At 48.3% G+C, this 72,089-nt stretch overlaps 2 protein-coding genes across 4 annotated transcripts; both read left to right on the forward strand.

Annotated features, from left to right (window-relative positions):
- The first annotated feature begins 8,785 nt into the window (after positions 1-8,785).
- Positions 8,786-20,492, forward strand: LOC142906957 (uncharacterized). The gene is made up of 2 exons (XM_076055784.1): positions 8,786-8,895; positions 14,478-20,492. The coding sequence occupies exon 2, from the start codon at positions 14,519-14,521 to the stop codon at positions 16,349-16,351; it is 1,833 nt and encodes a 610-aa protein (XP_075911899.1). The 5' UTR covers positions 8,786-8,895; positions 14,478-14,518; the 3' UTR covers positions 16,352-20,492.
- LOC142905247 (uncharacterized) lies at positions 8,838-59,535 on the forward strand. 3 transcript variants are annotated; one of them, XM_076055800.1, is made up of 2 exons: positions 8,838-8,895; positions 55,988-59,535. In XM_076055800.1, exon 2 carries the CDS (start codon positions 56,029-56,031, stop codon positions 57,349-57,351), a length of 1,323 nt encoding a protein of 440 aa, XP_075911915.1. In that variant the 5' UTR covers positions 8,838-8,895; positions 55,988-56,028; the 3' UTR covers positions 57,352-59,535. The 3 variants fall into 3 exon arrangements, with proteins under 3 accessions (XP_075911915.1, XP_075911914.1, XP_032835314.2); XM_076055799.1 differs by lacking the exon at positions 8,838-8,895 and adding an exon at positions 40,638-48,407 and having other exon boundaries at positions 54,517-59,535; XM_032979423.2 differs by lacking the exon at positions 8,838-8,895 and adding an exon at positions 40,639-48,407.
- Positions 59,536-72,089: the final 12,554 nt, after the last annotated feature.

Below are 72,089 nucleotides of genomic sequence, written 5' to 3' on the forward strand. Positions count from 1 at the left end.
GGTGTGTGGTTTGCCCTGCTTTGCGATCAGGTATGCAACTTCGTACGATGCTGTGAAGATCGGTTTGTCGATGGGTACAAAGCCGAGAACAGGCAGAGTCGCCTTTTCATCGAATCTGGCTCTATTCACCTTGAATTCAGCGAGCGTTGTGTTCTTGTATTTCCCATCTCCATGCAGCTTTAGGAAGTGTTCCTTTAGTTTTGTCGGTGCTAGACTAGAATTGCTGAACTTGGCATTGCAAATCATACATTGGGGATGCTGACTCCCATCACGTTCCTTTATACACGTGAATCCATATTGTACGTATTCGTCCAACCACTTTATTTTTTCTCGACATAGTTTGAAGGGATTGAAAGATTAAAAGAAAATCACAATTGACATACAATCACAACAGCCACAAGTCGACTACTGAGCGCACCAAGTTCCTGATCACGCAATGTGGCGTGATCAGCTGCAGCCAATGATGGCCAAGCGGAGCGTGATGTCACGAATAATAATAGTGGGCTGAATTTATTTTGTGTAACACATTTTTACTAAGCATCTAAATATTTGTAATCTAACACGGCGAAGAAAAATTGCGTGTTTGCTTTTTTTAACGGCCGACAAAAACGGCCGGACATTGCTAGTGCGAAGCAGGCTATACTGTGTGTGTCTTGACCCCTGCCGAACCCCGGAGAGTGACTCAACGAACCCTTGGGGTTCGATCGAACCCAGCTTAAGAAGCACTGGCTTAGAGAGTTCCACAATCCGAGGTGGTACCACGAGAGTGAAGGCGTAGAGAGTTCCACAGTCCGAGTGGTACCATGGAAGTGAAGGCTTACAGAGTTCCACAGTCCGAGTGGTACCACGAGAGTTAAGGCTCAGAGAGTTCCACAGTCCGAGTGGTACCACGAAAGTGAAGGCGTAGAGAGTTCCACAGTCCGAGTGGTACCACGAGAGTGAAGGCTCAGAGAGTTCCACAGTCCAAGTGGTACCACAAGAGTGAAGGCTTAGAGAGTTCCACAGTCCGAGTGGTACTAGGAGAGTGAAGGCTCAGAGAGTTCCATAATCCGAGTAGTACCACGATAGTGAAGGCTTAGAGAGTTCCACAGTCCGAGTGGTACCAGGAGAGTGAAGACTTAGAGAGTTCCACAGTCCGAGTATTTGCACGAGAGTGAAAGTTTCAAGTTTCAAGCTTATTTATTAGATATAGCCCTCTGAGCCATGTGGCTCTTGACTCGGGTGCAGCCGCAACAAACAATGAGATGAACACAGAGCATCTTAAAATGACGACACGCAACAGAAACATCCAGGAAAAACCAGCAAAATCTTCCATATGCGTCCAACCACTTTCTTTTTTTGCTCGACATAGTATGAAGGGATTGAAAGATTAAAAGAAAATCACAAATGACGTACAATCACAACAGCCACAAGTCGACTACTGAGCGCACCAAGTTCCTGATCACGCAATGTGGCGTGATCAGCTGCAGCCAATGATGGCCAAGCGGAGTGTGACGTCACGAATAATACAAGTGGGCTGAATTTATTTTGTGTAACACATTTTTACTAAGCAACTAAATATTTGTAATCTACCACGGCGAAGACAAATTGTGTGTTGCCAAATTTTTAACGGCCGACAAAAACGGCCGGACATTGCAAGTGCGAACCGGGCTATACTGTGTGTGTCTTGACCCCTGCCGAACCCCGGAGAGTGACTCAACGAACCCTTGGGGTTCGATCGAACCCAGCTTAAGATCCACTGTCCTAGTGCGTTCTATAGTTTTGCATCAAACTAGGATCCACGTACTGTGTAATATAAATGGTAGTTGCTGTTACACATCTATCTGTGTGGTGGCAAGCATTGGGTGAAACCTGGCTGTTTATGAGAGACTAGAAACCCGTAGGGCTGGAGGTTCGTGGTAAAATCTTTTTTTAGTTTTTTGAAGAGATAGATACATAACAAACTCATGTCTGCTCATCTGTGATTTTTCATAGCAGGAAGATCATTATTCTAAGAGGGAGATCAAGAATGTGAATATTTGATTGATTTCATAATAGCCTCGGTTTCACTGGATTTTAATTTCTGTAGAAAATCATGAATATAATTCGTATGTATACTCCCACAATGTTTAATGTGAGGACTGTATGGGTGTGTGTAACGTGGCGAGTGGTAGTGCAGTAGGTATCGTGCTGGGCTATGAACCCAGAGACCCGAGTTATGCCAACACCACTGACGATTATCTGAACCGGTTCTCGGCTTCTCTTAGGTCGACCCGGCCTAAAATGAGTACCTCGTGTGATGTGTAAGCATTGCCATTTGGGAGACAAAGATGCACATGTCTTCATTGATATGCTAATTGTGCCTCCAGTTTGTACTCTGTAATGGCTGACACTCCCGCCTGGCCTCATGACTTAGAGACCGTTAACTCGTAACTTCCTGGTCACGTGACCAAACTGAACACCATCATATCAGGAAGTTCTTGTGTAAAAACACCCTCATATCTGCCGTGGGGCAGAACACTTTCCGTCTGGTATCTTGGAGATGCCACCTTTTATTTTCCTATCTCATAAACAACTGTGCAATAAACTTCAATGGGTTAACATATTTGTCCATGTCTTTGCGAGAGAGAAGTAGTACTGCCTCAACTATGAGCCTAATTAAAGTTATTGCGACACCTTGCTTCGCTACCATAACCTCAAGCTTTCGAACTTTCCCATCGGCACTGGGAATGTTCTTGAGGATGCGGCCCATTGGCCACTCATTCCGTTGATTTGGTTGTCACCTTCTTGGGTGTTGGGCCTGCTGGACTGCCACTTGCTGCGCACTTGAGGTGTTGCAATGTACTTGTTTTTCCAGCGATGCCAGAACATGCTGATGAAAGCTCTGCACTTGTCTCCATTGACGTCTGTAGAGGTCTGAAGTGCTCAACTCCTTGGTGGGTGCTCTGAGCACGTCTGTCTTCTGGTTAAGAAGTGTAGCAGGAGTCAAGATGAATGGTGACTCCGAGTTAGTTGAGACGGGAATCAGGGGTCTTGAGTTAATTATAGCTGAGGCCTCTGCCATGAGAGTGGTCAAGACCTCGTGAGAGAGCGGTGTGGACCCAATATCACACAGCTGGAGTCAAGAATGCATCGAGCAATCCCGACCATGCATTCCCAGGCTCCACCCATATGCGAAGAGTGAGGAGGATTGAAGATCCACGTGCAGCCTTGCTCACAAAGGTATATCCCTACATAATCATCTTCAACATTTTCCGTATTGATCTTAAGCTCTTTACATGTGTAGTGGGTTGTTTTGTGGAGACAGAGACGTTGAGGTAGAGGTAACACGGTATGTTTAGTTTTAACTACAGCAACTCCCTTACGCCCCCGACCCAGCCAAGGTACGGGTCCGACCACTGGTCCAAGCTCGACCTGGCCCTTACAAGGGCAGCGGGCTCGAGGTCCCAGGGTCCTAGTCTAGTTGGTCTTCAGTCTTCAGTATTTAGTCTTTGTAACACTGCCCTCAACCTGCGGGGAGGTCCGGCTTTTATACACCTCTTCGGTGTGTCAGCCTCTGGCCACGCCCCCTTTCCAGGATGGGGGGGTCCCGGGAGATCCCAGGACACCCCGCAGCCTCCTCCCTCCCATGCTGGGGATCGTAACGATCTCCCCGCCGGCTCGAGGTACCGCCCCTGATGGGCACTGTCCGCCATTGCGGGTAAGTGCAGCCCATCTACAGCGCTACACATGTGCGTACGCGATCCGACGCTACATCACCCCCCCCCCCCCCAACGTAGCATTCAGCCGTCTTGGCTATCAAATACAATATCAACAACAATAAAAAATAGTTATACGAACAACCCCGAGTCCGTGTGCCTCAAAACACAACACAACAGCAGAGAACAGTACAACAACAATATATAACCCAAACCTCCTGCACAATATACACTATGAACAATATATACATGAATTACCCGCCCAGCTCTGTGGATGCGAGCCAAACCAACCCCGACAAGAAGGCGAAGTGAAATAAAAAAGTCTTCTGAAAAAGTTTTTGATTTGGACCGGGTCCTGGCTGACGGTCCGTTGTACACCGCAGGAGGAGTTTTTGTGTTCGCCGGAAGCTTAGGGTGGTGGCCTTGAGGTGAGTCGTCAGCTGGGCAGTGCCCCGTGGCGGCCTTACTCCCGAGGGGTCTGAGGGAGCAAGCACACGGCTAGACTGAAAGTTAGGCTTGGCAACCGCACGATCTGGCTCGTCAGACACATCATGCTCACGGTCCTTGCATGTAGTGGGAGTATCAAGGAAAGGTAGAAAGGGTTTTATGCACGACGGGTGCACAAACCAGCAGCATTTTTACACATTGGGGCCGGATGACCTTTACGACATCGACGGGCTCCCTCTAAGGTTTTAAAAGTTTGGGTGACGTGGACAGGAGTACTTGAGGACAGTGAAGCCACGCCCTGTCACCCTTGGACCATGTATGCGAGGAGACTTTGAGACTTCGCAGGCGCTCATTGGCCAATTGGCGGGCCTCCGAATTATGCTTAGCTGCCTCCCTTGCTTCCACCAACTTTCGGACATTTGACCGAATGTGCTGGGAAAGTTTGGATTTAGGGAACCCCTGAGCGACGCGTAATTGAACATCCACCGGGGAGTTGGCCTCCCTGCCATACATCAAATAGAATGGGGAAAACCCCGTGGCCGCATGAGGAGCCAATCGATAGGTGGCCAGAACCCCGTGAATCGGCTACTTGGTGGCTCAGCATGGTGGTGAGAGTCTTGTTAAACTGCTCCACAATGCCATCTGTTTGAGGGTGATAAGGGGAGGTGCGAACCTTGTGTGTGCCCAAGAAGTCGCAGACCTCTCACAGCAGGTTAGACGAAAAATTATTTCCCTAATCGGTCAGCAGCCGCTCCGGAGCACCCTTATCCAGGACATAGCCCTGGAGAAAGGCCTCCGTGATGGCTGCCACCGACTGGTTGGGTAGTGGCCAAGCCATAGGCCAGCGGGTGAAATATTCAACCCAAACCAGGAGGTACTTGTTACCCCTAGGAGTGACAGGGAAAGGCACGACCAGTTCGTTCACTCGGGATACCTGAATAGATTGCAATGGAGGGCACGACAGATTAAAGGCAGGCTTTCATCGAGCGTATTGGGGACATCCCTGAAGCAAGGTAGCAACGTCTCCCGACATACTCAGCCAAAAAAAGTCCACACTGAGTGTCGCAAGGGTTTTCTGAACCCCGAGGTGCAACAAACGCTCATGTGTGGCCCACACGACCCTTCCTCGCAAGGATGTAGGGACAACCAGCTTGTACCTCAGATCGCTGCCATCCCAACGCATGAGTAAGCCGTCCCTGAGGATAAGGGAGATGGGACTCCCAGAGGCCTCCCGCCTGTAGCCCTCAGCGGCCCGATGGCGCATCGCAAGGAGGGAACTGTCCTCCAGCTGGTGGCGGCCCCACTCGGCGGAGCTGAGACCCAGAAGGGCATCGGTGGCAGAGCCAGCAAGGGGGTCCGGAGGAGAATCAACTAACTCTTCTGCCGCCCCCGCAAAGGAGGAAGACGCATCAACGGTGGCTCGTTAACAGCGGCCCGACCCCGTGATACAGGCGCATCGGTCCGGACCATACATACGTGACAGTGCATCAGCGTTGCCATGGCGGACGCCCTTCCGGTAAACGACCATGAAGGAAAAGTCCTGTAGGACCTCCAACCATCGGGAAAGCTGGCCTGATGGCTGATCAACCTTAAGGGCATATTGTAGGGCAGCATAATCGGAGCACACGGTAAACTCTCTCCCTTACAGGTAAGGCTGGTATTGTTGAATAAAAAATACATTAGCCAGCAGCTCTCGGCAGGTAATGCAATAGCGTTGTTGGGCAGGCGACAAAACCCGACTGCCATAGGCGATGCCGTCGACCATCTGTATTGCTGGCGTCCGTATCCAGCAGGAAGGACGCCGATAAATCAGGGTAACTCAGGGGAGGGGCATTCACCAGACCGTCGTGGAGAGCATCGAACGCAGCCTGTTCAGCCGGCACCCACTGGAATTTCGCTCCCTTAGCCATAAGTGCGTGGAGTGGTTTGGCGATTGACGCAAAGCCCACACTGTATAACAATAACCCTATGTCTCCTGACTTTGGGCCACCCTTTTTAACGAAAAACATCTGTTCTTACTTTTTGGCAACCTTGTTAAATAGCCCTATGTCTCCTATTTGTTGGGCCACACTGTATAATGGTAATAACCCTATGTGTCTCGAATTCTGGTCTACCCTGTCAAAGAATAACCCTCTGTGACTTGACTTTTGGACCACCCTGTATATTAACTCTGTGTGTCCTTACTTTTGGATAACACTATAACGCTATGTGTCCTTAATTTTGGGCCACACTTCATAATAACCCTATGTGTCCTGACTTTTGAGCCATCCTGTATAATAATACCTTATGTGCCATGATGTTTTGACCAACCTGTATCATAATAACGTTATCTGTCCTGAATTTTGGGCCACCCTGTATAATAATGACGTGTGTATTTACTTCTGGGCCATGCTGTATAATAATAACAACCTTATGTGTCTTTGACTTCTGGGCTACCCTGTAAAATAATTACCCTCTGTCTCCTGACTTTTGGATATCCCAGTATAATAACCCGTGTGTCCTGACCTTTGGGCCACCCTGTATAATAAAAATGTGTGTCTGACTTTTGGGTAACTCTGTATAATAACCATGTATGTCTTGACTTTTGGGCCACCCAGTAAAATAACCGTGTGTCCTGACTTTTGGGCCAGCCTGTATAATAACCCAGTGTGTCCTGACTTTTGGGCCCTGCTGTATAATAGCTATGTGTGCATTGAGTTTTGCCACACCCTGAATAACAATAACCCTACGTCTTCTGACTTTTGGGCCACCCTATATTACAATAACCGTGTGTGTTCTAACTTTTTGGCAACCTTGTATAATAATAACCCTATGTCTCGTGACTTTTGCGCCACCATTGAAAACAATAACTTACGTTTCCCGACTTTTGGGCCACACTGTATAATGATAATAACCCTATGTGTCCTGACTCTTGGGCTACGCTGTAAAATAATAACGCTCTGTTTCCTGACTTTTGGGGCACTGTGTTTTATTACCCTATGGGTGCTGACTTTTTGGCCACCTTGTATAACTCCCTTGTGCGTCCTAACTTTTGGGCCACCCTGTATAACAATAACCCTACGTCTTCTGACTTTTGGGCCACCCTATGTTATAACCCTGTGTGTCCTGACTTTTGGGCCACCCTGCGTAACAATAATCCCACATGTCCTGACTTTTGTGTCACCCTGTTTTATAATGCTGTGTGTTCTGACAGTTGGGCCATCATGTATAACACAATAACCTTATGTCTTAAACTTTGGGCATCCTGTATAACAATAACCTTATGTCTCGTGATATTTGGGCCACCCAGTATGATAATCCCGTGTGTCCTGACTTTTGGGTCACTGTGCAATAGTTATAATTATGTCCTGAATTTTGGGCCATCTTGTATAATAATCCTACGTGTCATTATTTTTTGGCCCACCCTGTAAAAAAATATCCACGTGTCTTAACTTTTAGACCACTCTGTATAATTGCATTTCATGGAAAGTTGATGGCTTCATTCCGATCAGTGGGGAATTGAAATGCTATCCACACACCGTACTGGTTTCCCGTCCAGCACTGTTGATGGGAGTGGATGCACCCAGAGCTCATAGAGGCCACCGGAGCACATTGAGGACTCAGGGGGAGGGAGCGATGTGAGCGAGCCGAACTCCACACAGTCAAGGGCTCCAGCTACATGGCCACACTTTAAAACTATATCATCTCCTTCCATGTCCCCTCCTCTCGTCCTCTTCCCTCCCAACATTCTCTTTGACCGTCATTTTCCCTGTGCACAATCCCGTTTGGTTCTTCTTGCTCCTTGCACACCTCCACTATAATACACTTGCTTTTTACATTAAGCAGCACTGCCCATAGACTCAACTCTGCCGATCGGGTTAGCACTGCCCGTAGACGCAACGCTGCCAAAAGATTCAACACTGCGCATAGATTCAACACTGCCAATAGAGGATAGACTTGCCGATGACTGGTAACAGCAGTGTCAAGATCGACCTCTGTGGAGGAGGCTCGTGAAGGACACTACTGGGCAGTTGGAGGCAGTCGCCCTCCAGCAACAACGGAGGGCAGAGGAGCGATGCTCACAACGAGCGGAGCACCGGGTGGCTGAAGCACAGTTGGCACAGTAGGGGGCACAGGTGGTGCATCGGCCAGTCATCTCAATCAGTCAACCCATGACACCTGGGTATGTCACGTGACCTCTTGCACGCGGGCGTTTGATATTTCACGTGGCCTTAGCATGGAACAAGCGCCACATAGTGACGAATTGCGATTGTTGTTGATACTGATGATGGTGTTGTTGATTATGGTGTTGCTGATGATGGTGCTGATGATGACGGGATTGATGATGATGGTGCCGATGATGTTGATGATTATGATGATAGTGGTGTCACACACAGTGTACACACGCAATAATGTTCACGTTCTTGTTGTTGTAGCTGAGCTTACCCACCCAAGGGATCCCTGTGCAACAGAGGAATAAATGTAAAAGGAATCTAAATCAACTTAAACTCTAATACCACTCCTCACCGTGCTCGCGCTCTCATTTTACCACTCAACATGACGTCATCGTCGCGAGACGCCAGGGGGTGTGTACCCTGCTAACGACGTCATGTCACCGGTGAAATTATAATTTGGGCAAAGCCACGCCCAATCACTCATTGTCAGCGCATGACTCATTAACATAATTTATTCCACGGGAGGGTGCGACGTCATGTCATCTCCCCCCGCCGCGCTATTCCGCGTGACGTCACGAGATCCTGGAAAGCTGCTCGCCACTCAACTGAGATCCGAGGTGAGAAGTTCACATCGTGGTGGTGGTCGTGGTTTTTGGTGGTGGTTGTTTTTGTGTATTTAGGTGCAGCCTCGCTTCTTCTGTTGTTCTCCTGGGGATCTCAATTGAGTGTAGCAGCGAGTATGGAATGGATGTCCAGGTTGGAACGTTACAAAGTGTGGCCTAGCCATGCTGGGCTTGCCTCCTGCCATCGCCTGATTGTATTTGCTTTGATTTTTGTTAAATTTTTTTTTGTCCTCACCTGGCTGACAACTTTAAAATCACGGTTTTTTATATTTCTATTTTGAGCTAGAAATCTATTTCAGAAGCGACCTGCCCACAACGAAGTGGCTTGTAATCGTGTGGAAATTTACAGCAGCCAAATGCTCTAAACTCAAGTTTCTAATTAAGCTCACTCACTGGCCCACTCACTCATCCGTCCACTCACTCGTCTACTCATCCACCCTCCCACCCACTCTATAACTCGCTCACTCATCCACTCACTCATCCATCCACTCGCCCACACAAGCACACTCACCTACTCACACTCTCCTACTCACACTCTCCCACTCGCCCTCCCACTCACCCAAACTCACTGGCCCACTCACCCACTCACAATCAGAAGTGAATTTCACGAGCAACACCCATTGAGCTTAGATGCTATTTTTTTAACGGCGACATGGCGGGCAGACATCAACGCATTCCAAAATTACAGATTTACAAAACAAACTTAACAGAAATTACATTCCCACTCAAACTTTAGTGATTGTTATAGTCAGGTTAAACGAGGTTATAGATGGCAGAATTGAGATGCCAAAATACGATACGTGATTTTTCGGATTGTCCAATGGTTTAATAACAAGTCAAATAAAGAGCAAATACAGTCGAACCTCGGAAATCGACCGCACCAGAACCATTGACTGATTACCAATCGATTATATAATTACAATACCCCCCTCTGCCTCAAATCACTGCACCTGAATGAGTTAAATGATGACGTCACCCTGCTGCTCTATTTAAGACCGGGAGCAAGTGAGGGCTTTACCATTCTGGCGAATTTCCGGATGATGCTGGATGTAATTACCAGCGAAACGTCGTACTCAAACTGTAAATGGTGTGGATTCACTCTTCAACACACCGGTGGGCTAAAGTAGTGAACTATTTGTCTTTTATCAACGTGACACTTTTTTGCTGATTGGCCGTGTCGGGTTGTGGAGGGTTACGACACATTTATAAATAACGCGATCTAACCCAAAAACCTTTATTATGGATATTTCCGAAATTTTTTGCCCCGGAAACCGAACGAAATTCGGAGGTCGAACGGGCAATTGCGACTTGAAAGAACCTGTACGGCTGAGACGCGTTTGGCCAGCGTGCATGACGCTTGCCCAGACAAAGGTTTTACCGTGTAAGAGGCTCAGTTAATGCGTACCTCTCACCCAGTGCAGTTACCCGCAAAACATCGTTCCTTAACTTTTTTGTTAATTTCCTTTATTTTAGTCAGAAAGAGCTCAAGTGACTCACAGTTAGTGGCAGAAAAGAGGCATAAAAGAGAAAGAACCCCAGAAGGGCAGTTACCCGACGTTTTTTGTAAGAGGACTCCCCTTCCAAACAATAACACCACCTATACTCTTTGGTTCTATTGGGTAAAGTCACGTAGGTGAAAATAAAAAAATAAAAAAATCATGACGTTTCGGCCACAACACAAGCGGCCTTCATCAGGTGAAGGGACGAGACTGTCTGGAGGACAGCGCTATCCTCCAGACAGTCTCGTCCCTTCACCTCATGAAGGCCGCTTGTGTTGTGGCCGAAACGTCGTGATTTTTTGTTTTTTTGTTATTTTATTATCACCTACGTGACTTTACCCAATAGAACCAAAGAGTATGGATCCTAGCAGTCACAAAAGCTTTAAATCTAAAATAACACCCCCTCCTCACCACCTTCCACTCAAGCCATCAACTCTCCTTACTACAGGTAAAGTGAATTTCAGTGTTCATTTATTTCATTTATTCAATGTATTTATTCCATTTTATTTATTGTGTTTCTTGTTTTTTTGGAATATTTTTACACATGTAATTACTGTAAACTTCGTGAAAAATGCTTTATAATGAGAGATTTCTTGTGTCTGGAACGAATTAATGTCATTTACATTAATTCTTATGGGGAAAATTAATTAGGTGTTCGAACAAATCGGTGTTCGAACGGCCTTCTGGAACGAATTAAGTTCGATCTCCGGGTACCACTGTATACAGAAAAAATATCCTTGTGAATAAAAATAGCATGTGGTTGATACAGACTTGATGTTTGTGTTAAAATATACCACAATAATGTGTGGCTAATGCAGACAATGCTGCCTTGCAATAGGTATCTGTTTTCAAATAGGACTATGTACTTTATTCATTTCTATTTATTTTTCGTGAATTGCTTACCTTTCATGTATTTTGCACTCCTGTCGTTTTTTGTATGCGAGTTGAACTTCTTTCACACGTATGTATCCAACCATGTTTGTTTTTGTAACTTTCTGACCCGCCTCGACTGGACACCTGTGACATTCCTCCAGAAGACAGATTCTGATTTTAAAGATTCTGATCTTAACACCAGTATTATTGCCGAAAAGGTTAAAGCCTTTCCTTCTTTCATCAAAATAGTTGTATCATTATACATTTAAACCATGACACCAGTACACAATGGCCTACTCATGAAAAATAACGCGAGAAAAAATTACTTTAACATATATATGGAAGCATATGGTGCATGTTGGTGGGTATAATATGCCTGCAATATTCATAATACAATCATAACTAACATTTGTAAAGTGCTGCATTTCATCCGTGGATCCCACCAATCCGTGCCGTGTATCAAAAGTACGAAATATACACAGCCTTCAGGGTAAACAGCCAGAACTCAAGCTTCATTTACCCACTAACTCACTCACTGGATGACCCACTCACTCTCTACTCAATCAGTCAACTACTCACCTATTCTGTAACCAAATCACTTACCCACTCGCTCAGGTAAACGGCAAAACTAGGGGGGGATGAAGATCAGTTTACGGAGGTGAGTTTTAAAGATTGACTTAAGTATATCTCTGATTGTCTTACTAATCAGAGTGGCCGCTACTTTTTACCAGAGTGGTGAACCCGAAATATTGTGATTGGTGACATTTGCAATGCATGGGCAAAACCTTCTCTGGAACTGGGAGAGGAGGCAGTTTGACCGGTAGCTTCTGCAGTCAGTCGGTGTGTGTTCCCTTGCACTCATACTGGTAGAGCTCACTTCGTGGAAAATGGCGGCTGTTGTTGCGTGCGGTAATGTAACCTATAGCGCGCTGCGCTACGAACCAGGCAACACGAGTTCGATACCCACTCACCGCCACCAACACCAGTGACTATCTGAACCAGACTTGGGCCTCTCTAGATCGACTCGGCCTCAAATGAGTGCCTGGTGCAGTGTGTAAACATCGCCACTGGGGAAACAAAAGCGGTCGGGTGTGTTGCTGGCCATACACCCACTCCTGAACTTATTGTTAAGGCTATATTGGGGGTCTTTGTTGCAGGTAACTGTGTGTATATATGTGCATTGGAATATGCTCATGTGTGTTAATGTATTTTATTTGACTGCGAGTGCAAGTTAACCCTTAACCTTGTTTTTTATTTGCATTTTTAGCTTCTGTTAGTATTACTGGTTTTGTAGAGCGTGTTTTGGGAGTGTGTTAACGTGCTGGGTAGCTAACACATGGGTTTGTGTATTTTAATGTGTGTCTGTGTATATGTATGTGTTGCTTTTTGCTATGCCTTAAATATTCCAGGAAGTAACCACACTCTGTCAGTGGTTGGCTGGTGCACCATCTGGTGACAAAGTGTCAACACAGAATATTGTGATTGGTGACATTTGCACGGCTTGGGCAACCCAGAGTCTATGAGCAGTTTTAGTGCCGGGCATAATGGACTTCCAAAGGAAGGTGCAGAGGGAGGGTGATGATTTTGCACAGGTTGCAATACAGAACATTATTACAACAACATGGACTAAATGATGACCTCTGCTGTATTGGACGAAGACCTAACGTTTGACCACACTAATTGCCAGATTATGAATATTCAGCTTGCCAGACCTGCAGAGAAGAAGCTTGCAAAGCCCCATTGTGGTTTCAGGCCAGGGCAGTTCTCCACAAATGTCATACATTATGTCAATTATGCTTAATTGGTGTGCATCTCCTCATAGTTACAGGTAGGATAAGTTGTTTTTTAGTCATTGACTTTCATTTGTTTACCGCTTTTTCTCGCGCTAAATATTTGCACGAAAATGGCGGAACACCATCGCCCTTGTTCTTAATTACTTATTACACACGCCTGCATTTCCTCTCTTCCTTGCTTCTTTCGCTAAAGTCACGCAGATAGAAAACTAATATTTAAAAACTTACTTAGTAGATATAAAAATATGAATGTGTTTGTACACGTCCATGTGTGCGTGTGAGTCCATATATGTGTGTGGGTCTGTGTGTGTGTGGGTCGATGTGTGTGTGCGTCAATGTGTGTGTGATAGTCGCTGTGTTTGTATGTGTAAGTCCATATGTGTGTGTTCGTCCGTCTATGTGGTGGTGTGTAAGTCCATGTATGTGTAGAGACGTAAATAGCGTCCCATCGGTGTATACGCCGAATGCAACTACGAATGCTACAAGAGGGTGCACGTACCTCTGGAGAGAGCCAACGGAGACGTGGTGGGGAAGCAGGCCCTGCTCGGCAGGGTCCCGTCGCAGAGGGAGAGAGGGGACGTGCCGGCTCAGGGGAGTTAAGGGGGCCCGGAAATGAGGGCCCGAGGACATGTGATGCTGGCTCCGGTTCCGTCTCGAGAGACCGAGGAGGGGGTGTGGCCGGTTGGCAGAGCGAGGCCACGCTCGGAGGATAAGAGGCACGAGGGCGGAGTGTTGGGGCAGTCCAGCGGCGGAAACTGACGGTGCGGCGACTTGGGGAGTCGGGGGGCGTTGGTCGTTGGGGACTCAGTTATAGGGAAGACCCCCTTTTTGGGGTCTAGTGTAACCCCGAGTGTGTTATCCCTATCCCTGGAAGTGGAAATCGTGGTGCCTTTAGACCTCAGTGTGTGCCTCGTCCGATACACACTACAAATGTGTAACTCCATGTGTCTGTGTGTGTAAGTCACTGTGTGTGTGCGTAAGTCCATGTGTGTGTCTGAGTGGATGGGTGTGAGTCGATGTGTATGTGTATACGTAGATGTATGTGTGTGTGAGTCAATGTGTGTGTGTGAGTCGATGTGTTTGTGTGTGTGTGGGTCCATGTCTGTGTAAGTCGATTTGTGTTTGTGTCTTTTTCGCCAGGGCAATGCCGGGTACTTCCCGATAGTATTAAACATACTAGGGCCTCCAGGCACTAAACTGACCACTTGTCTGTTATGCCAGGCCAAGAGCTGATCGTCAATTGAAACAAGTGCCTTAAAACAGCCTGTGTGAATTGGGGGTGATTTTTTTATTTCTTGCTAATGTTTGAGTGTTCTTGTCTACGTAATATGTGAATATCACGTGTGTCTGTATATATATGCATTTCTATGCTGACATACATTGCGTGGATATTACTGTTTTCTGTCTGCAGCTGCCAGTTCCTCTGACACTTTGCTGTACAGAATTGGTCATATGGAGCGAAGAAAATCAGCGGGAGAAAAAGCCTTCAAGTGCACAGTGTGTGGGAAGGCGTTTGCACATCCATCACTTCTTAAAAGACACCAGAGAAGTCACACAGGAGAGACACCCTTCAAGTGCACTGTGTGTGGGAAGGCGTTTGCAGAGTCATCACATCTTAAAAGACACCAGAGAATACACACAGGAGAAACACCCTTCAAGTGCATTGTGTGTGGGAAGGCCTTTGCACAGTCATCAGGTCTTAAAACACACCAGAGAATACACACAGGAGAAACACCCTTCAAGTGTACTTTGTGTGGCAAGGCATTTGTTAATTCATCAATTCTTCAGGGCCACCAGAGAACACACACAGGAGAAAAACCATTCAAGTGCACTGTGTGTGGGAAGGCGTTTGCACAGTCATCATTTCTTAAAAGACACCAGAGAATACACACAGGAGAAACACCCTTCAAGTGCACTGTGTGTGGAAAGGCCTTTGCACAGTCATCACATCTTAAAACACACCAGAGAAAACACACAGGAGAGACACCCTTCAAGTGCACTGTGTGTGGGAAGGCGTTTACAGAGTCATCTCATCTTAAAAGACACCAGAGAATACACACAGGAGAAACACCCTTCAAGTGCACTGTGTGTGGGAAGGCCTTTGCACAGTCATCAGGTCTTAAAAGACACCAGAGAATACACACAGGAGAAACACCCTTCAAGTGTACTTTGTGTGGCAAGGCATTTGCACATTCATCAATTCTTCAGGGCCACCAGAGAACACACACGGGAGAGAAACCCTTCAAGTGCACTGTGTGTGGGAAGGCGTTTGCAGAGTCATCACATCTTAAAATACACCAGAGAAGTCACACAGGAGAGACACCCTTCAAGTGCACTGTGTGTGGGAAGGCCTTTGCAAAGTCATCACATCTTAAAACACACCAGAGAATACACACAGGAGAAAGACCCTTCAAGTGCACTGTGTGTGGGCAGGCGTTTGCACATTCATCACTTCTTAAAAGACACCAGAGAATACACACAGGAGAAACACCCTTCAAGTGCACTGTGTGTGGGAAGGCCTTTGCAATGTCATCGCATCTTAAAACACACCAGAGAAAACACACAGGAGAGACACCCTTCAAGTGCACTGTGTGTGAGAAGGCGTTTGCATATTCATCAATTCTTCAGGGCCACCAGAGAACACACACGAGAGAGAAACCCTTCAAGTGCACTGTGTGTGGGAAGGAATATTCACTGTCAACATATCTTAAACAACACCAGCGAACGCACACGGGAGAGAAACCCTTCAAGTGCACTGTGTGTGGGAAGGAATTTTCACTGTCAACATATCTTAAAAAACACCAGCGAACACACACAGGAGAAAAACCCTTAAAGTGCACTGTGTATGGGGGGAAGGGTTTTCGACATTTAGGGGATCAAAACAACCATCAAGCCATTAATCAGGAAATTAATCTGAAATCGGCTTGTGAAAGTCAAAGTGCTGCAATGAGTCCATCCCTCATTAAACAAGAACCAGAAAAACATTTGAGATATCAAACGTTGCCAGGAGTGAAGGCGAAATGTCAAGAAGTGAAAATGAAATTTGAGTCGGTGAAGGTAAAAAGTGAAGAAATGATGGTAAAGAGTGAAGAAGTGGTAGTGAAATGTGAGGATGAAAATTCAACTCCAAAATCCGACCTTCACGTCGATAGAGGCAGCGTGAAGCTGGAGGAGACTGTGGAGGCAGAGCGAGGCAACGCCCAGCAATTTGTGGATGTTGAAGTGTGGGTGGATTTTTTAGGCAATACTGAGTCAAATGGAGACCAAGTAGATGTGCATCGTTGAGCTTAGGATAAAGAAGTTCCATTTAATTCACAGGCCTTTCCCAGAATTGAGGTTTTTATGGTTAGATTGCGTAAATATTTCAATTTATCGTTAAAACCCGCCACCACCCGACACAGCCAACTAGTAAGGGTTGTCACGTTAATATAACATGCCAATTCGTCACTAGTACAGCACACTGGTGTGTTGGAGAGGCAAGCCACAACGTTTACAATCTGAGCACGACGTTTCGCCAATCATTACAACTAGCTTCATCAGGCGACAGCCAGATTTGTGCCTTTCCCATTAAAAGGGTTTAACCTCCAAGTAGTCAATAGAGGCAGCGTGAAGCTGGAGGAGGCTGCGGTCAGAGAGGGTGAAATGAAACACAGCAGTTTGTCGAGGTGGACTTTTGGAGAATGCAAAGTAGGAGCGGCCAGCATGTGTGGACTAGGAGGTTGGGTAGATCTGTAAGCAGGAGCGGGAGACAAAAAAGCTCCACAGCATTCAACGTGTTATAATATTATTTACATTCATATTGGCGCTTGCATAAATGTGTTATTTCTTTCTCACTGTGCGTAGCTAATCTTGCTAAGCAAAGGTGAAATGCTTCAGCAACTAAAAAGAGGCTTGTATCATATTTCATCTCAATCGTTCGACATCTAGCCCCAGTGGCAGCTGTCCCTTTGTGGTCCAAGGTGACTCAGTACCGACCTGCACGTGGACATGAGGTGGCCAGTAGGGTGGAGCGATGATTGATGTGTAACCCCAGTCGGGTAATTTGTGGCTAATCTTTCGAATCTGGCAAATTTTGACCCTCACACCGTGAATGTTGAACATCCACTGTTAAGCTGATGGTGCATATTTTGGTCAATATTGCTGCAGTAATGAGGGGTGCCGGACAGATGTGAACTGTGTATCTCTTTTAACAAATATCAACCGTGCTATCACTTGGCTTCTCAGTCTAAGAATGCATGCAGGTGTATGCATCCATTCAGAGATATACGTGTACAGTAAATGCGATGTAATGTGATCTGTATATTTCAATGCAATAATGCAATGTTCGCGATGTATCTCTTGATAATAATCTTGTATATAAAAGTCTCCGCGCGTGCACTTGCGAGGGATTTGGCTCTCAACGGTGGGGTTGATTTCGAGAAAAAATTGCCAGCCAGCACTCCCGAAGCCCCACGGTGGGAATAGGCTATTCCTTTTTCACGTCCGTCACCTTTAAATTAGTAAAATGAGCGATTTTGTGGAATTCAGATTTATTTATTTATTTACTGCCCGTCACCGGCCGTACCAACTCACGCCAATTGGGTTGGGGGGGCGGACCCTACCAAATGATGCGTGTTCGGACGAGCTCACTGTACTGCCAGCCTTTCATGTCGACTGTATTCTGCTTTTTCAGCTGCTGCTCGTTTTGCCCACTTTTTATGTCGACTGTAACAATGCTTATGTCATTGAGTCGGTGAACTGGCAGTCTATAATCTAGACTGTAGCCTGCTTCTCAACTTACCTGTGCGTACTGCTGCTCTTTAATTTAAACTTGTTTCTGCTTATTTCTTCAATGCATTTCTAGTGTTTCCATTGCTCACGTCATATTTACTCATACGTAGTACTGCGATACTGATAGCTGTGCCATATCGGGGCTTGCTGTGCACGTTGATGTGTGAGTCAATGTGTGTGTGTTTGAGTCCATATGTGTATACGTGTAGGTCCATGCGGGTGTTTTAAGTCCATGTGTGTGTTTGTCTTTTTTGGAACGGGCAACGCCCGATGTGTGTGTGTACTTCGAAGTGTTTGTGCGTGTGTGTCAGTCCAAGTGTGCATGTCAGTCCATTTGTGTGCGTATCAGTCGCTGTGTGTGTGTGTTAGTCCATGTTTGTGCATGGCTCCATCCGAGTGTGTAAGTCAATGTGCGTTTATGTGTGTGTGTTAGTCCACGTGTGTGTTAAGTCCATGTGTGTATGTGTCACTCAATGTGTGTGTGTAAGTCAATGCGTGTGTGTGTTAATCCATGTGTGTGTATCTAAAGTAGATGTCTGTGTGTCACAGTCCGTATGTGTGTAGGGTAATGTGTGTGTAAGTCCATGTGTGTGTGTCTTAGTCGATGTGTGTGTGTAAGTACATGTGTGTTCATGTCAATGTGTGTGAGTCCATGTATGCCTGTGTGCGAGTCGCTGTATGTGTGTACGTCGATATGTGTGTGTAACTCCATGTGTGTGTATCTAAAGTGGATGTCTATGCGTGTGTGAGTCCATTTGTGTGTGTGTAAGTCCATGTGTGTGTTTGAGTCGATATGTCTGTGTGTCAGTCCATGGGCGTGTGTGTTAGTCGCTTTGTGTGCGTGCCTCCATGTGCGTCAGTGTAAGTCCATTTCTTTGCGTGTCTGTAGGTCCATGTGTGCGTGTGAGTGAATTTATGTGCTTTACTGACCTGGTCATAGCCTATGATACCATCAGTAGGCCTGGCCTCTAGGTTCTTCATGCTTTCCGAGTCCTTCACCCTTTGTTCACGGTCCTTAAGGACCTTCATGATGGCGAGCGGCCCCGCGTCAAACTACATGGCCGTCAGTCAGAGCCATTCCCTCTACACCTTGGGGTGTGACAGGGATGTCCTCTGGCTCCCACATTATTTTACATATCTTTTGACCACGTCGTTCGTGAACCCTTCAGTGGCTGTACCAGAGGAATTACCATATGGTACAGATACAATGGGAGGCTGATCGATGCCCGGGTGCGGTCATGGGATGGCTCCCTATTGCTCAACCATGTTATGCATGCCGATGCTCTGGTTATTGCTGCTCACTCAGAGGAGGAGTTGCAGGCACTGCTGCTGAACCTGGAGCTTGGCACTAAGAGGTGGGGCCTTACCATCAGCCCCACCAAAACTAAGCACCTACCTGGGTATTTTGTACCATCGGACAATCCACCCCCACAACTCACAATTGGTGTTGCGGCAGTTGTGCAGAGATTGGAGAGATTCCCATACTTGGCCAGTGTGCTCATGACCGGCTCCGGTTTAACAGCAGAGGTCTCACTCCAAATCAGTTGCGCGCCATTATCTTTTCATCGGCTGCGTTACGCTGTGTGGAAGCAACCTGGTCTCTCGCTCCGCATGAAGCTCCAGGTCTTCTTGGCCACGGTAATTCCCTCCGTTCTACGCTTGCGAAACGTGCACCCCCTAATGGAATATCTTCGCCGGTTAGAAACATTTAGGCTGGCCTGCTAACGATCCATCCTGGGTGAAATGATGTGTGTGTGTGTCTAAGTCGATGTCTCTCTATGTGTGTGGATCGATGTCTGTGTGTAAGTCCATGTGTGTGTCTGCCTTTTTCGCCCGGGCAACGCCGGGTACTTACCGCTCGTTTAGCATATACAGCAAAAGCTCTTATCCAGCATCCATGGAGATTCGACGGTGCCAGTTCATCAAATGTGCCGGTTATCTGAGAGGTATACTTTAAGGTTCAGCAAATTTCTCAAGTATAAAAACATTTTTTAATGAAGAAATTAAACATACATTTTAACTATGATATTCAACTTAATTAACTCTTTTACAGAGGTACCAGTCATTTGTACACCATTCTAAGTTCATTGTAGAGAAGCAGTGGTGCTGTTTAGATTACAGTGTACAGTAGTGCAGTACTGTATGTACAAGTACAGTGAAACAATTAGGTTAGGTAGCCCACAACACGATCACAATGGCGGATTGCAATTGCGACTCCATTAGTGCCACCACTCAGCAACGTCATAAAGCACGCTGCAAGATGGCAGAATTTTTCTCGATACGTGAAGTAATAATTACATTGCCGCTTAACAGATGCCGGTTAATAGAGCATTCTGGATGGTGAAGTACGTGATAGAGATTTTGCTGTAAGTAGCATTTGGTGTTAAATGGTCAAAAATGGAATGTCCTAAATAGATCAACGTTTGTTTTGACAGTAACCTGTGTGGAACATTTACGTGACTGCTGTTGTTCATGTGATTCAGGGTCAAAATCTTTTTTTGTAGCTTAGGAACCATATCACCCAACTCATTGTCTTCTAAATCACGACTATAGTATATACAAGGGAAAACACTGAAATGTTACATGAAGGAGATATTTTCTCCACAACACTAATTATGCTGTGTATCTTACGTATAAACATGATTTTTTTTGTCTGCCTGTGTCTCCGTACGCCTATCCTCGTAACGCTTTCAACTGACAAACTGTTGGGTTTACGTTTCAACAAAGTCCAGTCATATCTCGGTATATGTCCGCTTTGGAATACGTCGAATTTGGTATACGTCGTGTTTTGACGAGAAAAAAATGTCTTGGGATACGACATCTTGCTTGGGATACGACGCGCTTGCTAGAACTTGTATGGGTCGGGGTGAGTCACCGCGTACCCGCGTATACCCCGTTCACGACTGAAACAAAGCGCCGCTCCTCAGTCAACAAGCCGTATATGTATTGTGTGGAATGACCAGACAATGTCACACTTCAGGAACATTCTTAGAAGAAGGCAAAAACAAACTTCAATGGACAGATTTTTAGTAAAACTCAAACCTGGTGAGCCTCAATCAGATCCAAGTCATGAAAAGAGAGAGAAAAAACCCCAGAATTTCAGCTTCACCACCTCTCAGCAAGGTAAAGTGATGTTAAATTTTATTTCAATTTATTTTAATTTGTGCATTTAAAATTTATGCATTTATTTTAATTTATGTATGCATTTTACTAATGTCTAAATTATTGTATACAACCCCATTAATGTTTAATATGCCACATAAAATATTATTTCTTATACTCTGGAACGGATTATTTCCTTTCCCTTTATTCTAATGGGTAAAATTCGTTTGGTATACGTCATTTTCGGTACAAGTCCTACCTTCTGGAATGAATTAACGACGTATACCGATGTACCACTGTACACAGATACAACAAACAGCCCCCCCCCCACCGCAAAGTACACATACAACAAACAGCCCCCCCCACGAAAACCTTGTTTTTCCCCTTGGTCCAATGTAAACTAATAAGATCACACCTTGTAACAATGTACACTGCGCATGCATAGAAACGCCAACTCACTGTTGCCCCGAGCAACGCAAACAAGCTTTTTGAATGGCACACAGCTGAGGTAAATCCTGAACAGTGTGATGTCCCCCCCCACCCCAATGTGTGCCTTTACTACAATAGTAGATGCTACTGTAGTCAGATACTAATGTAGTGCCGTGAATTTACTCGGACGACAACCGCCTTTCTTCCACCGTCACTTTTATTTCCATCGTTACTTTTATTTCCATCGTTCCGCACACACTATAATTTCTCCTCTCCGCGCTCTGCCAACTCGAGCACTCGAATTCCCCTCAGCACCGTCCGCTCATACTCCTTGTCTTCCCACACACTGGTTCTCTATCTCCGCACACACAGTGACTCGTCTACCTCTTCACACACAGTGACTTGTCTATCTATAACTCTCCCTGTACCTATCTCTCCCGTAACTACCCCTCTGCTAACGCTATCTCCCCCTATCGCTATTTACTGTCCTTTGGGTTCGGCTCTCAATCTATTCTTCCCTAACATTTGCCGGCTCTCCTCTTCGCATCTCTCGCTGCTCTCTCCACCTCTCGCCAACAACTCCCCAACAACAACTCAACTCCCCGTCCAAATCACCTAGCGTTTTATCCCCTTTGCAATCAGCCTTAATTAATTGCCACGTGTCTCGGTGGCATTTTTCCGCCAGCTCGCACCTGTCCAACGGTCCAGACTTCGTGACGCCGCCACTTAACGCTAACAGCCTCTCGACCAATCACAGCCCTCGTGCCATGACTCCCTTAATTACTTCGGTTTGTTTACGCCACCCGTGACTCCACCACCTGCTCGACCTTATGTGACCCACACTGCTTGTATGTCTGTATGTACTGTACATGGCCAATTTACCCATGCGTATCTTTTACTCCACTACACTACTATAGAGTGAGTAAATGCTACTATAGAGTCGGTAGATATTCTATGGTTCTTTCAGTAAAGCCACGTAGATAGAAAAAATAATACAAATAAAGTAAAAAATATCACGACGTTTCGATCGCAACACAAGTGCTCGTCATCAGGAACAGGGAGGTTCGCCTTTGAGGGCAAGCTATTTATAAAGGTTTAGAGATTGGTGGGGCAGCTAATGTTAATGTAGGAGAAAGCTCCAACACCGGCAGTAGGTCTACACCAATCAAAGCATTGCACCTCGCTCCACACACTCACATTGCTGACGGAGGTTGACAAGAAAACACAAATCCGGTCATGAGCCAAAGTGGTTGATAATATCTTTCCAATGATTGCTGAGTCTATAACCTTCCTCTCGGTTGAAATTGTCTCTGTGTTTGTTTATATGGATGGCTTTATGAACGAATTCGTTCATGAAGCCATCCTGATGACGACTGCTTGTGTTGCAATCGAAACGTCATGACATTTTAATTCCCTTTATTTTAATTTTATTATTTTTTCTATCTATGTGACTTTACCGAAAGAACCATAGAGTATGAATTCCTGCAGTCACGAAAGTTTTAAGTCAGTAGATACTACTGTAGTCAGTAGATACTACTGTAGTGAGTCATTCTGAGACACTATTTAGGAGGCAACAACGTTTATTATACACTTATGCAACACCATTACACACAGGACTAAATACACCTATTCTCACTCTCGTTATGCATAGGACCACCAATACACCTGTTCTCTTGCTTACGGGATAATCTATAATCGGATCGGAGCAGCCACATGCTGCCTGGCCCACGATGTCAAAGATGGGGACGGAGACATAGACATAGCTCTTGGGTTCCTCATCACTTCTAGACAGCCCGGATCTGTGATCGGGGCTTCCCTTTTACCCCTCTCGGTGCGGCCTGGCCCCACCCTCGGCCACGCCCTCTGTCTATAATATTCCCAACAGTTCCCGGCTACACCGTACCTGTTCCCTCTCTGGCTCCGCCCTCAATCACACCTCCATCGAGAACTCTCTAGACGTTCCCAGCTACCCCCCCCCCCCCCCCGTACTGCCTCGTTCACCTTTGGCCCACATTACTCATCCTCACATGGCCCCTACCACCAGCCGCCCCCCACCGCACTCTTACAGTGGCGCACTCTGTGGTAATTCCCTGCTGCGCTGGTTGAGGCTGTAGTAGTTACCCCTATAGTCAATAGATACAACTGTAGAGTCTCTAGATACCACTTATTCTATTGTATGTAGGGTGTGTTAGTATATATGCTTGCAAAAACAAAACATGGGCAGAGGGGGTTAAAATAACGTGGGCAAGGGGGTTGACAACATTTGGAAACCTTTAGATCAACTTTTTACCCCCACTTTTTATAACTTTTTGATTCAGGACTTGAGAGAGGCTCTTATAATTATGTTGATGGACAAATGTAACGCAGGACTTTTATAATAGCTTAGTATTTGTGTATGTCAGTTTAACACGTAGGCTTTCGCGACCAATATCATCCGTAATAGTTTTTTTTGGGGGTGAGATCGCGTAAATATATAAATGAGTTGTTAAAACTCGCCACCACCCGACAGCCAACTAATAAGGGTTGTCACGTAAAGAGAACATGCCAATTCGTCACTAGTACAGCACACCGGTGTGTTGGAGAGCCAAGCCACAACATTTACAATCTGAGTACGACTGTGGGGGCCGACGTCCACCCCACCGCCCTCGCTGGGCAGGTGGGGCGCGATGTCCACCCCCTGCACTTCCTCCTCCACTGCGTCGATTGGCTCCCACTGGGCCCCCGCCCCCCCGCGCTAGCGCCCCCTCTGAGGGACATTGCTAAACTGCTGACTCGCCGCCACACGGGGTTAGTCCTCGCTCACACGTGCGCACCGCAGTCAACACTAATGCAAAGCCGCGAACACACCCACGGGCGATTATCCCTCGGCACACGCGCTCAAGCTGCAGCTCCACGCTCGCTCTCCCACGCACACCGTCACTCACATTGATGTGGCGCGCCGTGGTACAACCACACCCACGCTTGCAGCGATCTCCCCTCCGCACACCCGCAACTCACACTAATATAGCGCACCGCACTAAACCTGACGCTAAACAGTGGCGCAAATGCGTGCGAACGTCTGCGGGTGGTTATATGCTACCCTGCACCTGTGCCAAGCAGCACTCTGAAGCGATTGCACGAACACGCGCATCGCACGGTTAGCACTACAGCAGCAGCGCAAACACTCGCGCATCTGCAGGTGCTTAATTTAACGAGCGCGCATGCTGCAGCTCTGCCCTCGCCGCTCGTCCGTCCATGCCGCTGCTCTACACACAAACACAAATCACACTGTACCGATAGTCTGTGCTAATGTTTATTTACGGCGCAAAACCCTCCACTGCCCGGAGGAAATATTCCGCGAGCAGAGCCTAGCCTATCGCTACCCAATTCTCCTCAAACACGCGCCCTTTTACTCACCTCGCAGCTGTTCCCACGGCGTCGCACGGACGCGGAGAGAGGCCAAGGTACAGAGACAGAGCCTGGAGATCAGAACTCTCTAACCATTTTCGGCTCCCCCTTTTAATGACCTGGGATGTCGAAAATCCAAGGTTACGTGACATCATCCTGCGTAGCCAATCATGCACCTACTTTTCGATTTCCAAACGTTTTGCGGCCGTTACCTAGAGCATTACGTCACGCGATCCCCCGGTCCATTGTCTCCGCGCCCGCATTCCTTACCCCTGACGCAGCCGGTCTGCCCTGAGCGGCACCCGGCTGAATACACACCCGCAGTGTGACCAGGGATTTCCCTCCTACCTCCTCATCTGCGCTGCTCACGTAATATTTCACCCTGGCCCCTCCCCGGTGTTGTGAGTGTCTCATTGTGGTTAGCATGGTGAGCTTCTGTACGCCCATACAATCTTAAGCCAATATAGGGGGGCCCCCAATATAATTTGTCCTGGGGGGGGGTTCAGCCAGTCTCCTGGCACTGGGAAACCATGGGACTTCCCCTCTAGGGGCCCTTCGGATGAAAACCCGTGGTGCCAGGCGATCCCCCGCTGGGACACTACGTTGAGTGGCGTGTGTGCGTTCAGGGCGGGGGCAGGGGGGAATCGCGGCGTTTGCGGAGTGACTCCGCGGTCCAGTCAGCCCATCCCGGGCTGACTGGAGCACTTCACCTAGGCCGCTCCAATCAGGTAGCGCCGCGGAGTCCATGGGACTCACCCGGCCCTTGTTGCTGGTTTCGTAGGTGGTTGCTCTGTTTTACAAGGCTCCTGCGGCGTTCTCCGTCTCCTGTCCTCCGGCGTCCGCTGGTTGGGGAACAAACTCAGGGACAGAGGGGTTTAGGGGCTGCCACACCCGTTGCCTCCTGGCTGGGCCGGGGTCCGCTGGGAACTTGGGCCCAGCGGGGCCCATGTATGGCACGAAGCCATCGGGTATAGAGGGCATGGGGGGTTTTAAACTGGCATGGGGGGTGCCTGGATTGTGGAGTTTCGGGGTACTCGAAGGGTGGGTGCATTCCCCCCCATGGCTGCCCTCCAGGGTTTTAATCGGCGGATGTTAACCACCGTCTCCCAACTCCTCTCCCCGCCCTGGATCAGCACCGTTCAGGGGGAGATTTGACGCACCGTGGACCAGGGTCCGCGCCAGGATGTGGTCAGGTTCCCCACCTGTCCGGCCCCTACACTCGGAGTATGCAGTCATACCTTAGAGCCCGCCGAGTAGTAGGGGGGCTCCATACGGGGGCGGGTGCCCTGCTCTTGCCGCTGATGGGCGGCCTCCCCCTGTTGGTAGGCCCGGCCACGTGCCTCTCGCAGGGTCCCTATTAGGTGCTCCACGGGTTGGCTCTTTTCCTCCGGTTGTGGCGGGGGAATTCCGAAGAATAGATCTGCCGGTAGGCGAGACTCACGACCAAACATCATTAGGAACAGGCTCTGTCCAGTGGATGTGTGTACCGTGGTGGTGAAGGCGAACAGAGCGTAGGGGAGGTGTTCGTCCCAATCCTGTTGATTGGCGGCCGCCATATGTTTGAGCTTTCCGGCCAAGGTCTGGTTCATGCACTCCACCATACCATTTGCCTGGGGGTGATATGCGGTGGTTTGGTCCTTCTGGATTCCAAACTCCAGGCACAGCGCCTGAAATAGCTCTGCCTTGAACTCACTACCCTGGTCGGTAATGACTCACTCGGGGATACCGTGTTTGAGCACATAATGTTCAACAAATGCCCGGGCAACCACAAGGGCCATCTTATCGGGGATGGCCACTGCCACTGGGTAGCGTGTAAAATACTTTATCGCTACGAGGATGTACCGATTGCCTCAGTGGGACTGCGGGAATGGCCCTGGTTTGCCCGGCTGACCCAGAATGGCCTCAGACGCACCTGATACCACGCCGGTTTCTGCCCACACTGTTGACAAGCGCGGCAGCCCTGTACCCAGGCGGCCACGTCTTGCGTCAGTTTGGGTCAGAGATACTGGCGATGCAGGGTCTCCCGAGTGCGCTGTTCTCCATCATGGCCCCCGAGCGGGTGGTCATGCACCAGTGATAGCAGCTGGGGCCGCACCTGGGCGGAAACACAGATGCACCCCGGCTCTCTGGTTTCAACTAGTTCCTGCACCACCCCACCTTTCACACACAACCAGGAGTACAAACTACTCCAGGGTCCCTGTATGACGGCCTTCTCCCACAGGGCCGCCTCTACCGCCGCCAGATTCAGGTCCCGCTGCTGGGCCTGCCGCAGCTGTTCGTTGTCCAGGCCAGGGAATGCACAGCCGACGTCCTCTTGGGTCCGATCGGGCGGGGCAGAGCGTCCCCTCGGGCCCCTGGATGCGGGCTCCGTGCCTGCCAGGTGGCCCCCTGGGCCCCCGGCTCCTTCCGCAGGGACCTCTGTGGCACAGACGGCACTCTCTCAATGGAGGGGGGGTTAGTCTCAAAGCATTCCAAGGGGGCCGTTTCCTGTTGGCAGCATCCCCCCGTGAAGCACGGGCAGGCCTCCTCAGCCCGTGTCTCGGAGCACATCGCGGGTCACCTTGACAATGCGTCGGCGTTTGCGTGTGTCTGTCCGGCCCTGTACTCGATCTGCAGGTTATACTCCTGCAGCTGCGTCACCCACCGGGCCATCTGCCCCCGCGGTTCCTTCAATGTGAGGAGGAACTGCAGCGCATAATGGTCAGTGCGCACTCGACATTTCCTGCCATACAGATATGGCCTGAACTGCTTACACGCGAAAATCACGGCATACAGTTCCTTATGGGTCGCGCAATCATTCAGTTTGGCCCCGCTCGGGGTCCGGCCGGCGTATGCAATGACCCGCTCCGTCCAATCCTGCACCTGTGACAACACAGCACCCAGCCCACTGCTGCAGGCGTCGGTGTCCAGGATAAAATCGCCTCTTTAATCTGGGCTCATTCGGGTGCGCCCACTCGGTATGCGGGGGGATTAATGGGTTGGGCTGCATCTGCGTCAATTTAGTGCTTAACGAAGTCTGTCCGGCCCACATCCGAATCGTGCTCACTAAACACGTCAGCGTACTCCCGCAGTAACCCTCACAGCTGATCAGCCTCCACCTTGGGTAAATCTGCCCAGGGTATATGCAGCGCATCAAGCAGGGGGATGACCTCTGCTCTAAGGGTCAGACTGATCCGCCATGCCAGTTCCTGGTTGTCCTCGAGGCGGCAGGGGTCCTCAGTCCAGAGGGCAAACACCGAGCTGCTAGAGTGACGTGCGTGCAGGGGGTATAATGTGGCTACCGTGGTGCGCCGTCGCAGCGTTGCTGGGATACTGTGGGGGTTAAAAACTCGCAAAAACAACTGGCCCCCGTCAGAGTTTACCAACGTGGCCGACCCTACAACCCCTTACCGTGCTGCCAACTCTAGGTGAGGGATCAACATTACCTTACCCAATGGCATGTGAGATGGGTCAGTGGGGGGCGTTGCTACTGGCAACAGCATGAGGGGGCCGACAGTGATGGCCGACACCAGGATAGCAGCCATGGGCTCGAAGCGGGGGCGACCCAGCTCCTGTCCCAAGAATGGAATCTGCTCCCCGCTGCCCTCCACGGTGGCGCATTGCTGGAGGGGCTGCACGTTGAGCCCCGAATTTTCCAGGAGGTTGGTACCTGCAATACACTCGTGGCATAACACGCTCGACTCATAGAACTCCAGGGTACACACCTGGTGTCTGAGGCAGACCTCAAGGGTGACCCCAGCAGTCCCATCCCAACTCCACTTGCAGTGTGCAGCGCGCGATTCGGGGCCTGTAGGGGGCCCACGTCAACCCCTCTGCAGTGTGTTGCGCTCACGGGTGAGGCTACTGCCCCCATGTCCAGAAGAATCTGGGTACGCCGCTCCTTCACCTGCCCTTCCACCAGTGATGTGGCCCCCGTGATTCCTGCCACCAGTTTTCGCAGCCAGTTGCCCGCAGTTGTCGCGTTCTTGGGTGTTATTGTCGGCATCTGCGTGGGGGTCACTCGCTCACCATTATCATTACAGTTTATTTGTGTTGGGACCACGTCAATTGCCCCCTTCGGTGGTCCCCTCTCCGGGGAGGCCTTGGTTTTTAATCCTGGCGCTTGTTTAGCGCGGGTGATCTGGGGACAGTCTCTGACGAGATGCTCCCATTGGTTGCATATATTGCACGACCAGGGAAGGGTGGTGGCTCCATAAGAGGCCCCTTGCTCACTCCCCCTTCCCCTCCCAGTGCGCATTTGTTTGAGCTCTGCCTCTAATTGAGACACCCGCCCGGTTATCCCCCCTGCCGTGGAGCATAGCCCTCCCACCTCGGACTGGACCACCTCCACTGTGGACTGCAGCTTGTTCATATATCCGTGTACTTGGGTCACCTCCTCGCTTACTTGGGTTACCTCCCCGCGTAAATGGGTCACATGGCCTGCTATATCTCCTATGCCGGTCTGTAGCCCTGCCACCCATCCTGGGGCTATCTCCCTGGGTCCCAGAGGCTCCCTTGCCCATCTTGGCGTACTCCTCTTCCTCCTCTTGAAGAAGGCTTGTGATGGTGCGCTCCTGTCCCAGCCCTCGGAACTGTGCACACTCACGAGCAAATCTCTCCCACGCGCGCACGCTCGGCAAGGGTGTTAAGTGGGGGATACGGGCAGTTCGCATCTGGCTGCCACCACGTCGTGCTAATCAGATACTGCTGCACTTTCTCGGCGGCGAGGTCATCAATGATCTTGGCAGCGTATTCCAGGTGTGCGCTCTGCGTTAGTGAGTGCACATCCTCGGTGTAGATGCGGAGGTCCTCGCCGGGTTGGCGGTGGTGCACATTTAATGCTGCCTTTGCCTCCTCTTGGTCGCACGTGCCGAAGCTTTGGCGGAGGCGGTGCACTAACTCTTCCCAGCCTATCACTACCCAATTCTCCCCAAACACATACCCTTTTACTCACCTCGCAGCCATTCTCACGGCGTCGCACGGACGCGGAGAGAGGCGGACGGACGGAGACGGGAGATAACTTTTTCTATCGTGGCACTCGCTGGCATCTCACGGACGCTGCGGGCGGCTCGAAGAGGCTGGAGATCAGAACTCCCTAACCGTTTTCGGCTCCCGCTTTTTATACCCTGGGATGTCGAAAATCCAGGGTTATGTGACATCATCCTGCACATCCAATCGTGCTCCTACCTTTAGATTTCCAAAGTTTTGCAGCCGTTACCTACGGCATTACGTCACGCTATCCCCCCGGCTCATTGTCTCTGCACCCGCATTCATTACCCCTGACGCAACCGGTCTGCCCTGAGCGGTGCCCAGCTGAATAAACACCCGCGGTGTGCTCAGGGTTTTTCCTCCCACCTTCTCGTCTGCGCTGCTCACGTAATATTTCATCCTGGCCCCTCCCCGGTGGTGTCTCATTGCAGTTAGCCCGGTGAGCTTCTGTGCGCCCATACAATTTTAAGCCAATTTAGGGGGGCTGCAATGTAATTTATCCTGGAAGGGTCGGCCAATCTCCTGGCACAAGGAAACCATGGGACTTCCCCTCTAGGGGCCCTTTGGATGAAAACCCGTGGTGCCAAGCGATCCCTCGCTGGGACACTACGTGAGTATGTGTGCGTTCAGGGCGGGGGTAGGGGGGGAATCGCGGTGTTTGCGTGGTGACTCCGCGGTCGTGGCACCACATGACGTTTCGCCAGTAATTACAACTAGCTTCATCAGGTGACAGCCAGATTTTTTGAGAATTGTTTCATTCATTATATAGAGGCGTAAATGTGGTGGCCACGCTTCTGCGTGCTTCCGCAAAGTGGGGGGGGGGGGAGATTACTGAGTCAACGTACATTATGCATGTGCATTATGCGAGCCCTTTGATCGGACAGCTACCGCCTTTGTGCTGCGTGGAAGCGAATCATCAAATAATTCATTCATGTCTATAAAGGGCAGCATTAATAATATAAACGCCCAACTTTATATGTGATGAATATGATGAACGCTGCACTTTCTGTGGTTTTCATGCAGGGGGCACTGCAAACCTACGCGCCCCGTGCATGAACGCCGGAGGCGCAGGGACAGACGTTCGATTTGGAATCCATCTGCAGACGGCGGTCTTCTCGCACGGTCAGCTCTATGTCGCCTTATCTCGATCCCGCAATCCAAACCAGGTGAAAGTCCGCATCGAACTGAACCCCCAGCAAGGACATCTACTGCACGATGAGAAAAAATTCACACAAAATGTCGTTTTCAATTAAGTCTTCCAGATGTAAAATGATGTTAATATATAAACAACTTTCTCTATCTGTCTATGATGAATATGATGAACGCTTGAGAGAGAGAGAATGAGGCGATTCGGTGTTGATTCCCAGAATCGACTTGGCTCCCACCAACACGACTTTGCCATTTGTTTTGTGACGACGACAATTTCCCATTCTACCCGCATACGCTATCACAATCAACAAGCCGCAGGGACAGACGTTCCATTACGTTGGTAAGCGCACAACTTTATCTATCTTTCTGTGATGAATACTAGGTCTTTGGGGAGCGGCCCAGGCGCACCCCAACAACCTAGTTCTTCAATAGGGATTGCCGTTGGTACGGCTATTTTAATAGAAAGGAAGGACAAGATCAAAGGGCTTGCATAATGCAAAAGCATAATGTACGTTGAATCAGTAATCCTCCTCCACCCCACCTTGCACAAGAGCCCAGAAGTGTGGCCACCACATCTACGCTCTATATAAGGAACTAAACAGGTGGACTTCTCCACAAATCTGGCTGTCGCCTGATGAAGCTAGTTGTATTTACTGGCGAATCATCGTACTCTGATTGTAAATGGTTTGGCTTGGCTCTCCAACACACCAGTGTGCTGTACTAGTGATGAATTGGCATGTTCTGTTTACGTGACAACCCTTTCTAGTTAGCTGTGTCAGGTGGTGGTGGATTTTAACGACACATTTATATACATGTGTTTAATAAAATTGACCCAATTTCAAAGTAGCATATTTCACGATGGCTACATGTTACAATTACACTTAAAGTTACAAACGGTTGAATGAGTTATCAAGTTTTACTAACCATTTTATAAATGCTCTATGTAACCTCCACCTGCTGTACGGACAACATCAAGACGATATTTAAATTCGTCCCAAACGCTTCTCTTCTCACGTTTTCCTCTGAGGTGCATGGTCGCACTGTGCTCTTCCCCTTACATAAACAGCCTGTTTCCTCAAATTGTCGGTACCAACGACGAATACTCTTTGACATTGGCGGATCAATGCCAAAACGCAGGTGAAACGCACGCTGCACCGCAATTACGAATTCAGTCTTGCTGAGCTGCAGAACGCAAAACACCTTGTGTTGCGGGGTCACCATCTTACGAATGACTGAGGCAAGGGGCTGTTTGTGCGCTGGGAGAGGCATCTAGTGGTAATAATTTGAAACTCTATGCCCCACCCTTTCAAGTGGTAAGAGTTTCATTCATGGGCGGTTCGTGGTTGCAGAGATATAGTGATTTCAAATCGGGCCCATCGTTTTGAAGCACCCTGTATTTACGTGATCTAACCCCCCCAAAAAACTTATGGATTTGTGTATGTATAGTGAGATCGCGGATGTGACTGTATGGTGCTGGCCCTAGAGGGGCATGGCGTGCGATGTACTCACATCCCGGACATCACGTTTGTAGTGACATCGTGTATGTCACAGTGTAATGCCGGTTCTAGTGAGGCACGGCATGCGATGCATTGTCATCGCAGACATTCCTTGGTGGGTGTAGTACCAGCCCTAGAGGGGGTTCGGTGAGCGCTGAGATAGCGCAGTGGCACCATGCGTGGCGTGCAGTGCTGACTCCTACAGGAGGGAGTGTGAGAGTGTCAGCCATGGGATGATGTTTCCCTAGGCCATGGCACTCTGGTTGACCCTGGAAGGCACATGACCAGTAAGATCTACACAAGGGCCCCCGAGTGGGGGCTTGGGGGTGATCACATGTCAGGGTAGATCCTACAGGAAGGGTCGAGAGACGACCCGAGGTTTCTCGACGGTGGTCGTGACCAAGGGCAGGGCCAGCCACGACCCAGCAGCATATAAACTGGGTCCGCACAGGGACCGGGGTTCAGTGTTGCTGTCGTCATCTGAAGATCTACGATCTACGTCCAAGAAGAAGTCACCAACACGTGGATGAGGACCCAAGGTTGGGTCCTGTCCGTTGTAGCTACTCCCAGTAACAAGCGTAGTTAGCCTGGTGGTCCACCACCATAGGATATTTGGTGAAGGAGCAGTAACCCCTTTGTGTTATGTGTTGGTATTAATAAATATGTGTTGCCTCCAAGAAGTACGTCTGCAACTCAGTTGAATCCACTACATATGTATACGTTATGTCTTTTTTTAAGAGAAGAAAAGTTTTGAAATTGATATATTTTTCCCCTGGACAAAGTTGGGTACTTCCTCCTAGTGCGTTCTATAGTTTTGCATCAAACTAGGACCCACGTACTGTGTAATAGAAATGGTAGTTGCTGGTACACATCTATCTGTGTGTTGGCAAGCGTTGGGTGAAACCTGGCTGCTTATGACAGACTAGAAACCCGTAGGGCTGGAGGTTCGTGTAAAAAAATGTTTCGTCCTTCCTGTCTATTGTGTGTATTAAAATAGCCATACCAATGGTAATTGAAGTATGCTGCCCTTTATAGGCATGCATTTAAATGTATTATTTGATTATTCGCTTCCATGCAGCACTAAGACGGTAGCTGAATTTTTAGCCACCCTGTATAACATTAACCCTGTCTCCTGACTTTTGGGCAACCCAGTATAATAACTCTGTGTGTCCTGACCTTTGGGCCACCCTGTAAAACATAATTGTATGTTTCCTGACTTTTGGTCAAACATTTATAACAATAACTATATGTCCTGGCTTTTGGGAGACTGTGTAGTGACTGACTCGGAGACACTACAGTAGGAGGCACTATATGTATTGCAGCCCTCACAGGTACGAGAGGCAACTACATTAGGGTCAGGACAGCTAACAGGCTGCCTGACCAACAACGCCGACAAGTTGAAGATGGTGACGATGACTCCGGCAGCATGACGGTTCTACTCCCAACCAACAGCCCCCAACCTTTGCTCAGAGTCCCCCTTTTATCCACCCAGCGTGCCCCACGCCCCCGCCTTTTGCAACGCCCTACCATCTAGAACTCACTAGAAGGTTCTTCTAGTGAGTTTCCAACGCTGTCCTTGTGACAGCACGGTCCCTTCACCTGATGAAGGCCACTTGTGTTGTGGCCGAAACGTCGTGATTTTTGTTTTATTTTTTACCTACGTGACTTTACTGAATAGAACCAAAGAGTACAACAAACAACCGTCATCCCTCCCGCGAAATGAATTTAACAAGAACAATAAATAACTGCAATAGTAAAAAAAAAATCGAACACACAGCGATAACCCAGCCCCTAGGAATATAACAACATCCAACGCCCGTCACCGTGCCGCAGCCCGCAAGCACAGGAAGGACCTCGGTTCAACCGACAGCCACAGCCCGACTCGCATCTGCGACTGCCCGCCAGACGGCGTTGGAATAATTAGGACAGTCTTGGAGTGGGTCCTCGTTGCTGGGCCCCCAGGCAGGACAAGAACAGGTTCCCTGTGAATCTCGGGGACGACTTGTAAATGGCCTAATGGGCGTGGCCCTTCCCGTGAAGAAGATGAAGGGGAAGAAGGAGTGGGTGGTGGTCGTTCCGTCACCCATGGACAGCGCCGCTGGTGGTTCCGCGGGTGTCAGGTGTCAGGATTCTGTGTCTGGATGAAAAAAGTCTCACCGAGGCGCAACCTCCATTACCATCCAGATCCCCGGAGCCCCACATTTTTCATTTGTGGCCTGCCGTATTGCCGAATTCCCCTGAGATGCCTCCTGTCCTTCCATCAATTGCTTGAGGGTAAGGTGCATTGACATGGGCACAGCGACCTTCTTCTTGCCCAGCTCCATGTCCAACTGAGCCTCCATGGGGGGGGTCGCATTCCCTCCCGTACATGAGGAAAAAAGGGGAGAACCCGGTTGTGGCGTGAGGAGCCATTCTGTATGCAGCAAGAACACCCGGAACATGTAAATGCCAATCGGACTGCGCCTTGTTGACCTGTTGGCACAGCATGGACGTGAGAGTCCTGTGTGTGCCATCCCGTCAGTCTGGGGATGGTAGGGCGACATCCGGATCTTTTTAGTCCCCAGGGAGTCGCACACCTTTAATAATTTAGAAGAAAAATTTCGGCCTTGATCTGTAAGGAGACGTTCCGAGGCCCCTTTATCCAAAACATACCCACCGCGACAGGTACTCCACCCAGACGAGCAAAAATGTGTTTCCACTCGGTGGTGGGAAATGGTCCAAGGATCTCGAGAGCAACGAGCTCGTCAACACGGGACACATCAATGGACTGCAACGGTGGCCGGGCTTGCCTCGGTGGGGGCTTCTGTCGAGTACAATCAAAACAACTCTTCAGCATATTATGGACATCCTCCAACATCCTGGGCCAAAAGAAGTCACGCTTTTGGATCAATAAAGTTTTCTGCACGCCAAGGTGTATCAACCGCACATGGACAGCCTGTGTTAACCTACCCCGCAGAGCAGTCGGCACGACGATGCAGTAATGCTGCACCTCCTCATCCCAGCTCATCATCAGCCCATCATAGAGGACCACGAGGGACATTCCCGCTGGTCCATTTCTACCACCTGTCGCTCCGATGCACCGCCCTAATTTTAAGAGGGAGGCATCCTCCACTTGGAGGCATGCCCATTCAGTGTGTGTGAGACCAATAGTGCTATTGCAAGCAAAGGTTGCTGCGGGTGGTGAAGCGTCAACCGATGCCGCGACAGTGCATGGCAATCCTGCAAACGCAAGGTTTACAGCGGCCGGCACCCATTAAGCATGCACACTGGCTCTTTGGCGGCAATCGCGACAATGCGTCCGCGTTACAGTGTCGTGTACCCTTCCTGTAGGTGACTAAATAAATCCTGCAAGATTTCCAATCATTGGGAGAGCTGGACAGACGTCTTGTCAACTCGCAGCGCATATTGAAGAGCCGGGTGATCTGGACATACAACAAACTGCCTACCATCAAGGTATGGACGGTATTGCTTTACAAAATGTACAATTGCCAATAATTTGTGGCGCGTCACACAATAACGTTGCTCTGCAGGGGACAATACATGACTTCCGTAAGTGACGACCCTCTCTACCATGTTCACCACCTGTGATAACAGAGCGCCGATTCCGGTGTCACTGGCATCAATGTCCAGCACAAATAGTAACGAAAAATTGGGGTACCCAAGGGGAGGTGCGTTGACAAGGCTGTCACGCAGCGCAACAAATGTGGTCTCCTCCTCCCACCAAAACCCTTGACATTTCGCGTTGAGAGCATGGAGCAGTTTTGCGATCATTGCAAACTTGGGCACAAAGCGGCGCTAATACGATGTGAACCCAACAAAACTGTGAACTTCACCCACCGACATGGGAGTTGGCCATGTGTGCACGCATGCAGTTTTTGTCAGGGTCCATGGCTATCCTGGACTCGCTAACAATGGGACTCAAGTAGCGAACCGATTTTTGCAAGAGGTGACACTTCTGGAGTTTAAGCTTGAGATTGGCCACCCACACTCTGACAAACACTGATCGCAACCTCTGCAAGTGCTCCTGGAAAATGCTTCCATAAACGATCACGTCATCCAAATAAATAAGGCTCGATTCCCATTGGAGGCCCACTAAAACCAGCTCCATAGGTTGCTGGAAAGTGGCCGGAGCCGAGTGGAGTCCCATGGGAAGACAGTTAACCTGAAATAAAACCTGTGGTGTTCTGAATGGGGTTTTCGGTTTGGAGCTCTAGTCCAAGGGCAACTGCCAAAACCCTGACAACAAGTCAAGGGTGGAGAAAAACCACGCACCTCAGGGCATCAAATGAATTGTCCATCCATGGGAGCGGGTACGCATCCTCCATGGAGACTTTGTTTAATTTGCGAAAATCTACGCAAAATCGCAAACTGACATCATTTTTCTTAACACGCACAATGGGAGCTCCCCACGGACTGGTGGAAGGGGAGATGATATCGGCGGCCAACATCTCAACGACCGCCTGGCAAACATGGTCCTTTTACTTGGGGCTAAGTCTATATGAACTTTGGCATATGGGAGCAGCGTTACCCATGTCAATTTGGTGCTGCAGGGACGTGCGGCCAATGTCATATTAGCCCTGACTGAAAACGTCCGAGAATTCCGAGAGCAGTGCACATAACTCGCCTCGCTTCTCTCCGGATAAATCGGGATTTTAGGAGCACAGCGCATCCATCCACGACTCATCCGGCTCGCCTCCCCACTACACCATGGCCACGACCTCCGTGGGCACCACGCTGACCTCCCTGCAACACGCGGCCATCACGTGGACTAGAACCGTACCTGCCTGGATAACCGATGCACCCAGACCGACGGTCAACACTTGTAGGAAGGGTTCCTGGTCCCCCCCTACAATCATCTGGGCCCCTACTAATGCAAGACCTCGAACCGCTGTATTTGGAGGGGTTAAAAGAACCCCCACCCTCCGCGGTGTCTTCGATTTAAGCTGCTTCCACAGTCACAAGAGCACCAACATCTGAGCACCGGGAGGGATCGTGATGGTCTTTTTCATAAGGGCTTGAACCATGGCGTTGGCCATTCGCAATTGAGGCGGTGATGTTAAAAACGTCAATCGGCGCCCCGACGGCAGCTCAATACACCCCTGGTCCACCAAAATCTCAAGGGGCATCCTCCCTAGAAAATCAGTCCTCAATAAATAGGGCACAGCCAACGACTTTGAAACCAACACTGGACCCATCAATTCAATGTCCCCAATCCGTACTGTCACTGATATCTGGCCAACAATGCCCAAACTCCCATCATTAGCTGTGACACACGGTCTATTTACCGGCCAGATACAACACACTTTCGGTGATAAAGTTATATAAATAATTTCGAAAATAATTGTGGCGGATGCTCCCATGTCAATGAGCACCCGCAACTCGGCACCCTGCACGGTCCCAATTACCGTGGACAATCCCGTCGCCGCCGCCACGATTATGTGTGCTAATGCGCTCAATTGCCCAGGCCCTTACGGTCATCCTTCACATGCCGAAGTCTGATTTTCGCATGCCGTATCACGATGAGGGCCATTGGTGCATGAATCCGACATGGACTGAGATGAAGATGCATGAGGTGACTGTGTCAGCCGGGTGTGTGATGCATCGCAACTTGCCTTTGGGCCCGGAGGAGCGGAGGTCGGCAGGGTGAAGGACGGCGAAAGCGGGAAAAACTGCCCTGGGTAAGCGCGGCACCCCTTGGAGATGTAGCTCCATAGGCTGCACTTGAAGCAAGTAATTTGGCCCCTCCACGGTGGAGGAGAGGTCCCGCTCTGTCGATACTACTCACTCTGTCGTCCTACGCCGACTCCCCCGCGCGGACTCCAGGCAATCGGAGAGCAGGCTTGCGAAGGCTGTTGTTGCTCCGGGTCGTCCTCCTCTACGAGGAATCCTGCACAGGCGGCTACCCCGGTTCGCCGCTGCAGGTTGCAGTGGGCCTGGATGCATCGAGCCACCTTGAGTGAATTAAGGTCGTCTTCCTCCGTGGCAGGTAGAAAAACGTTTATATCCTGGGCCAGCGACAACAGTTTCTCCAGCACCAGGGAATCCAGCCCTGCTTGTTCCATCTTTGGGTACACGGCTTGGGCCAGCGGAAGGCGAGGGGTGTCTTGGTCTCCACCCGACTGCGCATCGCGAACTTTCGCCGCATGTTGGATGGCGGGTCGAAAATCACCGCTATCTGGGCGTATTCTTATGGCAGCAGAGCCCACAGCACCTCCCCATCAGACCACCCAGCGAGCTCACAGGTGGCGGCGAAGCAGCGCTGGAAAACAGTTTCTTCCCATCTGCTGCTGGCCTGTTAAACAAGGCCAAGGTCTTACACTGATTTTAACATTTTATCTACATGACACCTTGCCGATATTAACTATGTTAACCTATTTGTATTTTTTATTTTTAAATTATATCTTACAGCTATTTTATATTCGATATTTATTCAATTTTATATACTTCAGCCACCTGGTATTAGTTATACTTCTAACCCTTATTATAGTAAGACTTGTTTTAAACTTATTTAAGATTTTAGATTCCTATATGTTGAATGTATGCACCATCCTGCCAAAGTAAATTCCGTGTCGGTGTGAACTTTCATGGCGAATAAAACCCTTTCTGATTCTGATTCTCCTGAATTTTGGCCCACCCAGTAAAATAACCCTTTGTGTCTTGACTTTTGGGCCACCCTGTATAATAATAACGCTATGTGTCCTGACATTTGGACCACCCTGTACAATAATAATCCTACGTGAAAAATATCCTATGATAGTTTAAGCTTTTTAAATTTATTGAGGCAAATGAACAAAGCTGATGGATGTACAAAGAGAAGCCTACACGAAAATCTTGGAAAACATTGAGTCTGAAAATGGAGGCATATTTTCCCTTGATGCACCTGGTAGTACTGGCAAAACCTTTGTTCTCAATCTGCTCCTCACTAAGGTTCATCAGAGGGAGAAAATTGCTCTAGATGTGGCATCAGCGGGGATTACGGCAACTCTGCTTACTGGAGTAAGAACTGCCCATTCCACATTTAAGCTTCCATTGGATCTATCTCGACAAGAAAACCCTGTTTGTAATATTTCAAAGGGGACTGCCCTTGCACAAATCCTGCTTAATTGTGAATTAATAGAGTGAGATGAATGCACCATGTCCCACAAGGGAGCATTTGAGGCTGTCAACACAATTTTGCAGGACCTCCGCGTCAATTCCAGCATTATGGGTGGTGTAACTTTTCTCATTGCTGGTGACTTCCGACAAACCTTACCTGTTGTACTTTGATGAACCAAGGCTGATGAGTTAAATGCCTGCATCAAGTCATCATTCCTCTGGAGGCACGTGATGAAACTGAGACTAACACAAACATGCGTGTATATCTCCATAGAGACCAAGAGCTAGGCAACATTGGTGAAGCTCTTTTTGACATTGGAAATGGCAGTATTGTTGCTGACGGCACAGACCATGTCTAAAGGCATCTTTTACACTTTGGAACAGGAACTGGAGGAAAAAGTCTACCCAAACATGTGTAATGAGAGCGCCATCACCTGGATTACTCATGGGGCATGTATTTGATTCTACAGTCATACTTATCCAGAGTGGGGTTTATATCTGGGTGAGAGTTGAGAAGCGGTTGCACCAGGGAGGCTTCGGGAACGTTCGGCAAGGTTCTGGGGGGGGGGGGGGGGGGGGCGTGGCCAGTCAAGTGGACCTTCTCCAGTTGTAGTACTGAAGACGATGTCGAAACATCAGAAGAAAAAGAACCTGCCTGCAGTGTCCTACAACGACGACGAGACGGCGGTCCAGCTTCCGCCGACCCCGGGAGCCGTGGGCCCGGTGATGGATCCCACGATGGGTGCTGATGGGGCACCTGCGGCAGAAAGCGCGACGGGAGGTTCACACAAACTTCGCCCTGACGACCCGTGCAAGAGGGTGGAGACGCAGTTGAGCGCCCTGACAACGGTGCTCCTTCACCTCGTCACTCTTGTCACGCCGATCGCCGCTGGAGGCAGCCTGGTGGCGGGCCGTCCGGGGGTGGATGAGCAGAGGGCTGGTGACGGCACCTTGGAGGGTCCCCATTTGGTGGATACAGCCGCCATTCCGAGTGGGGTGGAGACATCCGCCATTTCACAGTTCCCGCCAAATGCGCAGGTGGCGGCCGCCATTTTGGGTGCTGCTGCGGGGAGCGCTGCGTCGGCCAGCGGTTCGTTGCTGCCGCACGGGGAGTCACCGGACATCGCGACACCCGCTGCGAAAGACAGCGCCGATCGGGGTCGACGCCTGCCCCACGTGCGTGAATTTGTGGTGGCGGGTGGAAATTGGAGCGCCTTTGGTTGGCTCTTTGAGGCAGCTTACAAGTCGGTTCGCTGGTCAGAAGAAAAGGCGCTCATCGCCTTGCCCACCATGTTGGACGACGACGCATTGGCTGTTTTCCACTCCATCTCCCAGGACAAGAAGGCGACGCTCTCACAAGCCTTCGCTGAGATGGCGGAGGTCTACGAGCCGCCCGACGATAGAACGAGGAAATTTCAGCACCGTAGGCGGGGGAGCACTGAGTCGCCCCTCGCCTACAGAAGCACCTTGATGGCCTTGGCAGTTGACGCCTATCCCAATGTGAAACGTGAGCACTTGTATCCGCTGGTGATGGAACGAATGCTGGTGTTGGCCAGGGAGATGAATGTCGTCCTTCCCATATGCGGCCACGAGTTGAAGACGTCTTTGTGGGCTGCCCATTGCCTCAACACGCATGAAAACTTAAAGCGCTGGGCTCAGATGGCAGCGTGGATGGGGGACCTGGCTATAGATGGTCAAACGATCAAACTGGAGTCCGTCACAGGTGGTGGTCATTCCTGAGGAAGCGCCGTCGGCAGCCGACGTCATGGGAGCTGTTACTCCATGGAATCAGCGTCAGAAAGATGGACGGCGTCGTCAAAGTGTCTTCCGACCGCGGCCTCCCGTCACATGTTTCCAATGTGGTCAGGTGGGCCATTACTCCAGGGAGTGCCGCGTTCATCTTCCATCGTCGTCTACATCGCCACTGACGTCCCCAGTTGCCGACCGTCCGACTGCACGTCCCACCACACAGGCAAGTTGGCACACGTCGGGCACCCGGCCATGTTCACCATCTCACTCATCCCATGTCACCGGGATGGGGTCATCACATCGGGATGGATCGCTGCAGCTTACACAGTCGCGTACTGTTGCCGATGGTTGGTCGGCGTTGCAGACTCAGTGGAGGAAGTTGGCTCGTAGGGTTGTTGCTACGGTGGCGGGATCATCAACGGTCGCAGCCACTATTCAGGGTGTTGAGATTCGCGCTCTGGTTGACACGGGCCTCAGCTACGATTATCTCTGATGTCATTTTCCAGTTGTTGAATATTAATGTGTCGCGTGTTCGGCCTGTGTATGATGTGTGCGTTGCGGCTAACGGGGGTAGTATGGGTATTGTTGGCCAGGTTGATGCGCGTGTCGCCATTGGGGACGTTTGCGCGTCAGGACTTGTGTTGGTTACGCACACATTGGCCGTGCCGTGCCTGTTTGGCACTGATTTTTTTGTGTCGGATGCCGGTTAAAATCCTGGTCAACCAGAGTTGTTTGGAGCTGCCGTCGGGTCGTACATTGCGTTTTTTGTCGTCACCGTTGCCTCAGCCGGTGTTCGTAAATACCGTTCAGGTGTTGGTTGATACCACCGTCACTGTTCCGTTGGGTCGCAGATGTTGATTTCTCTCCGTTACCGTAAGCATATCGATTGCGTTGTCGGGGAAAACAGGGTTTTGTTGACACCCTCGAACGCTGCTATGCGGGGGTTGACGTTGGTGTGTGCTCAGACCATCCTAAGAGCAGGTCAGGCCCCGTTCTTGCAAGTCTTGAACGGGGGACCAGGCGACGTTGTCGTGCCCACGGGCACTGTCCTTGCTCACGCTACGATTGCATTTACTGATCGCGTAGAGCGCACGTCACCGCATATCGCCTGCACTGTCGGTCAGAGAGGTTCGACGGACGATCGGTGGATAGCTGATCTGTGTGCCGAAATGCCTCATTGTCACTGACTCAGCGGGAGGAATTGTGCCTTTTGTTGGTGGAATTTGCGGACGTTTTCAGCAAGGATGACTACGACTTGGGTCGTACGTCCTTGCTGTCTCATCATATAGAGACGGGCGATGCGGCCCCCATTTGGCTGCCACATCGTATGGGGCCATCAGAGAAGGAAAGTGTGCAATGTGCCATGGATGACATGTTGGCTGCAGACATTATTTCGCTGTCCACCAGTCCGTGGGGTGCGCCGGTAGTTCTGGTTAAAAAAAATATGGTAAATTGCGATTTTGTGTGGATTTTCGGCGCCTTAACAAGGTTTCCGTGGCGGATGCGTATCCTTTGCCCCAGATGGATGATTCTTTGGATGCTTTGTCCGGTGCTCGGTTCTTTTCCACGCTTGATTTGTCTTCTGGGTTCTCGCAACTGCCTCTCGATGAGTCCTCGAGGCAGAAGACTGCGTTCCGTACTCCCCAAGGCCTTTTTCAATTCAACTGTTTGCCTATGGGATTAAATGCTTCTCCTGCCACATTCCAGAGGCTCATGGAACTTGTTTTGGCGGGTCTCCAATGGGATACTTGTCTTATCTTACATGATGATGTCATCGTTTTCAGCCGGTCGTTTGAAGATCACCTCCTCCGGCTGTGCGCTGTTTTTGAACGAATGCGTTCAGCAAATATAAAATTTTAACCAAAAAAATGCCATCTTCTGCAAACTTCGGTAGAGTATTTGAGTCACATCGTGAGTGCCGATGGCATTTCAACCAATCTAGCTAAAACAGCTTGCGTACGTGATTGGCCAGTTCCCGCGAGTATAAGAGAGGTTCGGAACTTTGTAAGCTTTGCCTCCTATTGTTGTCGATTCATCCCGGGGTTTGCGTCTATCGCTAGGCCATTACATATGCTTATGGGTAAAAATCAGCAATTCCATTGGGGCCCGGAGGAGGATGCTGCTTTTAATACCCTACGTGAATGCTTGGCGGACGCGCCTACTCTTGACTATCCAGATTTTTAGTCCCCCTTCATCCTTGACATTGACGCCAGCAACACGGGGATCGGGGCTGTCCTGTCACAGGTGAAAGGGGGCGTTGAACACGTTGTGGCATACGGTAGTCGGGTGCTTTTGCCGGCAGAGACCCGATATTGTGTTACTCGTCGGGAGCTGCTGGCGATTGTTCATTTTGTACGAGTTTTCCAGCCCTATTTGTATAGCAGGCAATTTTGTCATACGTACCGATCACGCAGCCCTCCAATACTCGTTGAAGATTGAGCAGCCGGGTGGTCAGTTGACGCGATGGTTGGAGTGTTTGCAGGAGTATGCGTTTGATGTCACTCACCGGAAAGGGATTCGGCACGCAAATGCTGACGCGCTATCGCGATTGCCACTTGCATCTCCATGTGCATGCCAATCCGGCATGAACCGCTGCACTCCGCCCGACGTGTCCCACGTTGTGGCTGCGGCTACAGGTGCCATGGATTCGGGCGACATTGTCGTTCCGCCTGCCGATAGTGTGTTGGGGCTTTCACGTTCCGCGTGGATGCGGGAACAAGTCATGGATGCTTCGTTGACCTTTTTGCGGAATCGAGCTGAACGGGTCGTGGGTGACGCAGAACCTTTTAAGGACGGTCGTACTTTTGTTCATGACGGCTTATTGATGTGGCAGGATGCCAGGCCTATTTGACTACGTTTGATGGTGCCGATTTTCCTTCGGGCAGGGCTGATCCGTACCTTGCATTGTGAACGCCTCGTCTATCTGGGTGTTCAGAAACTCTGCTTACTCTTCAGAGGGATTATTACTGGCCGGGCATAACGTCCGATGTCATCAAGGCACTTCGGTCGTGCACAGAGTGTGCACGACGGAAGTCTCCCCGGCAGCGGTATGTTCCGCCATTGCGATTGATTTCCGTCACGTGGGTAAACGAATTGGTCGCCCTGGCCTGAGGGAATAAATATCTCCTCGTCTGGGTCGAACATCTTTCCCGTTGGCCTGTGGCATGGGCCCTGCCAGATCAATCTGCGCTGTCCATTGTGAATGCTTCTGTGAACGGCTATGTCATGAATAAGGGGGCACCGGAGATGTTACTTACCGACCAGGGTATACATTTTACGTCTAAACTGTTGCGGGAGGTGTGTGTTGCTTTGGGTACGAGAATTTTTTTTACGTCTCCCTACCATCCTCAAACCGATGGTATGGTGGAGCGATTGAACCGCACCTTGTCCGCTATGTTTTGCAAGACAGTTGATGACAGGGATCTCCAGATTCCCAGCGTGCTTTCTGCCTATTGGATGGCACCCCATGCTTCTATGGGCTATTCGCCGTTTTTCTTGATGTATGGAAGGGAGAACACGCCGCCGGTGGATGTCCAGTTGGGCTTCCCTGTTGTATCTCTTAAATCGACTCTCCCTGAGTACATCCAACAGTTCCTCCGGCGGGTTTCGGAGGTGCGTGAGGCCGTCAGGGCGAATACCTCAAAGACTCAAGTTCGGAATGAGCGTTGTGCACGCCGTTCAAAGGGGGACATGCCATGGTCGGTTGGAGATGCTGTGTGGCTTCATTGCCCATAGGTACCGGTTGGCACCTCTGCTAAACTTCACCGGCCATGACAGGGCCCTGTGACAATTGTGGAGGTTTTGCGCCCGCAGTGTGTTCATGTGCGTCACGGTCGCCGGCGTTGGTTTGTCCACCCATCGCGGTTGAAACCGTTTGTTGCTCCTGTGCCACCATCATCATTTCCAAATCCCGTATCCCCAGTGCCTGACGTTGCCAACAGACTTGTCATCCCTGTCAAGAATGATCTTCCGCAGCCTGTTTCTTTGCCATTCACAGCGCCCCTGAAGGTCACGGCGAGTCTGGAGGACGTCGCCATTTCCCCGTGTCCATCTTCGGGAGTTCCGGCAGGACCGCCTATTGTTGGTGTCCCTGTCTCGCCACCAGCGGACGGACCAGCTATGCGGACGCGCTCTAAGTCGTTGCCATTTTCTTAAACCATTCTTTTATTCAGGTTGCGTGTTTTTTCCGCGGCGTTTTGTGGTGCTTGGGGGGGATCTCAAAATTGTTATCATTCTCTTCTCTCATTATGTTGTGTTATGCGGCTGATGGCGTTTTGTTGTATTGCCCTTCCTTAGCCGGGATGGCTAAAAAAAATTATACAGGGGGGGTGATGTAATGAGAGCGCCATCGCCTGGATTACTCATGGGGCATGTATTTGATTCTACAGCCATACTTATCCAGAGTGGGGTTTATATCTGGGTGAGAGTTGAGAGGCGGTTCCAACAGGGAGGCTTCGGAAATGTTCGGGAAGGTTCTGGAAGGGGCGTGGCCAGAGGCGGGACTTAGACCCAGGTAGGGGGATATAAGGGGACACGGAGCAATGCGAGGGGGTCGGTGTTGAAGACTGAAGAGGAGCCCCGCCACTGCTGCGCCACCGACTCCATCCACCACGTCCTCCAGCCGCACAGTCGCTCCTTAGCACACCGTCAGCCAGCGGTGCGCGGAAGAGTGGGTGAGCACCACGTGGCGTAGTGCAGCGTAGCTACACGAGGAGTGGACGCCACAAGGAAAGAGACGGAGACGTGTGGCTGTACTGAGCTTTATTAATAATCAACTTAGATTTCTTACCGTGTCGGAGGCCACTCATTTCACATGCAACAACACTTAAAGATATTATCTGGCTACAGGAGAGGGTCATTTTGGCTCCAAGAAATGATTCTGTTCACAGAATCATTTGCATGTTGTTGCACAAATTACCTGGATAGAGCAAGTCCTTCAAATATATTGACTCAGTGTTGGACCATGATCAAATTGTTCACTATCCAGTTGAATTCTGTAATTCTCTGCAGCTCTCGGGTGTTCCACCACACAACTTGCTACTAAAAATTGGGGCACCTGTCTTGCTTTTGAGAAACTTGGACCCACCAAGACTATGCAATGGCACAAGGTCAATTGGCAAAGATTTACATTCAAATGATGTCAAAGCTACAATCATTACAGGCAATTCTAAAGGTGAAGACGTCTTTCTCCCTCGCATACCTATAATCTCAAACGATACAGTCTTTGAGTTTAGGAGGCTTCAATTCCCCATCCAGCTCAGCTTTGTGATGTCCACTAACAAGGTGCACGGATAATCTTTAAAAGTGATGGGACTGAATTTCTCAACTCCGTGCTTTTCCCATGGCCAACTTTATGCTGGATGCTCTCATGTAGGCAATGACAAATATTTACATTACTTTGCACCATCAGGCAAGACCAGAAACAATGTTGACAAAGAGGCTCTTTGATAGGGGGGTGCGGCTCAGCAAAAAGTGGCATTTTCATTATTTTGGAAAGGCCCTCTTTTGTGTTTCATTACTTTGGAGAAGCTCTTGCTTTGGTTGGGGGCGCGACTCCCCTCCCACGTTTGTTGCTAGACCCCACGCCTGCTGGGGAGCAGTTCGGCTGTTGGCGGGTGCTCGCTGAGCCGCGCCCACAACTCGCTGCACTGTTGGGCCTTCACATCGCTTCCATCCTGGGTCTCCTGCCTGCACCCGCGCCTGCCAGCCATAATTTCGGTGGCCTGGCTGCCAGCGACTGTTCGTGCCAGCGCTCATGAAGCGCGGCTTTTTTCGCTGTGCCACATCTCATCGCTCCATCCCCAAGTCTCCTGCCTGCCTCCATGACTGTCTGCGTTTCCTCGAGAACCTTACTACAGCACTATGTAATACCACAGCAATACATACGTCTTTTTATACCATTAACCATATACTTATGCCTCATAGGATTCAATCCAAGACAAAGGCATATCATAAAAGTTAAGTATGACCTTCATCTTTGATTGCAGTGCACTGATTCAAAGGTGCAATCACAATTGTTTCCATTTTTTTCTTCCTTGGTTCTTTCCCTAACATGACGTACATAGAAAACGAATCTTTAAAAACTGAGTTAGTAAATATAAACGTTCAAATGTGCGTGTAAGTCGATGTCTGTGTGTGTAAGTCAATGTGTGTAAGTCCATGTGTATATGTGTGTGTGCGAGTCCATGTGTGTGCGAGTCCATGTGTGTGCGAGTCCATGTGTGTGTGTTAGTCGATATGTGTGTGTGTTAGTCGATATGTGTGTGCGTGTTAGTCGATATGTGTGTGCGTGTTAGTCGATATGTGTGTGTGTTAGTCGATATGTGTGTGTGTGTAAGTCGATATGTGTGTGTAAGTCGATATGTGTGTGAGAGTCCATATGTGTGTGTGTAAGTTGATGTGTTTGTGTGTGTGGGTCGATGTCTGTGTGTGTCTTTTTCGTCCGGGCAACGCCGGGTACTTCCCGCTAGTCCTTTATAACCTTATGTGCCATGACGATTTGACCAAACTGTATCATAATAACGTTATGTGTCCTGACTTTTGGGCCACCCTGTATAATAATCCTGTGTGTCGTGACATTTTGGCCACCCTGCATAAAAATCATGTATTCTGCCTTTTGGGCCAAACTGTATATTAATATCCCTATGTGTCCTGACTTTTGGGGCATCTTGTATAATAATCCTGTTTGTCCTGACCTTTGGGCCACCCTGTCTAAAAACCCTTTGGGTCCGCACTTTTGGGCCACCCTGTATGATTATAGTAATAATAACCCTGTGTGAATTGCTGCAGTCACGAAAGTTTTAAGTCAGAATCTAATCCCACTCCTCACCGTGCTCGTTCTCTCACTTTACCACTCCACGTTACGTCATCGTCGCGAGACGCTCGGGGGTGTGTACCCCTACTAGTGACGTCATGTAACCAGTAAAATCATAATTTGGGCAAAGTCACGCGCATTCAATCCCAATAAGGGCATGCTTCATACATGTCATTTAGCCATTAAATCTGTCGCGAGTTCATTGTGTCCGGTTCAGCAGCCACGCCCAATCACTCAATGTCAGGGCCTGATTCATTAACATAATTTATTCAGTGGGAGGGGGTAAACTCGCTATTGACGTCATGTCATCTCCCCTGCCGTGCGAATCCGCGTGACGTCCCGAGATCCCGGAAAGCTGCTCGCCACCCAACTGAGATCCGAGGTGAGAAGTTCACATCGTGGTTTTTGGTGGTGGTTGTTTTTGTGTATTTAGGTGCAGCCTCGCTTCTTCTGTTGTTCTCCTGGGGATATCAATTGAGTGTAGCAGCGAGTATGGAATGGATGTCCAGATTGGAACGTTACAAAGTGTGGCCTAGCCATGCTGGGCTTGCCTCCTGCCATCGCCTGATTGTATTTGCTTTGATTTTTGTTAATTTTTATTTGTCCTCACCTGGCTGACTACTTTAAACCATGTTTTAAACAAAAAAAATTATACTATTTTGAGCTATATATCTCTTGCAGAAGCGACCTGCCCACAACGAATTGGCTTATCGTGTGGACATTTACAGCAGCCAAATGCTCTAAACTCAAGTTTCTAAATTTGGAGGGGAAAAGCGGAGTTCAAATCCACGCAGAAAGAGAGACACGCAAACTCCAAATAAACACGCGTCAGCGTCGGGATCCAACCCACAACCTGTTGTATACCGGGCGATGTAGTGAAAATCTCGCCAGCGTGGTGCACACTCGAGTGCTTTATCACACTGAGTCTCTTTACTTCAGTTCAGGAGCGTCCTGCCGAGTTGGTTTGGCAGTCGGGGGGAGGGGCGATGCTTATTCGCGTATTCCCGATTGAGTAAACTGGGAGGCATTTGTTCAGCATTGCAATTTTTGGACGATACCAGTCCAGAAGTTTATTTCAGAGTCAGAAGAAGTTTATTTTCCGAGTGAAGTCCATTGAACTAAGAAGCTTATTTTCGAGGGCGACTCAGCCGGCAGACATCAAAGCATTTCGATTTGATTTCGTGACTGCAGGGATTCATCATGGTGGGGTTTGTCTATGGCAGTGTATATTACGGTGTATAGTCGTGTAATGTAGAAAAAAGTTTAGTTGGAGGCATATCAATATAATGCATGTTAGAGCTTACAGTGGGCTGTGTATACGATATTATACAATGTAGTTTAGATTGGAAGTTATAATATTGTAATGTATAGTAGTCTAGTTTATAGCATATTTGTAACGCAACATAGGACAGCGGCGCATCGTGGCTGTTTCTCTCTCCCCCCTTCTCCGTTCCGAGCCTAGATGGACTCGTCAGTCTGAACAAAGCTCGTCGCTTTCCGTGGTGCTAATGTTGAGGAAAAAAAGAAACCGCCACTTTTTTCGACATAGAATTGTAATGTATAATGACTTATTGTTAGTAGCTCAGCTGATTGGAGAGTATATTGAGTTTATTGATAATATTGATGTTTATATTTTAGTTTTTTTTATAAGTTTACTATATGGTATTCATTATATAGTGTAGTGTATACCCAGTTACTTTATGTTAATAGCTCAGCTTATTGGAGAATATATTGAGTACATTGATTATATTGATGTAGTTTATATTTAGTTCTTTCACATCGGTTTATTGTATGATAATTGGGTAGTTGCAGTTATTTAGCATCAATATACTAAATGCCTCTTGATATGTAAATTCTGACTTTAACATAGCTACTTCCATGACCAGTTACATGCTAATCCCTCACACTAACATCATGCTAATTTCCCAGTTACATGCTAATTTCTGACTTTAACATCCTGCTAATCTATCACATTAACACAGCTACTTCAATGCTAAATTCTTCTGTTGATATGTAAACTTCTTTGTCAAGGCGCTCTGCGCCTCCCACCCAGCTTAAAATACGCTGCCAAGCTGAGCAGTGTTCATTGGAGCGCTGTCTTTCCGACAGTTCTGTTTCTTCACCTGAGGAAGGCTACTTGTGTTGTGGCCGAAACGTCATGAGATTTTTATTTTATTTGTATTATTTTATTATTTCCCTTCTACGTGACTTTACCGAAAGAACCAAGAAGATCAAAGCATTTAATAATAAAACTAGATTCGACGCTTTTGTAACTGCAGGAATTACTCTTTGGTTCATTCTGTAAAGTCACATAGCCACACTCCTGTGTGCCTATGTGTTTGGCCCACTCACAATCAGAAGTGAATTTCACGCGTAACACCCATTGAGTTTAGACGCTATTTTTTAAGGGCGACTTGGCGGACAGACATTACCGCATTCCAAATTACAGGTTTACAAAACAAACTTAATAGCAATTCTGTTGTAAAATTACATTTCCACTCAATATTTAGTGATTTAATAATAAGAGTCAGTTGAATGAGGTTATAGATGGCAGAATTGAGATGCCAAAAGACGATACGTGGTTCCAAACCTTTGGACAATGACATCTGGGAAACTGTTAACAGACAGTCATACAGGGACCCCCAGACTCGCACAGAGACCCAATTGGATGCACGTCACAGATTTTTCGGATTGTCAAATGGTGTAATAAAAAGTCAAATAAAGAGCAAATCTACGGAAAAAATAGCCTTGTAAATAAAAATGTGATTAATATAGACTTGATGTTTGGTAAAATATACCGCAAGAATGTGTGGTTAATGCAGACTTAATGCTGCCTTGTAATAGGTATCTGTTTGCAAATTGGACCATGTACTTTATTCATTTACATTCATTTTTCGTGAATTGCTTACCTTTCATCTATTTTGCACTCCTATCGTGTTTTGTATGTTAGTTGAACTTCTTTCACGCCGTACGTAGCCAACCATGTTTGTTTTTGTAACTTTCTGACCCACCTCGACTGGACACCTGTGACATTCCTCCAGAAGACAGATTCTGATTTTAAAGATTATGATTTTAACACCTGTCTTATTGCCGAGAAGGTTAAAGCCTTTTCTTTCATCAAAATAGGTGCATCATACATTTCAACCATGACGCCAGCACACAATGGCCTGCTCTTGAAAAATAACGCGAGAAAAATTTACTTTAACATCTATATGGAAGCATATGGTGCATGTTGGTGTGTATAATATGCCTGCAATATCCATAATACAATTATATTCTTGGGTCTTTTGATAAAGTCGCGTAGATAGGTTCAAAGAAAATAACCAAAAATACGACGTTTTGCGATCGAATCGTCGTATATTTTGTTATTTTCTTTGAACCTATTTACGTGACTTTACCGAAACACCCAAGAATATGAATTCCTGCTGTCAAGATTTAATACAATTATAATTTACACTTGTAAAATGCTGCATTTCATTTGTGGATCCCACTAATCCATACCATGTATCAAAAGTACGAAATATACACATCCTCCAGGGCGGATGAAGCTTAATTTACCCACTAGCTCAATCACTCACTCACTGGATGACCCATTCACTCATTCCCTACTCAATCAGTCAACTACTCACCCATTCGGTGACCCAATCACTCACCCACTCGCTCAGGTAAACGGCGAAACTAGGCGGGGGATGAAGACCAGTTTACAGAGGTGAGTTTTAATGACAGACTTAAATATATCTAACTCTGATTGCCTTACTAATCAGAGTGGCCGCTAAATTTGATCAGAGTGGTTAAACCCGGAATATTGTGATTGGTGACATTTGCATTGGCAAAACCTCTGGATCTGGGAGAGGAGGCAGTTTGACCGATAGCTTCTGCAGTTGGTGTGGGTTCCTTTACACTCATACTGGTAGAGCTCACTTAGTGGCGAATGGCGGCTGTTGTGTGCGGTAAAGTAACCTATAACGCACTGCTACGAACCACGCAACACGATTTTAAATTTCGATTTAAAGCTTTCTTGACTGCAGGGATTCATATTCTTGGTTCTTTCGGTAAAGTCACGTAGAAGGGAAATAATACATTTTTTACAATTAAATTCTCACGACGTTTCAATTGCAACACAAGCAATCATCAAATTTTCTTGCTGTGGTTTTCACACCTGATGATGATTGCTTGTGTTGCAATCGAAACGTCGTGATAATTATATTGTTTTATTTGTATTATTTCCCTTCTACGTGACTTTACCGAAATAACCAAGAATACAAGCAACACAAGTTCGATTCCCACTCACCGCCACCAACACCAGTGACTACCTGAACCAGATTTGGGCCTCCCTCGATCGACAGCCTCAAATGAGTGCCTGGTGCAGTGTGTAAACATCGCCACTGGGGAAACAAAAGCGGTCAGGTGTGGCGCTGGCCATACACCCACTCCTGAACTTATTGTTAAGGCTATATTGGGGGTCTTTGTTGCGGGTTACTGTGTCTATGTGTGTGCATTGGAATATGCTCATGTGTGTTAATTTATTTTATTTGACTGCGAGTGTAAGTTAACACTCAACCTTGTTTTTTATTTGCATTTTAGCTTCTGTTAGCATTACTGATTTTGTAGAGCGTGTTTTGGGAGTGCTAACGTGCTGGGTAGCTAACACACGAGTTTGTGTATTTTAATGTGTGTGTTTGTGTATATGTATTTGTTGCTTTTGCTATGCCTTGAATATTCCAGGAAGTAACCACACTCTGTCAGTGGTTGGCTGGTGCACCATCTGGTGACAAAGTGTGAACCCAGAATATTGTGATTGGTGACATTTGCACGGCTTGGGCAACCCACAGTCTAAGAGCAGTTTTAGTGCCGGGCATAATGGACTTCAAAAGGAACGTGCTGAGGGAGGGTGGTGATTTTGTACAGGTTGCAATACAGAACATTTTTACAACATGGACTTATCGATGATCTCTGCTGGATTGGACGAAGATCTAACGTTCGACCACACTGATTTCCAGATAATGAATATTCAGCTTGCCAGACCTGCAGAGAAGAAGCTTGCAAAGCCCAATTGTAGTTTCAGTCCAGGGCAGTTCTGCGCAAATGTCATACAGTAGACCCTTGTATATCACGGGTTTCTTTTTTGCGGTTTCGACCTATCACGGGTAACCTCTTTGCATACCAATTTACATATTATTGGGTCTTTTGGTAAAGTCACGTAGCTAGGTTCAAAGAAAATAACAAAAATACCAATTTACACTTTCCTGGGAAGGCTGTTCTGGGAAGGATGGTGGGTGGGTGAGGAACACGAGGAAATCGGTGGCACCTCAACCTTGCCATGCAAGCATTTAGCCTTAACAGACTGTCAGGGCAAGTAGCACCTATAAAGGTTGGCCCGGCACACAAAGGGGTAGGTTACCAGCACCATTCCCGGCCGCCTTTGTCTCCCCAGTGGCGATGTTTACACAACACACCAGGTACTTATTTGAGGCTGAGTCGACCTGGGAAGGCCCAGGGCCAATTCAAATAATCGTCATGGTTTTGGGCATGAGCGGAAATTGAAAAATTTTGGGGGAAAATTGTTCAGTTTCCAACATGGGAAATTCGGGTTACGGGATCGTTCACGGGAACCTAACCCTTCCATGACCCGTGGACTGTCTGTACATTAAGATAGCATCTTCAATATTTACATAGTTTTGATAACCTCACAATGGCCCTACAAAAATGAATTTGGTACAGTTACAATGAGAGGCTAATCGATGGCTGGTTATAGTTAAGGGATCTTTTCCTGCTGGTCAACCATGTTATGTATGCTGATGATCTGGCAATGGCTACTCACTGCGATGGAGTTAGGGACTCTTGTTCTGTACCTGGAGAGTTCATCATGAGGAGGAGCCTTTCATATGTTCCAAAAAAATAAAGCACCTGCCTGGGTATTTCATGTCATCCAACATTCCGCCTGCTCGCCTCTTAGTGAGTAATCAGGCAGTTCTACAGGTGGTGGGGGAGCTCCCATACTTGGTTAATGTGTTCACGACCAGCACTGGTATGGCAGCTAAAGTCTCAATTCAAATTAGTCGAGCAGCATTCTTTAATTAGACTGCCTAACATGGTGAGGAAGCTGTCTGGACCATTGCTCCATGTAAATCACTGAACCTTCTTGCCCACAACTATGACCCCTTTCTCTGTGGATGTGAAATATGGACTCATTTAAAGAGCCATCTGTGCTGGTTTATACAATCAAGGCTGGCCTGCCTATGATTCATCCTCTATTGAGCCAGACTTGATGATTTTCGAAGCTTACAAATCCCTGAGATATCCATATATCTCAATGAGGCTATTTGTCAGGCGAGGCTGCATTCGCTGTTTATGAATCCCACATGCTCAGAAACTGCATGCTCAAGAAGCGTAAGTTAGTTCTGATACGAGGGACTAAACGGGTATGGCATGGGCTAGAGAAGAGATTGGAAGATGTGGAGGTGATCGGACTTGCTGATGACTGGTACCAGGAGTGTGAAGATTGGCCTCTGCGGTGGAGGCCCTTGAAGGATGCTGTAGTGTAGTTGGACGCAATCGTCCTGCAACAACGAGGTCAGAGGAGTGACACATCAATTGGTGGAGCGCTGGGTGGCTAAAATGCAGCAAGTTGGCACAGTGGGTAGCACAGGTGGTGCATCTGCCAGTCATCTCAGTCATCCCTTGACACCTGGATCATTCCCATGACCTACTGGCAAGTGCTCCACACTTACATGGCCTCAATTCGCACCAATCATGACATGACCACTGTGATGATGTTACTGCCAATTAGTGGTGAATGGTGGCTGTTTTCCTGATATGATCTGTTAATGATCCATATGAAATATATCTGTACGTAAGAGTGTATCTATATGGGGAGCGGAGGCAGGTTTGTTCGTTCTCTGCATTATGGAGCCAACATTCAGAGTTGTATTATCGCTGACAACAGACATGATTGACAAGTGATAGCTTAACTTATTGTAGGCCTCTGCTGGGTTGATTGTTCCTAGGTTAAGTACTTGGCAAAGAGCATAAGCATCTAGCCAGGCATGGTTCTAGCCACAACACCACCTTCTCCGCCGTTCCAATGCGTGATAGTGTAAAGTTGTTATTTTTGCTGTAAAGTATATTGACCATATTAAACACCTAGGTTTAATCAAAGCAATAGGGTTTTTTTATTACAGGTGTAAAGAAGCTCCTTGCAGACATCCATTTTCAGGGAAATAGAGCTTTATTTCTCCGAACGTATATACAGTCCAAGTGTAACGACTGCCACACTCGTTATTGCTATGGCTATCTTCAGGCCCCGATGGTTTCCACCAAGTTGATACCTGAAGTCAACCCCGATGGTTTCCACAGTCGGCCCCAATGTCGTCCACCTCTACAGTGCCTTCCGGTCACCTGTTTACAATCATCACAACGCACGCCTTCTAGAACCCCCCTACACATGGAACATTTCATAAGCATGGAAAACACAGCACATGAAGCTGATATTACATCTGTCCCTCCGAGCATTCAAGCAAATCTGAGCCTGGCTTCGGACTTACAAGTTGCGATTGAATATTAATTTGTCCATTTATGATATATCTGTCCAATGCAAATATTTATATTTTTAACACCATTTGCTATTTTTAGCAGACTTTTGTAAAAGTTAACATTTCTTCAATAGCCAGATACAACCGGAATTCTGTATGTAAAGTTACGGGTTATCATTGATATTAAATATACTAGGGCCTCCAGGCATTATACTGACCACTTGCCTGTATGCCAGTCCAAGAGCTGATTGTTAATAGTAGCAAGTGCCTTAAAACAGCCTGTGTGTTGCATTGGGGGTGAATGTTTTTTTACTTCTCATGAATGTTTGAGCGTTCTTGTCTATGTAATATGTGAAAATCACGTGTGACTGTATATATATATTTCTATGCTGACATACATTGTGTGGATATTACTGTTTTCTGTCTGCAGCTGCCAGTTCCTCTGCTACTTTGCTGTACAGAATTGGTCAGATGGAGCGAAGACAATCAGCGGGAGACAAACCATTCAAGTGCACTGTGTGTGGGAAGGCGTTTGCACATTCTTCAAGTCTTAAAACACACCAGAGAATGCACACAGGAGAAACACCCTTCAAGTGCACTGTGTGTGGGAAGGCGTTTGCATGGTCATCACATCTTAAAAGACATGAGAGAATACACACAGGAGAGAAACCCTTCAAGTGCACTGTGTGTGGGAAGGCGTTTGCATGGTCATCACATCTTAAAACACATCAGAGAACACACACAGGAGAAACACCCTTCAAGTGCACTGTGTGTGGAAAGGCATTTGCATGGTCATCACATCTTAAAATACACCAGAGAACACACACAGGAGAAACACCCTTCAAGTGCACTGTGTGTGGGAAGGCGTTTGCACATTCATCATATTTAAAAAAACACCAGAGAACACACACGGGAGAGAAACCCTTCAAGTGCACTGTGTGTGGGAAGGCATTTGCAATGTCATCACGTCTTAAAACACACCAGAAAATACACACAGGAGAAACACCCTTCAAGTGCACTGTGTGTGGGAAGCCCTTTGCACAGTCATCACATCTTAAAAGACACCAGAGAATACACACAGGAGAGACACCCTTCAAGTGCACTGTGTGTGGGAAGGCCTTTGCACGGTCATCACATCTTAAAAGACACCAGAGAATACACACAGGAGAAACACCCTTCAAGTGCACTGTGTGTGGGAAGGCGTTTGCAATGTCATCACATCTTAAAACACACCAGAGAATACACACGGGAGAGAAACCCTTCAAGTGCACTATGTGTGGGAAGGTGTTTGCAGAGTCATCACATCTAAAAACACACCAGAGAATACACAGAGGAGAAAAACCCTTAAAGTGCACTGTGTATGGGAAGGGTTTTCAACAGTTAGGGGATCGAAACAAGCATCAAACCATTCATCAGGAAATTAATCTGAAATCGGATTGTGAAAGTCAAAGTGCTGCAATGAGTCCATCCATCATGAAACAAGAACCAGAAAAACATTTGATATATGAAACCTTGCCAGGAGTGAAAGTGAAATGTCAAGAAGTGAAAATTAAATTTGAATCAGTGAAGAGCGAAGAAGTGATGGTAAAGAGTGAAGTGATAGTGAAATGTGAGGATGAAGATTCCACTCCAAAATCCGACATTCATGTCGATGGAGGCAGCGTTAAGCTGGAGGAGACTGTGGACTCTGAGGCAGAGCAAGGCAACTCCCAGCAATTTGTGGATGTGGAGGTGTGGGTGGATTTTTTAGGCAATACTGAGTCAAATGGAGACCAAGTAGATGTGTATCATTGAGCTTAGGATAAACAAGTTCCATTTAATTAACATTCCTTTCTCATAAGAGGATTGTCCTTAAAACCCGCCACCACCCGACAGCCAACTAGTAAGGGTTGTCACGTAAACAGAACATGCCAATTCGTCACTAGTACAGCACACCGGTGTGTTGGAGAGCCAAGCCACAACTTTACAATCTGAGTACGACGTTTTGCCAGTCATTACAACTAGCTTTATCAGGCGACAGCCAGATTTGTGCCTTTCCCATTACAAGGGTTTAACCTCCACGTAGTCAATAGTGGCAGCATGAAGCGGGAGGAGGCTGCGGACTGAGAGTGAAATTAAACCCAGCAGTTTGTGCAGGTGGACTTTTTGGAGGATGCGGAGTAGGAGCGGCCAGCATGTGTGGATTTGGAGGTTGTGTAGATCTGTAAGGGGCCATCCATTTAGTACATATGCAAAAATATGTCAAAACTTGACCCCTCCCTCCCTGTACACACGCATACTTTTTACACCCCCCCCCCCCCACTTGCGTACGTACGCTTGATGCACCCCCCCCCCCCCCCAGAATCCTTTAGAACGGCCGATATTTGATCCACAGAAACGATCAAGGATTAATAATATTAACGTGTTTAAGCAAAGTCCACCGCTGGACTATCTAATTCATTTGAAGGCCAATGTAGACAAATTATTATCGAGGTTTCACCTCCCCCCCCCCCGTTTCCTATGCGTTCGTACATTGTCAGTAAACCCCCCATACGCAAGCGTACGCATTTGGGTTAACCCTCCCCCCTCCATGCGTACGTACTAAATGGATGGCCCCTAAGCAGGAGCGGGAGACAAAAAAGCTCCATAGCATTCAACGTGTTATAATATTTACATTAATATTGGCGCTTGCATAAATGTTTTATTTCATTCCCACTGTCCGTAGCCAATCTTGCTAATCAAAGGTGAAATCAGCATCTAAAAGCGGCTTGTATCATTTCATCTCAATCATTCGACAGCTAGCCCAAGTGGCAGCTGTCCCTTTGTGGTACAAGGTGACTCAGTACCGACCTGCACGTGGTCATGAGTCTGCCAGTAGGGTGGAGCGATGATTGATGTGTTACCCCAGTCGGGTTGTGGCTAATCTTTCGAATCTGGCAAATTTTGACCCTAACGCCATGAATGTTGAACATCCACTGTTAAGCAGATGGTGCGTATTTTTGGTCATTGTTGCTGCAGTAATCTTGTGGGCTGCCGGACAGATGTGAACTGTGAACTTCTTTAAACAAATATCAACCGTGCTATCACTTGGCTTCTCGCATTCTAAGAATGCATGCAGGTGTAGGCATCCATTCAGAGATCAGTGTATAGTAAATGCGATGTAATGTGATGCAGTATATTTCAATGCAATAATTCAATGTTGGCGATGTGTCTCTTGATAATTTAGAGTTATAATTTTAACACATCTGATTCTGAGCACATACAGCAAAAGCTCTTACCAGCAGCCATGGGGAATCGAGGGTGCCAGTTCATCAAATGTGCCGGTTATCTGAGAGGTATACTTTATGGTTCAGAAACATTCTCAAATGTAAAAACATTTTTTCTTGAAGAAATTAACCATACATTTTAACTGATATTCAAAATAATTTACTATTTTACAGAGGTACTCACCAGTCATTTGTACAGCATTTTAAGTTTATTGTAAAGAAGCAGTGGTGCTGTTTAGATTACAGTGTACAGTAGTGCACTATTGTATGTACAAGTACAGTGAAACAATTAGGTTAGACGGCCCACAACACGATCACAATGACGGATTGCAATTGCGACTCCATTTGCGCCACTACTCGGCAACGTCATAAAGCACGCTGCAAGATGCCAGAATTTTTCTCTAAACGTAAAGTAATATTCATATTGCCGCTTGACAGATGCCGGTTAATAGAGCATTCCGGATGGTAAAGTACGTGATAGCAGAGATTTTGCTCTATGTACCATTTGGTATACAATGGTCAAAAATGGAATATCCTAACTAGATGAACGTTTGTTTTTACAGTAACCTGTGCGGAACATTTACGTGACTGCTGTTGTTCATCTGATACAGGTTCAAAGGTATTTTTTGTAGCTTAGGAACCATATCCCCGAACTCATTTTTGTCTTCGAAATCACGAATATAGTATATATAAGGGAAAACACTGAAATATTACATAAAGGAGAGATTTTCTCGTCAACGCTAATTATATTTTGATTTAAAGCTTTCGTGACTGCAGGGATTCATATTCTTGGTTCTTTCGGTAAAGTCACGTAGAAGGGAAACAATAAAATAAGAAAAATATAAAACAATAAAACGCTAATTATGTTGTCTTTTCATACCTACTGAACATTTTTTGTCTGCCTGCGTACGCCTATACTTAACTGACAAACTGTTGGGTTTACGTTTCAACAAAATACTCGGATGCAACAAACTAAGCCCCCGGACGAAAACTCGCTATTTGTTTTTGCCCTTGGTCCAATGTAAACGAATAAAATCACACTTACAATGTACGCTGATCGTAATGATAACTTTGAGAATGTGCCAAAGCCCACATCTGCACAAGCATGGAAACGCCAACTGGCGCTTGCCCCTAGCAACAAAAGCTTTCTGAGCGGCAACGGGAGGGAGGTTCTTAACGTAAAAAATGGCAAAAAACATCAAGCACAGTTATTGCTGCACAATCACGCTGAGATAAATCCTGAACAGTGTGATGTCCCCCCCCCCACCCCAATGTGTATTTACTACAATAGACAGTAGACACTACTGTAGTCAGTAGCTATGACTGTAAAGTCTCTAGATACTACTTGTATTGTATGTAGGGTGTGTAAGTATATATGCCTGCAAAATAATTGGGCGGTGGGGGGGGACAACATTTGGAAACCTTTCGATCAACTTTTTACCCCCACTTCTATAACTTTTTGATTCAGGTTTTCAGAAAGCCTGTTATTATTTTGTTGATGGACAAATGGACAAATGGAATGCCGGGCTTTTATAATAGCTTAGTATTTGTGTATGTCAGTTTTAACACGTAGGCTTTCACGACCAATATGCATAATCGTTTATTTGTTAGATTGTGTAATATAAAAATGTGTCATTAAAACCCGCCACTACCCGACACAGCCAACTAGTAATGGTTGTCACGTAAACAGAACTTGCCAATTTGTCACTAGTACAGCACACCGGTGTGTTGGAGAGCCACGCCACAACATTTATAATCTTGAGTACGACGTTTCGCCAGTCATTACAACTATCTTCATCAGGCATCAGCCAAATTTGTGAAGAAGTCTTGACTGTTTCGTTCCTTGTGTAATGGGTTCTAATCAGGCGCACACCAAGACTTTGAGGCAACACGTTTATTCTCTAACACAACCAAACATTACTCAATGTTCCACGGTTGACTATGTACATTCCGAGCGACTATGTACATTACAGGTTAACTACGTAAGGTGGAGGCCACCGTTCCTAACCACCTAACCACTTGAACGGAATCCCTATATGGTTGAACCAGAACAGCCAACACGCCGTCGTGTTGTCGCGTACGGAGACTGAAGAGCGAGGACCGAAGAAGATGACTTCTTTATAGGGTTGAACAGCCACGCTCCCTCTCGGGGCTCGGCTTATATTTTCTGTGGCGTGACTGGGCTCCGCCCCTGGTCACGCCCCCTTCTCGATCCTTTGCGAAGAGTCTGGGTCCACATCACATGGCCCGCTCACCCCCTTCTGGGGGCCTCCGTGCCCCCTCGTCTGGTCACGTGCTCTCGCGGGTTCACCCTGACATGTCCTGACCCGACCACCGTGACATCCGAAATCTGCCCTCTAGTAAGCCCTTGTGTATAGTATACCCACTGTCACCATAGAATGGCCCATTTATGTCGTTACATCACCCCCCCCCCCTCAAAATACAGCCTTTCCCGCTGTCAATAACAACTTAAAACGAGTGTGCCTCCAACAACATAACGACAATAAATACAGAACATACAATGTGCAGGAGAGAGAAGGGGAAGGGAGCGAACAACAACAGTGCAAAGAGTACAAGAAGGGCCAGGTTCATCTAATGACCCAACTGACCCTGGAGTGCGACAAGCAGCGAAACGACGCAGGAACATGTATGGTGGAAGGAGGTCACTTGAACCGGGCAGTTTTTGAATGAGTCCTTGCAACCGGCCCCCCAGGCGAGGAGGGCGTGAGCTCCCTGGGGGTGCCGGAGGGATCTTGAAAATGGCCTGATGGGTGCGGCTCCTCCCGAGGGACTACAACCCCGAGCGGAGGATGGAAGGCGAACAGTTGCTCCGTACTCCGGTCCATCTGAGGCCGGCAAAATCAGCGGCACCGGGGGCGTTACTTGCTTCGAGTCTGTGGACGGAATAACATAACTCCCCTGAGGATCGGGCCCCACCGGACATGCGCCCCAGCTCGTCAAACTCACCAGACACCCGGCCCTTGGTTAGTGGAGATGAGGGGACATTCGCGCATCGGAACAAACGGCTTTAAATGAGCCGGATAAACAAACCACCGTCTGCGACCGAACTGGATACAGACACACTGAGGGCTCAAAAAATTAACGATCTCCACCGGGCCCTGCCATGGTTTGTGTAATTTGGGCGATGTACCCACTGGCACCTGGGGGCAGTGGAGCCAAGCTCTGTCACCCGGCATTCACTTAGTGATGCATTTGCGTTGACCAACATGCCACTCGTTAGCAGCCTGCCACATTGCCGAATGACCCCGGGACGCTTCCCATGCCTCAGATAGCCATTTAAGAGTGAGGCGCATGGGATCAGTAATGTTTTTAACACGTGGCTCCGAGTCCAATTGAACGTCTATAGGGGGTCTTGTTCCCTGCCGTACATAAGGAAAAATTGGGAGAACCCAGTGGAAGCGTGGGGAGCCAATCTGTAAGCAGCCAGAACACCCGGCACGTATAAGTCCCAGTCAGACTGGTTAACGTTAACTTGTTGGCACAACATAGAAGTCAGGGTCCTGTGTAGCCTTTCGACCATCCCATCCGTTTGGGAATGATAAAGGTGAGCTGCGAACCTTTTTAGTGCCCAATAGATCGCACACTCCCTGCAATAGCTTAGAAGAAAAAAAAATTGCCCTGGTCGGTCAGGAGGCATTCAGGGGCCCCCTTGTCCAAAACATACCTATGTAAGAAAGCATCTTGGATCGTTGTGGCCGCGTGGTCTGGCAAGGGCCAAGCCATCGGCCAACGCATGAGGTATTCCACCCCAACCAACAACGGTTACCCCGAGGGGTTTTGGGAAACGGCCCGAGCACGTCGAGCGCAACCAACTCGTCCACACGAGAAACACAGATGGACTTCAATGGGGGGCGGTCTACCTTCGTCAGAGGTTCCCGGCGACCGGACTCAGTGCACCCTTTCAAAATATAAACATCGTCCGCCATCCCAGGCCAGAAAAATGAACTTGGATGGCAGAAAGCATTTTACGGACTCTCGGATGCATCACCCGGGCATACACGGCCCAAACAATCCTACCACGTAAACTAGTGGGCACAACAATGTCATACTGGTGCGATTCCCTGTCCCACCGCATGAGCAGGCCCCCCTTCATAACCATCGGGGACTCCCAGTGCCGATTCTCCCCGCTCTCCCGTTTTCCAACGTGGCGCCTCAATTTGAGCAGGGAGGAGTCTTCCATTTGGAGTCGACCGCATTCCGCGTGGGTGAGGCCAATCGTTTTATCGCATCCTACCATTGTGGTGGCAAGGGAAACGCCTGCAGATGCCCCAACAGTGGGAGTCGAACCCCTATTAGGGGGCTTACACTGGCCCGATCCTGTAAGGCATGTACAGCTGTTAAATTTTGATTTAAAGCTTTCGCGACTGCAGGGATTCATGTTCTTGGTTCTTTCGGTAAAGTCACTGCTTGGTTGGAGACAATACCACATACTCCATGTCGTTTACCATTTAAAACAACAAAGCACCAATCCCAGTGTTGCTCGCATCCGTGTCTTGGATGAAGGGTAGGGAAAAATCTTGGTAATGGAGGGGTGGGGCTGTCACGTAGCGGCCTCTTTTTCCCGTCAAAACTTTTGACCTTTGGAGGTCAGAGCATGGAGTGGCTTTGCAATGGTAATAAACCCCGGCACAAAGCGCCAATGATAGGATGCAAACCTAATGAAACTTCGCACGTCGCCCACCGATCTAGGCATCAGCCTGGTGCGAGCACAAGTAGTCTTTTCTGGGTCCGTCGCGATCCCTGACTCACTGACCACGTGGCCGAGGTATCACACCGATCGTTGCAAAAGATGACATTTTTATGGGTTGAATTTGAGGTTTGCCGCCCGCATTTTTAGGAAAACAGCATGCAACCTGTGTTCATCAAAAGTAAGCCCGAAGACAATGACCTCATCAAGGAAAATTAGACGAGCGTCCCATTGGAGCCCAGCCAACACCAGCTCCATAAGACGTTGGAATATAGCCTGGGCCGAGTGGAATCCCATCGAAAGCCGATTAAATTTTGAACAACCCTTGTGGCTTACGGAATGCCGTTTCAGGCCTAGAATCGTCATCCAACTGTAGCTGTCAAAATCCGGAAAATAAATCGAGTGGGAAAAAAACCGCGCCCAAGAAAGACCATCCAAAGAATCATCCATCCTAGGGAGCGGGTACGCGTCGGCAACTGACACTTTGTTAAGCTTGCAAAAATCAACGCAAAACAAGTACTATGGGGGCACCCCACGGACTATTCGATGGGGAGATGATGTCCGTGGCCAACATCTCGTCGACCACGACCCGCACATGATCTTTCTCCTTGGGGCATAACCTATAGGGGATTTGGTGAATGGGGGCAGCGCTCCCTGTATCAATATGATGCTGCAACAGGGATGTGCGACCGATGTCATACTTCCCTTTGCTAAAAACGTCTGAAAATTCTAAGAGAAGCGCGCGCAGCCTGCCTCGCTGGTCATACGATAACTCGGGGCTCTCAGAACAAAGCGCGTCCACCCATGAGTCATCGCGCCCCCCTCTCTGTTCTACGGCTGCCGCCACTCGCCCTGCATTCACCTCCCCACCCCCGCAACTTGCGGGCGATGCATGTGCAAGGACCGTGCCCGCCTGGATAATGGAAGCTTCTATGCTTGCATTTAGAATGAAAGGTTCTTAGTCCCTCGCAACCAAGGTCTGTGCTCCCACCTAAGTCAACCCCCGGTACACCTTTTTCGAGGGGACTAATAATATTCCATCAGCGGTCGCCTCCCGCCCCAGCTGCTCATGCAGTTGCAGGGGGACTAACATTTGGACCCCGGGAGGAATTTTAATAGTTCCTGTCGCTAGGGCTTGGACGGTGGCATAACCTGTGAAAAGGTGCGTAGAGGAGGATAGGAACGCCATCTGCCAGCCTGATGCTAACTCAATACAGCCCTGATCGATGACTATTTTAATGGGCGTCTTACCTAGGAAATCCGTGCCCAATAGGCAGGGTACAGCAATAGATCTTGAGATGACTACGGACCCTGCCATGCGGATGCCACCAATGCACACTTCTGCCGCAACCTGACCGATAATGCCCAGAGATCCCCCATTTGCTACAAAAAACACGGAACCGCAACGGGATGCAGCAAACGCGTAGAGGGTGGGAGGATATAAAAAAATAATTTCCGAAATCATGGTTGCGGATGCACCAGTATCAATCAATATCCATACCTCCACACCTTGAACCGTGCAACAACAGTCGACGAAGCCGCTGCCCGCGGCGATCATACGGTGACCCAGCGCTGACCACTGGCTATTACCTCGCGGCCACCCGTTGTTCCATACAACATGGTTCGCACTGTCCACGACCCGACCCGACTGTTGGAACCGTGAAATGGATGCGGCGTGTGATCGAGATGGGTGAAGTGGATGCAAGAACCGGGTGTGTGGTGCGTCGCGACTCGCCTGAGGGCCTGATGGAGTGAGGGTCGACCCGGACGAGGATGATGACGCCTTGCTTGGTCCTTCTCGTTTGGCGCGGCAGCCCCTGGAGACGTGGCCCGGCAGGCCGCATCTGTAACAGAAGGTGGGCCCGCTCGAAGGGCAGAAGAAGGTCCCCTTCCTCGGGTCCTGCAGCCGTCTCCAGCCGTCGTCGCTTGTGCGCAGATCTGAGATGGCTGAACGTCTTTGGGTGCCTCCGTCGTTGCGAGCGAACCAGTGCAAGCCACCACCTCCATCCGCCATTGCATGTTAAGGTGAGTTTGTAGGCACCGCGCGGTTTGTAGTGAAGACAGTCCATCATCCGCGGTGACAGGAAGAGTACCTTGAGGTCCCGCACCAGCCCCAACAACCGCTCGAGGACCAAGGAATCCAAGCCGTTCGCATCCATCCTCAGGTAGGCAGCTTGCGCCAGGGCCATGAGCACGCCATGGAAGGTGAGGGCCGTCTCGGCCTCCCCCCACCGTCGCGCAGCGAACTTATGCTGTACGTAAGATGGTGGGTCGAAAATACTTGCCATCTGCGCAAGTGCCTGTTGGAGCGTCACATGATCTTTCGGGGGGATGGCGTAGAAAGCACCCAAAGCATCGTTGAGGGTAGTCGGCAATGCTCATAACCCCTCGGCGTTTGTCCATCCTGCTAACTCGCAGATAGCCGTGAAACGGCGGCGGAATGCCACCCAGTCCCCTCCTGCCGCAGTGAACTCCTTGACGCAGGGAAGGGTCTTCAAAACTGTCACTTTCGCGTGTAGTTTTGGCGAGAGATTCGTCGGACGAACCCCGCTATCTCGTGCAGTCGTTGCTGTGGCATCTACGCACGCTGGCTGCGGACTCGCTGGCTGCGGACTCGCTGACTCCAGCACGTCCGCTGAAATAGCGGCCACATGCGTGGACGGCGACTCCACTGTCACCCCCGCATCTCCCACTATGGCAGCCGCGAGCGTGGACTGCTCGATTGCAGACTCTCGCTCGTGGGAACCGGCGTCATCTTGGTCGTCTCCCCACAACGCCAGCCCGCCGCCCCTTTCCAGCGGCTCCTCTAGCCCCATTTCGGCTGCCAGCACGGCAGCGGCCGTCAATAAGTCAGCGAGGCGACGCCCCGTGATCGGTGCAGCTTGTCGTGCAACGGCTGCGTGGCGAGGTTGGGCTCCTCACGTTCCGCCAACTGGGCTCCAGCAAACATTTCCTCTGGGACTGTTTCACCCGGGGCTGTTTGGAGAATCAACCCCTCATCTTCTTCGTCATCCGAAGACGTCTTGGTAAGCTGTCGTCGCCTTGTAAACATATTTCTACCCTAGGATAGCACCTAGCAAGTTTTGCACATTCTGACACTAGTTGTAGTGGCTACTAATCAGGTGCACACCAAGACTGGGAGGCAACACATTTATTCTCTAACACAACCAAACACTACTCAATGTTCCACGGTTAACTATGTACATTCTGAGTGACTACATTACAGGTTAACTATGTAAGATGGTGGCCACCGTTCATAACCACCTAACGACTTGGAACGGAATCTCTGTATGGTTTAACCAGAACTGCCAACACGCCATCGTGTTGTCACGTACAGAGACTGAAGAGCGAGGACCGAAGAAGACGACTTCTTTACCGGGTTGAACAGCCACGCTCCCTCTCGGGGCTCGGCTTTTATTTCCTGTGCCTTGACCGGGCTCCACCCCTGGTCACGCCCCCTTCTCGATCCTTCGCGAAGAGTCTGGGTCCACATCACGTGGCCCGTTCTCCCTTTTTTGGGGGCCCCCATGCCCCCTCGTCCCAGTCACATGCTCTCGCGGGTTCACCTAGAGTGTCATGTCCTGACCTCCATGACATCTGGAATCTGCCCTCTAGTGAGCCCTTGTGTATAGTACACCCACTGTCGCCATAGATCAGCCCATTTATATCATTACACTTATATAGAGGCGTAGATGTGGGGACCACAATTCTGCGCTCTCGCGCAAAGTTGGGGGGGGGGGGGAGATTACCGAGTTAATGTACATTATGCATGTGCATTATGCAAGCCCTTTGATAGCTACCGCCTTAGTGCTGCGTGGAAGCGAATCATCAAGTAATACATTATTTAAATGCATGCCTATATAGGGCAGAATACTTCAATAGAGATTACCATTGGTATGGCTATTTTAATATGCAATAAACAGGAAGGACAAGATCAAAAGCCTCGCATAATGCACATGCATAATGTACGTTGACTCTGTCATCCCCCCCTCACCTCCACTTTGCGCAAGAGCGCAGAAGCATGGTCACCACATCCACGCTTCTATATGAGGAACGAAACAGTTAGACTTCTCCACAAATCTGGCTGTCGCCTGATGAAGCTAATTGTAATTACTGGCGAAACGTCGTACTCAGATTGTAAATGTTGTGGCTTGGCTCTCCAACACACCGGTGTGCTGTACTAGTGACGAATTGGCATATTCTGTTAACGTGACAACCCTTCCTCGTTGGCTGTGTCGGGTGGTGGCAGGTTTTAACGGCACATTTATATATTTACGCGATCTAACCCAAAAAATATATCGTGGATTTGTGTATATGTAGTGACGTGTATGAGGTCACTTTAGGGTAGCGCCAGTACCAAGAGAAGAGTGGTACTGTATGTATGGAGCCTCTCTCTCTAGCACGGGAGTGAGTACAGCACGGAAGGGCCCCTAGGGGGCATGGTGCTGTTGACAGTGAGAGAGAGGTCGGGTGAGGACATGGTAATGTGGGTGAACCCGAGAGGGCACGTGACCGGACAGGGTGGCAAGGCGGCCCCCAAAAGGGGGTGAGAGGGACAAGTGATGTGGGACCAGAGTCCTTGAGAAGGATCTGGAATGAGGCATGGCCAGGGGCAGAGCAGGGGGGCCTGTCTCTGGGAATGGAATCCGCCGACCACGTCTTCGGCCTTCGATCATCGGTTTTCGCACAAGACATCGGGGACCAGGCAGCGTGTTAGCTGACCTGGCCCGATTATATAGTATTCCGTCGAGTGGTTATGTAGTTACCCTTGGTGGTCACCACCATATGTCGTTATCCCGTAAGTGGTTATATAGTTACCCCGTTGGGTTCGGAATAAATGTGTTACGTCCAAGTTCGAGTGTGCGCCTCTGTGGAACCCACTACATTTGGCGTCAGAATAGGTAAACATAACTAAGTGATACTCTTTGGTTCTTTCGGTAAAGTCACGTAAGTAGAAAAAGAAAATAAACAAAAAATAATATATCACGATGTTTTGATCGCAACACAAGCGGTCGTCCTCAGGCGGAAAAATATAATCCAGCAGTGGACCTGCTGAACCAGCGAGAGAGCTGTTACAACAAGAGGTTATTTATGTGGCGATGGGCAAGCAAGCGGGGTCTGAGCTGGAAAGGAATTTCATCCATGAACGCAAGCACATCAGTTGTGTTAATGGGGGAGATAAGGGAGAGAGATTAGGGAGAGAGATTAGGGAGAGAGATTAACATGAAATTAACTTCCATCGCCGCATAAGAGTATCGTCGCATTTGCGCACCACAGCAGTGTTAATGGGATATTAGCACAATGTTGATGGGAGAAATTAGGCAGGGAGATTTGGGGGATTAGCAAGTTAATGTCATGTCTATGTGTAACACAAGCTGCGGCGCTGCCAACTGCGCTGTGAGGCAAGCGTGTCCACGCAAGTGAACCACCGTAACGGTGGTCGCATCAGTGAGACACAAAGCCCATCACACAGCCAGAACCATCAATACATCGAGGCCATTGGAGCAGAGGTGGCCATGCCAGCAAGATCCCAGCGCGACGTCCACGCTTCAAGCTTGGCGGGCTCAGCGCTCCCCGCAGGTGGCAAAATGGCGCCCGTGAACGCGCTCAGCGGCGATGGCGTTCCTGCCTTCTGTTAAATGGCGGCCAAGTTGCCCCATCCGGACAACTCCGCCGCTCCCTCCTTCGCCGTCGAGGGCAGGGACCGCATCTCACCGAGGATCGAGGATTCCGCTTGGAGGTCAGCGAGATGGCTGTGCGCGTCTCTAACGAAGGCGAGGTGCCGCGCGCCCCGACTGCACTCTGTTCCGCCAGCAGCACCACCAGCAACACGAAGAACCCCGAGCCCCTCACGGGGCCCCCATTATATATCGGCCTGGGCTGGGCTGGCTTTGGCCCTCGCCCTGCCCACCTTCTAGATCTCTCAAGCTCTTTCCTGAAGGCTCCCCGAGAGCTCTTTTAGATCACATGACCACCCAGCGGCCCCCGTCCACCGGTGGCCCCCCTCCAATATGATTCCTCACCGGGAGCCCGCACCGCACACTGTACGTGGTGCCTCCGCGCTGACCAGCACTCACCCAAGCCCCGCTAGGGCTGGTACTACGCCCAGTAAGCGGGCTACACATAATGGTAACAAATTATCTGCCGTGGCTTCATAAGCCCGGCACGACACAGTGAAAATCACAGTCACTTCAGATGTGTTAAAAAATATACAGCATGCAAAAAATGCTTACTTTTCCTCCACTCTCCTGGAATCACATGGCAATGCCAGGATCTTCTGGAAAACAGTAAAATATATCGAAAAGGCATGTAACACAGATAATATTCTCGTTGCGCTTAACCGAAATGGAGACCTTTTCAGAGCCCCAAAAAATAGTCGACAATTTTAACCTTCATTTTTCTGAAGCTGGTGACCTTTTTGATAATGTATTGGGAGTCACCCCTGCTCATGCAATTTCCTACACCCCTGTCCAAACATTAAACGAATTTAGTTTCCAGGCAATCCACGAAAGTAATGTTCTGAAACAACTGTCCTACCTCAAAGGGTTCTCCTCTACTGGAGCGGATAGTATTCCCATCTTTGCTCTGCTAACTGTTGGTCACCTAATATACAAACCTATAGCCCATTTTTTCAACCTGCACATCAAAGAAGCATCAGTACTTCTAGAATGGAAACATTCCTATGTTAATCAACTTCGCAAAGTGGGCCCTAAAGATGATCCAAATAACGACCGACCTATCTCAATTTTGTCCCCGTTGATAAAATAATTTGAAAAATTATTGAACTACCAAATTAGCAGTTTCCTGTCCGACAATCTCTTACATCGAAACCAATCTGAGTTCTGAAAAAAATACAGCACCACATCTGCTGCATTAGATTATCTGAATCACATTTACAGTAGCATTGACAATAAGCAGTACTGCGCCAGTCTTTTTCTTGACTTGTCCAAAGCCTTTGATACAGTCGACCACAACACCCTGCTTAGTAAACTAAGTTGCCTCCGTTTCTCCAAACACACAGTGGAATGGTTAAAAAATGTCCTCTCTTCTCGCACCCAAACTGTATTCATAGATGGTTGGAGGTCAAACAGTGTTAAGATGACAAAAGGGGTTCCACAGAAAGAACCAAAGAGTATGGGTTCCACAGGGTTCCATCCTCGGCCCCCTCTTGTTCTCTCTTTATGTCAATGACATGGGCACTGACCTGGATCATTCCAGGGTAAATCTATTTGCAGATGACACGATACTGATTACTGCTGGCCGCTCTCCAGATGACGTGATTGCTAAGCTCCAGGGTGATTTCAACAAACTACAACATCAGCTAGTTGCTCTTAAACTAATCCTGAATACCTCCAAAACCAAGGTGCTATGCTTCTCACCAGGACTAAAGCAGGAAGTGATTTTTCCCCAATTACATTCCTTAAATAATTATCAAATAAAGCAAGTCAAGATCTATAAGCATTTTGGGGTGATCCTGGATTCAAACTGAATTTTGAATATCACATTGATTACATTGGTAAAAAGACAAACATTTTAATTGGTTTTCTGTATCGACACAAGCACTGCTTCCCCTTTATGTTCCGTTTGGAATGTATAAAAGGTACCATACTGCCTCTACTTGATTACTGTGACATCGTATATAAATCAGCCCCAAGTACTGTACTGAAGAAGCTTGACTCAATTTATCACTCGGCCTTAAGATTTGCATTGAACTGACCATATTGGACTCACCACTGTGATCTCTACATTGGCTAAAACTTAACATCTCTAAATGTCGACGGCTTGTGCACCAGATTTTATTTATTCACGATGTACTTACAGAAAAATTCGCAGACTACCTGCTGGATATCCTCTCTGTTTCGAAGAACAAATGTGACCTAAGGTCTTCCCTCATTTACCAGCTTCACATTCCTTTTTGCCATACAAATACTGGAGGAATGGCCTTTGCTATTGATGCCCCCAGGGTCTGGAATGCTATTGCCAATAAACTGCAACTTGAATCACTACCTATGATATCTTCACTCAAAACTTCTCTAGAGGAGTTGTACACCCCTAGCTGCCACTGCTATTCAATGGCCTAAAATCAAATGTTTCGCTCTGGATGACCGCTGCAAAGTATGATCTTGTGTTTTGATTTAGTGTGCTGATCTTTAAAGGTGCATTGAAATATTGTTGATACTCCTACTGATGCTCCTGCCTGTGTGGAGTGAGTCATGCAGCCAGCTATGGCTCCAGGGTTTGGTGGTACATGTTGTTTATGTCGTTTATTGTGAAATTTCGGTCACAGTTCCTATGATCACTGTTACATTGCTTTTATGGCTTTATATTGGTGATGTTGAAAAGTTTTTTGGTTTGGTGATGTTTGTTTGTTGTAGTACGGAGTTAGACTGATGGCTTTAATTTAAGTTGTCTTGTGGTTGTTGTTGTTTGACTTGTATCCCACTGGGAATTTTGCACACATTGTTGGTGTACGGTGCTTTTTTCTGGAAGATTGAACTGTTTTTTCCTAGATTTTTCTGTTTGCGCATAGTTACTTTAAGATGTTTTCTTGTTCATGTTTTTGTTCGTTGCAGTTGCAC

The sequence above is a fragment of the Petromyzon marinus genome, chromosome 72, assembly GCF_048934315.1.
Source record: "Petromyzon marinus isolate PM22_M1 ecotype Great Lakes invasive population chromosome 72, UKy_Petmar_22M1.pri1.0, whole genome shotgun sequence".
NCBI classification, from domain to species: domain Eukaryota; kingdom Metazoa; phylum Chordata; class Hyperoartia; order Petromyzontiformes; family Petromyzontidae; genus Petromyzon; species Petromyzon marinus.

Bases quoted from the DNA above. Each gene is read 5' to 3' on its own strand.
- LOC142906957 (XM_076055784.1), top strand. From the start codon at position 14,519: ATGGAGCGAAGAAAATCAGCGGGAGAAAAAGCCTTCAAGTGCACAGTG.
- LOC142905247 (XM_076055800.1), top strand. From the start codon at position 56,029: ATGGAGCGAAGACAATCAGCGGGAGACAAACCATTCAAGTGCACTGTG.